This window comes from Carettochelys insculpta, chromosome 13 (genome assembly GCF_033958435.1).
Source record: "Carettochelys insculpta isolate YL-2023 chromosome 13, ASM3395843v1, whole genome shotgun sequence".
NCBI lineage: Eukaryota > Metazoa > Chordata > Testudines > Carettochelyidae > Carettochelys > Carettochelys insculpta.
The window spans coordinates 30,655,251-30,727,339 of NC_134149.1; the positions used below are offsets into that span (position 1 = coordinate 30,655,251).

General features: G+C 42.2%; 1 protein-coding gene across 1 annotated transcript; it reads right to left on the reverse strand.

The window, feature by feature from the left end:
* Positions 1 to 519: 519 nt before the first annotated feature.
* Positions 520 to 39,418, reverse strand: POF1B (POF1B actin binding protein). The gene is made up of 14 exons (XM_075008136.1): positions 38,663 to 39,418; positions 26,432 to 26,518; positions 22,019 to 22,363; positions 18,345 to 18,475; positions 17,072 to 17,099; positions 16,101 to 16,175; positions 13,494 to 13,586; positions 11,934 to 12,047; positions 10,325 to 10,477; positions 10,011 to 10,121; positions 8,062 to 8,190; positions 7,138 to 7,211; positions 3,860 to 3,976; positions 520 to 2,153 (listed from the first exon to the last, which is right to left on the reverse strand). The coding sequence occupies exons 1-13, from the start codon at positions 39,416 to 39,418 to the stop codon at positions 3,868 to 3,870; spliced, it is 2,205 nt and encodes a 734-aa protein (XP_074864237.1). The 3' UTR covers positions 520 to 2,153; positions 3,860 to 3,867.
* Positions 39,419 to 72,089: the final 32,671 nt, after the last annotated feature.

Sequence of the window (72,089 nt, forward strand, 5' to 3'; positions counted from 1 at the left end):
GTTTGTCAACAAAATTTGGCACTTCTGCCCACAACCTTCTGCCTCTCCTAGATGAGGAAGAGCACCTTTGTTGACAGATTCTGATGACAAATAGCTGTGTGGACCCTTCAGGGTAGGGGAGGCCAGGGGCTTCTGGCAAGAGACAGGGTTTCCAGGACACTGGGCAGGCCTTTCTGCTGAGCTTCTGGTTGGCTGTTCTGTCAAGAGAGTCGGGGGGCAGGAGCAGTCCAGCCGCTTTGCTGACAGAGCAGATCGCTCTTTCAATCCGCTACAGTACATGGCCTCACTCTGTCGACAGACATTTTGTCAGAAAATGTCTTCTGACAACCGTCTGTTGACAAATGCTTCTAGTGTAGCTGTAGCCTTGGCATCTAGTAATAGTATTAAATAAAAATGTAGCATAAAATAGCTTCGGTCTAAAGATCAATTCTTGTATCTAATCTAGATGTTGTCTAAAGCAGATGAATTAATGGACATAACGGTTTGCTAATAGAAAATTAAACTTACACACTGTTTCATTAATAGACAAAGATTTATTTTACAGCTGTTAGCATCCATAGATCACCAAATGCGCTCACCAACACAGATTTTGACCATCTCTATGGATATGAAATAACTCTTAGTGCCTATAATTAAATCAATACACAGAAAGATAGAAGAGAAACCCTTTATGAGAGAAATGAAAAGCGAGCACCTATTTATGTATAGTAGATCCCTTAATTCCTCTTTTCCCAGTACGTATGTATTTTTTTCAAACCCCACTCCGTTGTTCCACTAACTACTTTTTCTATTTTAATCACCTACACCAAAATCATTTGGACACATTTTATGGTCCTGAATCAAGTGGAAATTTTGTTCCATTAGTAAGAGAATATAGCCCGAGAACTATTTTCATACTACAGAAGAATCTATGTACTATATTCTTGACAATTTGATTTACAGGTAAATTTCAAGAATCTTAAACTACAGCATGGTACAGAGAGTTGCAATTGTTTCAGTTTATAAAGTTTAGACAAAAACCTATTTGTATGCTTTCAAATGCACATTTTAAAATTTTAAATATAATAGTTTACAGTATTATTTTGCCAAATTATAGATGTTGTTTTTCATAAAACTCTGCTAAACTAGCACTTGTGGCCTAAGCGTGAGAAGCTGGATGGTAGAAATTACCTTGCATGGAGTTGCTCCCAAGTTACAACATTTTAGTTAGTGTAGAAAAATGCTGTAAATGTTTTCAGACTTTTTCTTTGAGACTTTCTCATTCATTTTTGAAGTCATCTTGAAAAGATGTCAGTTTGTTTTCTGTATGTGCTTTTTAAAAAATGTAATCTGTTAGTTCTGGAGGCCACATCTCCAGTAGCTGCATTTAGCATTTGATCTTAGTATGGACAGATGAGAAAACATAAGTGCATGACTGGAACCAATGTGAGAGCTGTGAAGTAACACACTTGAAAACAGTGGTACCAGCTTCCACTGCTAAAAAAATCTTGTAAACATTTAAGTTTATCATGAAAATACATAAAAATATCCACATTTGGGGTATGAAAACCATGAGCACCACCCTGGAAAAACATGCTGACATGCTTACTAGAAAGGTATATGTCAAACTTTACCACATCAGTTGTAATGGATATAATTTTGCCTGCTACCTTTCACAACTGGCATGACTGTTACTCTTTACAATGTATGCAGAGAAAAAGCCAACATTCCACATGCAAACCAACTATGGGCGAGGAGACGGGGGGTTGGTCTTCTCAGTATGCAGCAAATAAGACAGAAAGGCAAATTATTTCTTTATACAATGTGGTCTGGAAGGACTGAACATCATAAACGGTATGGCCTGTTGCTTTTCAGCTCCATAGAGAATGTGGTGTCTGGGATTTAACTGCATATAATGCTACTATTGTGTGATATGAACATGACACAGTGGTTCTAATAGGCGGACTATGAAAAGTGTATGTTCTTTTTCTTATAGAAATTAATTTCTTTGAGTAAAGTCAGCCATTGCTTTTCACAATTCTCCACTACATGTCTCTTTAACACATACACTTTCAAAAGGGGCCCAGAGATGAAAAGCAGCAGAAGGTAAACCAGTAAGTCATTTGGTGTGAGATCCCTTGAGCAGCTGGGACCTTCCCTGGATCTGTTTAGTCCTAAAAGAAATAAGCAATTAATTGAGGGGACATTAGTCCTGTCACAAAACAAAAAAATCACATTAGATTTTACATACTACATAATTTGGCTGTACATACACACAATTGCTTACAATTAAATCTATGCAAGGAACATGGCTGTTTTTATACAACAGGTATCTGATTTTCTGTGGGACTCAGATACCTGCAGTGAACAGCCTCAGCTCCCATCCAATGCCTAACACGAGGCACCTAGCTACAATGACTGTATACACTACTCAATTACATTGACCCAAGCACACAGGTGCCTTCGAAAATTTTATCTACCTGCACCACCACATTTCAGTGACAAAAACTTGCTTAAATGCTGATAATTTTTGTGGTGACCGAAAGAAACTAAATACACTACCTGATTTGTTAAAGGAATATTTGTGATTTTACAGGTAAAGTTAAAAATAAAACACTTCAAATACAATCCTACACTGTCATAGGTTTGTAACCAAAGTAAAATAATTTCTTTTCAATTGAAACCTGCTACAGTAGATCCTTGGAGTTACGAACACCTTAGGAATGGAGAACAGTCTCAGAGGAATAGCTATGTTAGTCTGCAGCTTCATAAAAAACAATCAGTCCTGTAGCCACTAATTTATTTATTAGGTAACTTCTGAAACTATAGGGTATGTGTATACAGTTGGGTCTCAACATTCGTGAGGGTTCTGACCACTGATTTTTGTGGGGGAGTAGGGAGGGCTCAGAGCCCCGGGAAGCAGCAGCATGGGTGCTCCCTGCCCCAGGACAGCGGTGGCTGCTGGCACTCCTGGCTCTGGGGAAACGAGGCCACTCACAAATAATTGAATTTGTGAATGTGACACTCGCGAATACGAGAGCCTCCTGTGTAGCAGATCAGGGTTTGCTGGGGGGGCGTGTTACACAATAGGACCATCATAATAGGACCAGTAGAAAGAGTAAATTAAGTGGGATGGGTGCCATTCCTGCAAATATGAAAGGGGAAAAAAAACGTCCTTGTTACGCATACGATAATCGACATCACTGTTAAGTCCCCAGTTAAATGTGTCAAACTTGCACATGAATTTCAATTCAGCTGTCTCCCTTTGTAATCTACTGGTAAAACATTTTGGGAGTGAGGGTACTTCGAAGTGGAGCAGGGACTTCAAAGTGCCTGTGGCTACACAGCTTGTCAGTGCTTTGAAGTTAGCAACTTCAAAGTTTGGGCAGTGAGAATTATGCTAATGAGGTGCTACATATGCAGCGCAGCACCACATTCACCAATCCAGCTCATTTACATGCCCCCTTTGAAAAAGGGGGCCCAGTGAAGACGAACCCGTGTGGTGTAATAGCAATAAAAACTGCAACCCTGTCAAAAGCTAAAGTAGAGTTGTAAGATATAAGATACAAGGGCCAAGTGGAAAAAGTAAAGGCTATTCTTTTTATTCTTCCTCAGTTGCATGGACCATTTTTGGAAATGACATTGTTCCATAACAGACAAGTAAATGCTCTTGGCTGTTTTTAACCATTATTTCTCAATTTGCTATTTTAATTTACTGGAAAAGAAAAAATGTCTAAACTGTTTTAAAATTCCTGTTGCCTTAATGCTTTTTACGAGTCTATTTTTGGATTCTTTAAAGCCTGAACTCCCTAAGTACCTTTAGAATACTGAATTTGCACATTGAAAACAAGTAATGGTACAATGAACATGGATAACTTACGTGTTTTTCTACATCTCTTCTATCTCCTCAATTACAATAGTATCCGTTTGTGTAAGCGGTGAGGTAACTGAGAAGCTATCAGATAGTAGACCAAGGATTGGATATTTGTTCGAATACCTGTTTAAAAAGTTTTGCAGAACTGTAAGTGGAATACTGTACATCATTAAGCTTTATAAACACCTATGTGCACAGCAGCATCTTGATGTAGGCTAGGGCTACACTGGCCGTGGAAGATCAAACACTTAGGTCAAAGTCAACCCCGAACTTCTTGCGAGCCGCAAAGATTAAGGAATGTCGGTGGGAGACGTGCTCCTGTTGACATTCTGCAATGAGGACAGGGACCAATGTCAATGGCTGCAAAATGGATTTTGGATACACAGCTGGCGTAACTAAAACTGCGTAGCAGCCATTGACATTCCCGACAAATGTAGACATAGCTTTAGAGGCCCAAACTTCTTACCTCCTCTCCCTCCCCACACTTCTAGATTAGATATCTAGCCCAGCTTTGTTTTAGATATTAACTTCACTGTTTTTAAACACAGTTTTTAAAACATTTTAGTTAATTAGTTACCAACAGAAATACACTTTAAAAGTATGTTTCCACAAGTACTATTTTTTAATCCAATCACTCACTACAAACTATATGCCATGATTCTGGTCAGAAAGAGGGCTTTTGATTCTTCGATCATGGGATGTTGTTTAAGGAAGAAGGATTGCCAGGAAGAGATGGGCTCCACCTAATGAAGAGCATCTTTACAGGCAGACTTGCTAACCTATTGAGTAGGGTTTTAAACTAGCCTCTCTGAGGGATGGTGACCTAAGCACTGAGGTAAGTGGGGAAGTGGGAAAACGGAAAAACAAGGAGGAAGGTGCCACCTCCTGATTCAGACTGAGAAAGTAGGGCAATCAGCTAGGTGTCTTAAGTGCCTATATACAAACACAAGAAACCTAGGAAACAAACAGGAAAATGTGTACGTCCTGGCACTGTCAAGGAACTATGATGTGATTGGAATAACAGAGGCTTGGTGAGATAACCCATGACCAAAGCATTATTATGGATGAAACTCTTCAAGAAGAATAGGTGGGAAAAGAAAGATGGAGGTGTTGCATAGTATATAAGACAGCAGTATGATTGCTCAGAGCTCCTGTATGAAAGTTGTATGAGAGTTGGGTTCAGATTAGAATTGACAGCAACAATAGTGATGTTGTGAAGGACACCTGCTGGAGACCACCAGATCAGGGGAATGAGGTAAACCAGGCTTTCTTTCCACAACTAACAAGTTTCCAGACCACAGGCCCAGGTTCTCATGCGGAAGTTCAGTCACCAGACATCTGCTGGGAGAGCAATACAGCAGGGCACAGACAAGCCAGGAACTTTGTGGAAAGGGCTGGGGACAACTTCCTGGTAAAACTGCTGGAGAAACCAACTAGAAATCATGCTCCTCTTGACCCGCTGCTCACAAACAGGAAGGAGGAAGTAGAAGTAGGTGGCAACTTGGGCATCAGTGATCATGAGATGCATGCTTTCAGAAACCTGACAAAAGATAAGAAAGGAAACCAGCAAAGTACAGACCCTGAACTTCAGACAAACAGACTGACTCCCTCAGAGAAATGATGGGCAGGAACCCCAGGCAGGCTAATATAAGGTAGGAAAGGAGTCCAGGACAGCAGGTTGTATTTTAAAGAAACTTATTGAGAATGCAAGAACCATCACAGTGTACACAAGGAATAGCAAATATGGCAGGCAACCTGTTTGGCTTAAAAGAGAATCTTCACTGAGCTTAGCCACAAAAAAGGAGGCTTACAAGAAGCAGAAACTTAGGAAATATAAAAACACTGCTGAGCACATGGGGGTATCACAAGGAAAGACAAAGAATAACTGGCGTTACAGCTAGCAAGGGATGTGAAGGATAACAAGGAAGGTTTTTATAGGTATGTTAGCAACAGAAAGGAGGTGAGGGAAAGTGTGGAGCCATTGGGGACAGCAATGCAGAACGCAATATAGTGACAAATTAAGTACTTCAGCTTTTCCAACTCAAGCATTCTTTTGCCTCAGTCTTCACAGACAAGGTCAGCTCCCAAACTACTGTACTTGGCAGCACACTATGGGGAGGAGGTGAGCTGCCCTAAGTGGTGAAAGAACTGGTTAGTCTGTCGAGTTGGATCAAATGAAGCTGAGGGTGCTGAGAGAGCTGGTTGATATGATCGCAGAGCCATTGTCCAGTATCTTTGAAAACGTGCAGCGATCACAGGAGGTTCTGGATGATTGGAAAAAGGTGTATTTAGTGCTCCTTTTTTTTAAGAAAAGGAAAGAAGTGGGTATGGGGAGTACAGACTACTCAGCTTCACCTCTGTCCCCAGAAAAATCATGGAGCAGGTCTTCAAGGAAGCTATTTTAAAACACTGGGAGGAGAGGAAGGTGATCAGGAACAGACAACAAGTCATGCCTTCTATGATAAGATAACTGGCTTTGTGGATATGGGGAAAGCAGTGAAACTTGACTTTAGCAAAGCTTTTGATAGGGTATCCCACACTATTCTTGCCAGCAAGTTAAAGTGTGGCTTGGATGAAGGGCCTACAAGGTGGATAAAAGCCTCTGACAGGGAGAGCCAATCCTGCTGTGGTCCCAGAGGGGAGACCCAGCAGCAGCCCAGTTGGGGAGCCAGCTTTCTTGTTTATTTCCCAGTTCCAGGGGAGCCATGAATTTGACAAGACAGCTGACGTCCTTTCTGCACTGTGTAGCCCTGCCTATGCCTTGTGAGGTGTACTGGGCACTTACATTGATGGGAGCAAAGCTATAGCACAGACACTAACAATTAGGTTGACATAACTCTGTACTGTATACCTAAGCTTCAGTGAACAGCAAAAAGGACTGAATAGTAATATTTTTAATCCCTAAAGCATTCACATTATGACAGCAGTTACAGCGTTTTTTTCTGATCATCGGAATTCTATCCTGTTGCCATTGTTATACAAGATGTCTTTTTTAATGTTCAGAAAACTAAGTCTTAGAACACTGGCATTTCTCAGCCATATACAACTGTAGAAGTTCAGAGGCAGAAACACACTGATTTATTTCACATCCCCCAAACACTTCATCAAAATGGTCAGGTGGAACATATAAAGTGCATCCTTTATACATTCTTCTTAGCACCATTGTTAAACATTTTAAAATAGAGCCTTATAACCTGACACTAGCAAGGAACTGCATCCGCAAAAAGAAAGTACAGAATGAAAATTAAAAAACATTTTTTTAAAAAATCTTATTACTACATTACTTTTTCGTGACAATAGACTTTGTAGACTTCAATTGATTGCATGCTAATCTTTCTTGCTTCAACTGGAAGAGCTCCTGTGGAAACCAAAACCAAAAATAATAAGGGTTCACAGAATGTTAACTCTGAAGTCACAAGAAAATACTTAAGGTTAAACTCATCTCAGAAGGCACTATAGAATAAAGTGTGTTATTCCAACAGAGTGGGTCATAGAAAGGCCTACAGGGTCTACCTAAGTCAGTGTTATTACAAGGAGTTGGGCAAAGCTTAACATCTATTTCAGGAGACAGAAAGGATGAAGCAGGTTGTAGGTCTTCCCTCCTTATGCAGCATGATCATAGATTCCACTGAGCAAAGTTCAACTAGGAAATGTCTTGCCACCCAAAGCCTTATAGCTTACAGGAGCTGTGTCTATACTTGAATTCCTCTTTTGAAAGAGGTATGCAAATGAGGGAAATTGAAAATGCAAATGAGGTTCAGATTTTCATATCTGGCACCTCATTTGCATATTCTTATTTCAAAATAGCTTCTTTCGAAAGAAAAAAACCAGTGTAGACACTTTTTCGAAAGAAAACCCCACCTTCAAAAGAATTCTTCCCATAAAAAAGATGCTATTTTGAAATAAGACTATGCAAATGAGGTGCCAGATAGGCAAATCTGTACCTCATTTGCATTTTCAATGTCCCTCATTTGCATACCTCTTTCAAAAGAGGAATGCAAGTGTAGACACAGCCAGGGAGTAGAACAGTTAAAGAAAATAGCACTAGTGATTTGTTATCTTCACAGATCTTTTCTACCACATCTGTATCTTCCCCCTTAATTCAAGTGATTCACACAGCTGAAATGTGAATTGTCTCATGGTCCTCAAAAGGGTAAGAAGGGTAACAGGCTTTATAAAAGTGCCACATAAACGAACACTGTTTTTACCTCTTGCTGCTGTTTAATAAAAGTCTCTTTCTCTTCCAACTTTGAAGTCAGTGCATGTAGCCTCATCTGGAAGTCACTGTTACTTCCCTCTCTTTTTGAACTATCTTGCTGGAACTGGTTTACCTGGGACTTTAAACAAATACAGTTGTGCACATGGAAAACAGTAGCTCTGAATACTACATATCTTAAATAAAGCCGACCTGCAATGAACAAACAATGGTGTTGTGCCCCCTTTTTTGCTGCTGTGTTTTAAAGAGGCCTGAATTTTAATTTTGGGGGGTGGGGGGGAGGAAGCAGCATTCCCGGTAACCTGTGCACTTGTACAGCTGCTCAGGAGAGTTACGTGATGCCCAGCTGATTAGCAAAGTGCCCACAGCTAAGTTTTGTGTTTCTGCTGTTGGTGCACATTTGCACGTACTTCAGTGCACTTAAAAATTATATACTGCAAATGGACGGAAAAAAATCCATACATGGATGGAAAAGACAAGAGGGAACGCTGGTGAGCAGGCAAAAGAAAGCAGGGCATTCACGTCTTCCTATGCTGTTTTTCCTGAAAGTTGTTACTGGCACCTCTAGAAAGGAGAGGCCTCAGACAATGAAACCTGACTGACAGGAGAAGCCAGTTTTATTCATATGTTTAAAGCTATTTGGTTTGTTCCAAGTTAACAGCTGTTTCTCTCACACATCTGAACAGGAGGAAAGATAGCTTAGTTAAAAATGTCAAATATACATTTAAGACACCAATTAAGTTTTCTATCAAAACAATGAACCTGAATTACTGATAGTATGTTTTTTTAGGAAGAGGAAAACAAAAAAATACACAAAGCTTTTAAGGCTTTTTAATACATAATGAATGAAAAAAAGCAGAAAGCTGGACTCTGCTGATCACCTTGAAACTATAATTAACATAATTTTCTCCAGTTTGTGGGTTTATTTCATGTACTACTTCTCACATTTTGTTTCTGCTTCTTTTCTGTTACTTCATAATTATTTAAAATTCATACTCTGAAAATGAAAGATTTCCATCATATCACATAAAACGACTTTTTAAAATTTTGTAGGCTACTAGCACGCACTTAAAAATCCTTATTTTTCTTTCAAAGTTTTATATGTGGTGTTGATACAACACCTTGGAATACTCTAGCAAAGAAAATGAAAAATATTTGTATTTCCAGTTTACCTACTTGGTGCAATTGTGAGTGCTTTAGATGTCACCCCTTTATGTCTGTGTGATTCTCACACAGCAAGAAACCACTCAAAAATAACCAATTAATATAAAAATATTCAGGGAGACTCGAGAATAGGTCAATGACAATTAAATGATTTTAGCTCCTTTTTGGTGCAATGGAGTCGTTTTGTGTAGCTAGTATTACTTTAGTAGTTCACTGGTGTTTTGATTGGTATCAGCAGGTATATTATTTAGGGAACTCAGCATGCACTGGTAAATTCATAAGGACACCAAATATAGCACAAGTTAAAATGATCTCTGAGCAGGTCAAATACACATACTAACTAACATAACTAACACTTCATGTGACAGAAATTTTATAGGTATCGATCAAACCAGGGCCCCTCTTATTTTACGAAAGTTGCATTTTTGGTTAGTTTCTGCATCCCCTCCAGATACATGGAGCTTTTATTTATGCTGAACTCAAGAGTCTCTAATGTGTACCCAAACTGCCAGCCCAATTTTGCAATCAGAAAATAATTCTTCTGGAGAGTGAATTTTTAGTTGTAAATAGAACACAAGATGAACAAGACCAGGGATTCCATGCATACAAGAGACCACAAAGCTCTAATTACAAACCATAAATACCTGAAGTGTGTATATTCGTTGATTTAATCTCCCTCCATTTTGTAGTTTTGAAAGTGGACCCTACCACTTTGCTATTGCCATACTTTGCTCTGAAGTCCATATATATCGAATGTATATAAGATAATCAACATACCCTAAGTTTGCGGATCTCTCTGTCTTTATCGTCTCTTAAGTTGTTAATCATCTCCACGTAACGACTAGAGAGTTCATCTGTGGTGGTTTGTAGCACTGGATTAGAACATGTCTATACAAAATAAAATTACAGTACTCTAATTATTATTACAGTTTAGGATATAAAGAATGTACCACTAGATGAGAAAACAAGTTTGTTCCACGTTACACTTATCTGTACGTGTCCAATTTCCCTCTTTTCTTTGCATTCCAAATCTGGGGCAGCTGGATTTATGAACGAAAAAATATTGAAAGGGAAACTAAAAACCCCAATACCTGCATTCTCAGGTTCCGGATCTCTTGTTCCAGTGTACGCTTGCCGTACTCCAGCTCTTTTATACGACACTCGTTCTCTCCCTCGGCATACTGCAGAGCAAGGATCTTTTCCTCCAGTGAACGACATTTTGCAGCACTGTCTCGGAGTCCTTGCTATGAAAACAGCACACAAATTATTAGATATGGGGCAGTGGGTTTAGTGTCAAGGTTTGCCTTTGAGCAAAGCTCAGTTCGGAGAATACAGTTATTGGAAAGCCATTTATTTTAAAACTTATTGTCCTGTGTAACTTTATTCATAGCTAATTCATATCTGCTGCAAGGCTGGATGTTGGGAGATGCTGCACATATTCAATTTCCATTAAATCAATGGGAATTAAATACAGCACCTCCCTGGGACAGATCCTCAGAGTATAAACTGTATCCAGTGATGGCTGTGTATTCAAAAACTGGAAATACGTTTCGTATTTACATTTCAGAGAGTGTAAGCATGTGTGGAAAGATGTTGGGCATTCTAGGGGTAGGCCAAATTCACTCAAAAAGAGACCATGGAAATTACAAGTGGATTTTTCAAAAGATGAAGTTCTTTGATCTCTAGTTTTAAACAAAATTTTCTACCTCCAAAAGATTACTCAATGTATTTGATACAGAGGGCTAAATCTTAACAGGATCTCAAAGGCGGACAACAACTTCAAATTGTACATGGAGCATTACTGAATTTTTTAAAACAAATTACTACCAAACAACTTATTGCTTCTACTAGAATGGTAATAAATTATTGCTTTTTTTGGCAATTACTACATCCTACACAGAACACATTTCCAGATGGCATGTGGTAATTGACAACTGAATTTAAAAACGAAAACACAAAAATAACAAACAAAAACCCACTGATGTATTTTTAAAAATTAAAGCAGAAAAATATTTTGCATCCGTATTAAGGCTCCATTACAGTGACAGAGCAGCATATAGTGCTTCAGTACATTTGAGAATTGAATCTTGTGTGTTAGCTGCCTGAACATTTCTAGGAACAGTAAGGCCATGTCTACACTAGACCGTTCCTTTGAGAAGGGGCATGCTAATGAATGAGTTGGGAAGATGCTACTGAGGCGCTGTCATGAATATGCAGCACCTCATTAGCACAATGATAGCCATGTGCCTGTATAGATGGGGACCTTTCGAAAGGACCCCCTGGACTTTGAAAGCCCCTTCTTCCAAAAACCAAATAGGAAGAAGGGGCTGTCGAAGTCCAGGGAGTCCTTTCAGAAGGCCCCCATCTACACGGGCAGCACACAATTCAAAAGCGGTGCTTTCAAATCGCGCATGGCTGCCATCATGCTAATAAGGCACTGCATATTCATGACAGCGCCTCATTAACATCTTCCCAACTCACTCATTACCATGCCCCTTCCGAAAGGAAGGGGCTAGTGTAGACGCAGCCTAAGTGTATGAAGTTTTCAGAAAACATGTTACAGAGAACGCTGATCTCTAACTTACTTCCTTTTTTTTGGAAGAGGTTACTCCAGAAATGGATTTGGAAAAGTTGTTCACAGAGCTCAGTGTTAATTCTTGGGCGACAGTAATTCTGTTCAAAATAAATCTATGAATTTACCTGTTGCTGGTGACTATTCTCTCTCATGGATGCCAAGAGTGTTTCATACTCCTTCACCTGAGATGCTTTAAAATCTAGGTCCTTCTCCAGTAACATCTTGTCAGTTTCCAATTTCTATAAGAAAAAAGTACTTGATATGAATAGCTACTGTAATTGGTCAGTAAAAATAAACTCCCTTTATTTTTAAAAGAACAGATAAATTAAAATGACTAATTTATCAGCTCATCACAAAGTCAAATTAAATGAACCGAAAAAAATTCTAAATCTGTTTTGTTGGACATACAAAGCAATTGCCCTGATTTGTTTGCTCTGTTACTATACTGCACACCTAGCACAAAGTGCCCACAGTTACATTATTTCCTATGTGTATTTTTACATCATGGTTATCATTAAGCAACATGACTAATATCTATCACGTGTTTGTCCTCTCAGTCTTTCCCTAGAGGAAGAAGTGTCTGAAGTGGAGTGTTTTGATCATATGCAGGCGCTTTGCGAGTTACAAAAATCTGACTTATGAACACACGCACATACAAACTAAAAGCTCATCTGCAGCCTCAGGGGAGCAGGAAAGAGACACAGGTGGTGGTGAGTGGCATGAATGCAGGCCCATGGACACTGGAGGAACAGTGGGGGAGCAGTGCAGCCAGCGGTTTTCCCTTCAAAACACCTCTTCTCTCCGCTTGGCTGCACAGCTGTCTGCTGCTCTTCCGGAGTCCGCCAGCTCACGCTTCCACCACTCACCACGTCCTGGTGAGCAAAAACTGGGCACAGCACACAGCGTGGGGCTGGCCAGTGAGGGGGGGTGTGTGCGTGCTTGGAAGCCCTCTTCAGAATCTTACCTACCTCCTCCTCACCCACTAACTGAGCCTGCCTTCCACCAAGCACCAGCATTCACAGTTAAATATAAAAATATTTCTTGGTCAATGTTATTGTTTTTCTGTTTTGATTAATTACTAGTATTGCAGAAGTATTATTTGCTATTATTTTTACGCACATATACAGTATTTCAGCTACATTATGGATTAAATAGGCTTTTGTGGGCTAGCCTGGGAACGTAACCACCATTTACATCATTGTTTCTATAGGAAAATATGTTCCAAGTTCCAAACAGTCAACTTACAAATGAATTTTTGGACACAAGCCATTCGGTAGCTGGATACTTCCTGTATTTTATATTTGCACATACCCTTCTGTTAGAGAAGGAAAGGTCAAAGAAATGTGCCTTTCACTCAAGCTACGTCTTAAAGTCAACAAGCTACCCATCTCCAGCTATGTGAATAACCTAGCTAGCTAGAGTCGACATACCTTAAGTTGTTGTCACAGGGTCCACAAGAAAAACTCTCCCATCTACTTCCCTTACTCTTCTCATCCAGGACAGAGCAACAGGGCTGACAGGAGAGCAATATGCAGTCAATCTGGCAGGTCTTCATTAGACCCACTAAATCAACTGCCAATGGATTTATATGAGAGAATCTATCCCAGCTGTTGCATTAATGTAGCCTCAGAGTGGAAAAGGGTGACAAATTAAGATTTATGTTACGAAGGAAGGCAGTAACCTACCTCTAAGTCATCTTGTAGGTGGCAAAGCTCTTCACGCAAACTGCCAAAAGTAGAAAGTACAAGTCGCAGTGATTTATCTGATGTCACTCTCATCTAAGAAAAAGAAAAGGATTGATTTCAGCTTTTTTGTGGGATGTACTAATTGAAAATAACCAAACAAGAATATTAAAATTAGTTTAACAGTATAGGATTTATTTAAAATGGGTTTAGAGACGTGCTAGATAATTGCAAACTTGAAAATTATGTTTATTCTGCAGCTAATTTAAAAAAATAAGGCAGAACAAGAACTGTAAGACCTGCTCATTTCACTTGCACTTTGCCCTTTGAAATTTGAACCCAGGTCAACAAAGTTGAGACTTTACTTCACTGAAAACAACACTGTCTATTGCATAAAATTATTGCCTCATAATACAGGACTAAATAAACATTCTAACTAAGAAAAAACAAGAGAAGTAAAGAAAAGCTTCATATATGCTCATAGTGGGAAAGGAGAAAACACTATTTTTTCCTAATATTTCCAATTTTCAGCTTTATTGGGAGTTTAGAGCCCATCCCCAAAAACAAAGAACCCCACAATAGGGTTAGGGATAGCTCAGTGGTTTGGGCATTGGCCTGCTAAACCAAGGATTGTAAATTCATTCCTTGAGGAGGCCATTTAGGGGTCTGGGGCAAATAGATTAAAAAAAATAATCTGTAGGGGATGGTGCTTGGTCCTGCCAAGAGGGCAGTGGACAGGGCTCAATGACTTCCTGAGGTCCATTCCAGTTCTATGAGATGTGTATCTCCATATTATAACAGCTAACATTCTTGGGAAAGCACACAACCATTAATCATTTTTGAGATCTGCCAAGCTAAGCTTTCTACCTCAAGGACAAATAATACTAGATAAATCACAAGCTCCTCCCTTTAATGGGGGAAAAAAACAAATCAGATTAAAAAGAGAGAAGCAGTAGTGTTGAGTAATGCAGTATTGGCTGTCTTCTTTTGTCATTGTTAATACGTTCAAATGGCTGTGCTCTGGGCCTGTTCGCATTAAAGCAATATGGTATTGCAGTATCTCTTGGTACAACAAATCTGTTTTAAAGTTATGGTTAAAAGTCTAACTGTTTTCTTTCAAATGACAAAAATAGCTCTAGTTACAGGTAGGATCAATGACTCTTGGGATTGTCCACGAAGGCTTGGCATTCATAAAGTAATCTGATCTTTTTTGCCTGGATCAGTATGCACCATGTTTTCTTGTCTACTTCATTTTTCTAATTAATACCCAGCACTTTTCAAAGCTTCTTTCACAGGATTCCCAACATCTCTCCTTTGTTCATGGGTGCGCCTTAAGCAGTCTGTGAGCCAGATGCAGTCTACCAGGGTTAGCCCCTGGAACTTTGGTTACCTGCATAACTGCAAGTATGGCTGCTCGCAGCTCCCATTGGCTGTATACTACTTAAAGGTACAAAAGGTTGGAAAGAAAATACTGAGAATAGTATGCCATTGTGCAAAGATAGTATGCTCTTATTTGGAACTTTTCGTTCTTTTCTGGTAACTGCATATCTAAGACCATTGGACTAAAAGGGATCCAAAGATGAGTGACAAAAGGAGAGACTGGGACTGTTAGAAGAGACATTATTAGGAGAGAACATGATAGGGGTATACAAAATAGTGAGGCACGCTTTAGACTAAGATTCACTTATAAGTGGTTCATAAAGTTATTAGTAGATGTCATAAGCATGTTAGAGACCTGAGTAGTATGTATTAAATATGTCTTCAAATGACCTCCTGAGGTCTCTTCCAACCCTATGATTCTATTACAGGTGGTTACAAAACATGATTGTAAGCAATGAATAAGATCTGTTGAACTATTACAATTAACAATTTAATAAAATATCTACTAATTTTTTAATATAAAAGAATGACCAAATAAGAAAAGGCATTAAGAAGGTAAAAAACCAGATGCTCCTATTCAATCTGTCCTCATAAGGCAACAAGACTTTCAATGAACCTGAAAGGCAACAGATTTAAAATAGATAAGAGGAAACGTGACTAATGCTTAAAAAAAAGCAGCCAGTATTTGGAAATGGCTAAGCCGTTAGGAAGATTCCAGATACTTGTAAAAATAATATTCATAGTTACATTAGACAGAATAAACACATAAAAGATATCTGTGCTTCGAGGTGTAAGCCAAACACTAAGGGCTTGTCTATACTTGCCCCTAACTTTGAAGGGAACCTGGTAATCAGGGCCACAGGAGATTACTAATGAAGTGCTGTGGTGAATATGCAGCACTTCATTAGGCTAATTTTCCCCTGCGGCAACTTCAAAGCTTCAAACTTCAAATTGCTGGCATGCATGTATTTTGAGGAGTAAAGGGACTTCAAAGTACCCCACAGCTACGTGCATGCCAGAACTTCAGAGTTTGATGCTTCGAAGCTGCTGTGGGGGAGAATTAGCCTAATGAAGTGCTGCATATTCACCTCAGCACTTCATCAGTATCTCCCACGGCCCTGATTACCACGTCCCCCTTCGAAGTTGGGGGCAAGTGTAGATAACCCCTAACTGTCTCATAAATTAACTGGTTTTTTGTAGACTTGTAAGTGATCTTTTTCATTTGTATACCTGCAAGAGATACCGAATTTGCTGCTTTGTGAACTCTGAAAGTCCTTTGGGAATTAAGTCTTCAATATCTTCTACCTAATAATGAAGACAGAAAAAGAAATCAATTTGTTGGCTTTGACGTCTTGAATAAGAATTCTTCCTGTATGTTACAATGTGATCTTTTCACTAATGACATTCTGCCACTTGGAAAACATAAGAAAGTCAGAGAATTCTGAGACGTTGAATGCATGCTGATCAAGGTATGTCCAGAAAACTTCCAGAATTTATGATTTTAATTGTATATAAAGCTAATGTATAGGGATACCCATCAGCCTGTAACATACTTTATTTTTGCTGATGAATGATAAAAAGTCTGTCCATTTTAAAACGTGTATATTTTAGAAATGAAAAACTATCTTCCTATTCTGTAGAAATAAAAGTTACCCTGAACTGTAGCTACACTGGCTTTTGCTGTGATATGTTCAAATCAAATCCTACACGGTAAGTATGGGCAGAGATGGGCCAATAAGTCAACAGAAACCAAAATGGCAAACATGCTTTAGGACATGCTGTACAGGACTCAGTAAACGGCACTCTTTCCACCACTTCACACTGAACTAAAATTTCTTCTTGTAAGTCACTTGGCCAATTTCCAACAATTCTCAATATTCAGAAATTGTAACTGACCAACCTGTTTGTCTGTCTAAATTCACAAAGTTTCATTTGAAGACAACATTATACTTCACTTCCTGTGCAGTAAGACTCTGCAATGCTGCTGAAAACAGCACTTTTACCCTCCCGCAAATGCAGCAGCTATATGCTTAAGGAGTTATACAAGGAAGCTTTTAAAGTAACGCCTATCTTTCCCAGGTTTTTATCTATCTTGTCAGTTTTATAGCAAACACAGGAAAGAAGTTTTAATTGAGAACTGAGAATCTTTTTATCAAAAAAAAGTTAGTTATCATTTGGACTAGGTAGCTTTAAATGCTTACTTGACTTGTAGATTCAAAGTCCTTTGTCCTGCAAAACACACACACAGAAAAATGACAGATTAACAGTGTGACTCTTGTTGACATGAAAGAGGAATGAAAAAACTGCCCAACCATGATAAAAATTATTTTCAAAGATGGGAAAAAGTACCCCAAAAGTTACTTGAGTAAAAGTGCAGCTGCTTTTAGTTCTGGATACTTAAGTGCAAAGATGACATGTGCACGTGCATATGTACTTTTATTCAAGTAGTTTTCCAGAGTAACATGGCAACTTGTACTTAAGTACAGCTACCCCACCCTCAAAGCAATTGTACTTTTACTCAAGTAACTTTTGGGGCTCTTTTCCCACTTCTACTTATTTTCCTTTAGAGATGATATACAACATTAGAGAGCAAATGTAATGGCCCTAAACACTCTGAATGTCTAAACCAGTACCAAGATAAGTTAATTCCTCAGTATTATTCAAATATTATTTTCTACAGTCTTGGCCATATTCATTCTTGGGGAATTGTCACGGCCCAAACCGGAGAAAAATATGGCTCAATTAGTCCAAGAAATTGTAGGGAGGAAAATGAGGAATTTTAGAAAAAAACTTGTAATTTGTTTTGAAGAGAGCTGCGGCCTGAGAAGATTCAGTATCTGATTGTTCTATAGTAACAGAGAGGAAGCCGTGCTAGTCTATACACTACCAAAACAAAAAGCAGTCAAGTAGCACTTTAAAGACTAGCAAAATAGTTCCACGAAAGCTCACCTAATAAACTATTTTGCTAGTCTTTAAAGTGCTACTTGACTGCTTTTTGTTTTGATTGTTCTATGTGCACTATAACTCATTTTGGAAAGTAGTTTAATCATAGTTGTTTGCATACAGATCCTGTGCATGATGGTGCACATAGACTTGCTCTGAATCCAGAGCATACCGCATAGTGTTGACATCCAGGTAGCTTCCTTCTTTGCATCTTCAGGGGAGTAGCACAATGTAATTGTGTCTTACAGCAAAAAGTCCTGCGCTTTGCCCCATGTGCTGTCTGTATTATCTCAGAGGGAGATGCATTATCTGTTTAACTCTGAAATGTCTTGACCACTAGGCAAACCATATGATATACACGCACTGCAATCAGTAAAATAGAATGGCTTCTGACATCCTGAGACACTCACAGAGTTAAGTTATGATGTACTACACTCTCAAATTTTTAGTTGGTGGCAGACTGCAGCTCAAAACAAAGCACACTGCTTCCTCCAGCCACAATGCCACAATGGGGTCATGGGTCTACAATACCTCCTTCCTAGCTTTTCCACATGCTGCACTAAAGTGCTGTACAGGTCATTGCTCTTCCGGTGCACTTCAGCAAGTAGCTCTCCAAAATATCTGGAGTCCAGCTGGTTATTGGATTCTTGAAGAGACTGCACCTGAACGAGTGAAAAAAATGTTACCAAAGTTAATGAAAAAGACTGCTAGTAGTTTAGGTGATATCCAGAGCAGTGTAAGCTGGAGACCCAGTTAGAGAGCAGTTGGATCAGGGTCCTCACCCAAAGAAAAGCTGAGCCTGTCTCTTGAAATGGGTGAACTTGGGGACTAGGGGAAAAACATCCCAGAAGAGGCATCTTACCTTGGGATTATAACAAGGAGGGGGAAGTAATCTGCCAATTCCACCTAGCTGGCAACTCCATGGTCATAAAGAAGTAAACAGCTATGAGATTTCAACTTTGGCAAGAAGCCCCTTTAAGGATCTTTACAACAGATCCTTTCACTGCTGAGCTCTCTGCATGGGACACAGAGCACTTGCCACAGGCACTCTGAAAAGGCAGCACAGACATTGCTTCTCTGAATAAACTTCATAACACTGAAGTTGGCTCTAAGTGGCTGTTTCTAACTAATCTGAAATTTGGAAGATTTCAAAAGTCATCTTTATGGAATTCTGAACTACCATTAAACTATGCCTTCCTAAGTACCAATTAAATGCGTATGAACCTCAGAGATACAGATTGCTTTTTACATACAAACATTAACTTTATTGTACTGAGAAACAACTCTAACTTTTCCAAAATTCTCTACAGATTCTGATTTCAATCATACAAGAGGCATGCTCTGATTTAACTCTACATATGAAAGCACAGTGCATTGAAAGGGAAACGGGAGGATCAGGAGGAACAGGAGTTAAGGCACCAGTGACTGAGGACAGGAAACTTCTCTCTAAAGCTTTAGATTAACAAGTAAGTCTTAACTTTCATTACTGTCCTTAAGACCTATGTTTCATTTTCTTTATAATTCTATGTGGAAAAAATGTGAGTCACCAGACTAAACTTCCTTTTAAGTTTGTCTCCCTCACCTTGTTTTATATGTTCCACACACACCTTTATCGTGTTCCTGCATTATATAACTTATACCATTTTTTTCTCTACTCATCTTGAAGTTGTCTGAGCCACTTTTCTGTTCTTGTTGAAGGGCAAATGCTGACTATGCTCAAAAGGGGATCATCACAGGATAAAACTACAATTATTTCAACCGATCATTTAATTTTAATACATTTAATGTGCATCTCAGAACAGACAGGATTCTTACAGCTCAGAAGGTAATCAAATGTCTTGTCACACAACAGGTGGTCTACATCAGAAGCCCTGGAGACCATTCAAACATGGACTATTGTTCTTCTTTATGCTTACAGTAAAATGAAGTATATTGACAATATGTGACTAAGACTGTAGCAATTTTAGGTTCTAAAAGTGAAATTTGAGTTAAAAATTACTGAATGTTAGTTCTCTTTTCTGAAAACCAAGTCAGATTTCTATTGGCTCACTACGAGAACTCATTTCATCTTTTCCTTTTGGTGGCTAGTTATTGCTTCTCAATTCAGCTTTCTGTTAACTAAAGCTCAAAAGACATACATTTGATCCTCAAGATCTTGGTGAGGCATCATTGGTGGTGCCTTTCAGGGACTTTCAAATGATGTGTACAGGTTGTCCAGGTTTCAGACCCATACAACAATGTTGGGAGAATAACAGCTTGATACACAAGAAACTTAGTGTCTGTTTGAATGTCGTGACCTTCAAAAACCCTGTGATATAAATGAGCAAAGGCTGTGATGACACAGCTCAGATGGCACAGGATTTCCGCATCAATATCTGCTTTGGATGACAAATGATTTCCAAGGTAGAGGAAATAGTCAACATTCCCCAGTACTTCTCCATCTTGTGGTATCTCATTTAGAGGTGGCTGATGGAGCACTTTGGTCTTCTTCATGAAGAGGGTGAGACCAAGACATGTGTAAGCATTGGCAAATGCATTTGTTAAAGATCTTTCTCTGAGAGGGGAAAAACTGCATTGTCATCAGCATACTGAAGTTACATGATAGAGGTGGTGGAAATCTTACTCTTAGCTGTTAGCCTGCTAAGCCTGAACAGCTTTCCATCCAGTCTATAAATGATTTCAAATACCAGCTGGGAGCTTCCCAGAAATTAGACACAAAGGAATGGCTATAAAAATCACAAACATGGTTGGGGTAATGATACAGCCCTGTTTGACTCCCGTTTATACTTTGAAAGATTCACTCTGGGAGCCAGTACTGCTCAGAAGAGTCACTTTCACGTTGCCATGAAGCAACTTTAGGACAGTCCAAAAGGCATGGCAATTCACTGAATGAAAGCCATATACAGTGGCCAGTTTTGCTCCCGACGCACTTCTTGCAGCTACCATGCTGCGAAGATCACATGAATCAAGATATACAATATTGCATTAGAATTCCGGAGGCCTGCCAGTGACAACCCAGAAGCAGGAAGCCTATCAGTCAATGCGGCCACTGGATAAATCAACATGCTTAAGGGGTGCTCAAGGAAGACAAGGTAGCTGTGGAGAAGCTGAATGAATTCTTTGCATCCATCCTCTCTGCAAAAGATGCAATGGAGGTTCCCATACCAAAATTACTGTTTTTGTTAACAAGTCTGAGGTACTGTTCCTGATGGGGATGTCAGTGGAGGAGGGCTTGGAATATTATGGATTTTAATGTACCAGTTTAAGTCACTGGCACGTTCACTGAAGAGTGATGAAGGAAAATCAAATATTAAATTACACAACTACTAACTGTGGCACATAATCTACCACCTAAATCAGCTTTTGTACCTGCTGACTGGAGTTTCACTAATATAGTGCTGATTTGAAAAGGAGAAGAAGAAAACTCCAGCAGTGATCCTAGCAACCACATGTGGGCAAGCCTACCTTCAATACCAGACAAAAGGGTTGAAACTAAAGAAGGAAACAGAATTGGTATGGGGTGGCTGCAGGGGTTGCGTACCCTGCATTCACTGTGGTGTCAGGAGCCATAAGGAAGCAGAGAAATGCAGCAAGCTCTGCCCCACAGCCATCTCCTTGGCCAGCACAGTCACTCCACTTCACTGCAACAGTGGGAAGTGGAGCACCTCAGCCTCAGTTCCAGTGTTCTGCTGCAGCTGCCAGGCCGGTTTGCGAGATGGCAGCTGAGTGCAGCAGGCTGCTGCACAGCTCTGCCTCCACACAGCTCCTGCTGCCACAGTGAGTGCAAAGAGGCCTGTCCCCTGCTGTGGAACCCTGAGGCTAATCTGAGTTATGTATGGGATGGTCCCCCACAGAGGGTTGGGGCTGCCGCTGTGGTGCCCATTGTGGGGAAGAGTGGGAGGCTGAATTGCCAGGGAGCAGGCGGGGCTGGCAGATGGAGACAGGAAATGGAAGGGGGATATGTGGGGACTCCTCCAGAGTCGTACCAGAGAGTGGGAGCCCACTAGCCCATAGGGAGGATTTGAGGACTGCCACTGGCTCTAAGGTACACTGAGTTTGAGTTTGACACTCCTGGCACATACAGCGTAATATTGACACTATATATCTTAACTAAGCTCCCAGGGACTTTTAATTTCCTGGCAAAATGCTTTGCAAAACATTGACATACTGTGAAAAATAAAATATTAAACAGGAACTCTTCTTACTGGTTTACAGCCTTGGATTGTAACACTCCTCACTGTGTTCTTTCCTGTTCCGCCATCAGTCACAGAGATTGAGCTTATTTCACAGGGACTGGAAGTTTGTCTTTGCTGGCACTGATAGTTGACATGTTGCTGTTCAGACTGCTGGCACAGATAGTTGACATGTTGCTGTTCAGACTGCTGGCACGGATAGTTGACATGTTGCTGTTCAGACTGCTGGCACTGATGGTTGACTTGGTGCTGTTCAGACTGCTGGCACTGATGGTTGACTTGGTGCTGTTCACATTGCTGGCACTGATGGATGATGTTGGACTGATTGGACTGGTGGGAAAACTGGTATTGTTTCTCCTTTAAAAAATACAGCGGGAATTCAAGATTATTATAGAAACAGCGAAAATTACTTACTCCCTAGTAAAAAGCCTCTTTGTAATGAATAAATGTATTCTTACATAGGAAAACACAAGTGGTAGTTTATGCTCATCAGCTAACCAAATATTTTCATTATATAATTGAAAAAGCCATATTATGCCTCATTTTTGTTTAAGATAGGTGTTTAAGATTTAGCGTATTACAACATGAACACATGGTTTGAATAGAGTTGTGATAACTGAGCTGGCCCCATGATATTAAAGAGGCGGGTGCAGTACTGCACTCATGATTTTGTCATGAGTCTCATGATAATTATTGCTTTCCTTTAAGAACCAGCTCCTGGAGCCAAGTTGACATACAATGATTTCAGCCTTCATTTTTAAAGAAAAATTAATTTCTTATCTTTGGAGAAAGCTTCACAATGTGACCCAGAGTGAACCTTAAATGTTCAAACAGCAGATGGCAAATAAAAAGAATACCATATCCATTATTTGCACATACTCATGATTGTTGGTGAGCCTGACTCATGATATTTGCACATTTGGGGTGGTAAACACTGCAGAGTGGGTAAGATACTACCTTTTATTGGACCAACTTCTGTTGGTGAAAGAGACAAACTTTTGAGTTTGCAACAGAGCTCTCCTTCAGGTCTGGGAAATGTACGCAGTGTCACTATTGAATACTCACTACATTTTGGAACAGATTGCTTAGCACTAGTGGTTAAATCTTGAATGGTTCCTTGAAGTAGGTATTAAACTACTTATGCTAAACAATCTGTTCCACTTTGTATTTAGCAACGACACTCTGAGAGCTCATCAACACTACAGAGTTAGGTTGACACAAAGCAGCTTATGTTGACCTAACCATTCACATGTCCACACTTAAATTTTGCTCCAGCTGACATAGCTGCCTTTCTACACTAATCTAATTACTCCACATCCACGAGCACTGTCGAATTACAGCTGATGTAGTCAGGTCAATGCAGAATCAGTGTAGATACTGTGTTGCTTATATTGACTGTTATTATCTTTCATGAGCTGTCCCACACTCAGTATAATCGATATTAGCACTCCTGTTCAAGATATACACAATTGATCCAAGAATCTAAGTGCAGATACACACTAGCGATATAACTACTGCATGCCTATGTAAGTTAGGTCAACTTAATTATGTAGTGTAGACTCAGCCTCAGTTTCCCAGACCTGAAAAGAGCTAGTTCTGTGCAAACTCAAAAGCTTGTCTCTCTCACTAGCAGAAGATGGTCCAATAAAAGATGTTGCCTCACCCACCCAGTCTCTCTTGCGTTTGAACACTCTTGACACAAATTCCAGATTTGTAATACACTTTCATATTCTCAATATGAAATAAATAGTACAATGAAGTTAGTATTCACAACATACCCATATGTGAAATGGTACTTCCACCTGTTTATATCTACATTGAGATTCTATTATTATTCTAACATATGTTCCTTTGACATATCCTGTTACAGTAAGAAACGCAGAAGTTAGGAAAAGAGATCAAGTTTGAAAGACATATTTCTCAGCTCTTCCACTGTGGTACTGTTTAGTAAGAAAAGAATTCAGAATTGAATTTGATCAGGGGATGGATTGGTTAATTTGCTTCAAAAATTTGAACAGTGAACATAGTGAACAGTGAACCTGCAACATTTGTCCCGCATCATGCAGACTACATGATAACACATCATTTATGTTTTTATAATGCAGGAAAAATGCAACTTTTTAAATTTATCAGGTCTATGAGTCCCAAGGAAACTGTAAATAATATAAAAGCTAGTTTAGGCCGTAACTCAAAAAAGCATTCCGTCATACACAAAATCCTACTGACATCAATGTTATAATGCTTTGCTCAGTAACATTCTTTATTCTTGCAAATCCTGCAAATCTAATTTCATGTTGTTTCTTAGTATGTAAAATGGAAATCTGAGTTTGTGAAAATTTTTTGTAAAATACTTTTGGAAAAATGCCCAGTTTTTGTTTTCTTCCTTTTCTCTAGTTTTCCTCTTAAATCATAACTTCAAAAATGTTCAGACATTCCTTCTCTCTTTTCCACTTAAAACATCTCCAACTTTGGAAAAGCTATGTGTGGAGAAGAGACCCTTTACACATAAAAGTTGAACCTCTCTCGTCCAGTATCCTCAGGACCTGACCAGTGCCGAACTAGAGAATTTGCTGGACCATGGGAGGCAAAAAAAGACTATTGTCTAGCAGTATTACCAACATTTCCACTGCTTACTGGACTCTTAGAAGACATTTAGGGATAAATCACACCTAAATAATAGCACAGAACACTGAGAGCCAGGACTGGTGGCCGTAAACAAATTTTATGGAACCACAGGAAATTGGCTACGACCATGATAAGTGATCGTTCAGCCAACTAAAATCATGATGGGTTATGGATGTCACCAGACAAGAGAGTGCTGGACTAGTTCATCTAGTCAACTTATAGTTTATTTGACTGCATTCAGTGACAGAAAAAGGAGAAAAACAAAAATCCAAAATTTCACAATTTCCTTCAGTTTTTGATCAAACAAAACATTTCAATTTTAAAATGTCACTTTTTCCAAAGTTTTCTGAAGAAAAATTAAATTTAAACACAAATACATTTTTAATGAAAAATAATTTTAACTAAACTCCATTTTCTGGCAGTAGATTGTTTCAACCAGCTCTACCACACTGAGATTAGCTAGAAACAGAGTAAGATTCCAAACAATGCCTTTCCTTATAGTCTCATTTTTCTGAAAGCCTGAGTAAATAGGACAACATATCCATGCAATTTGGAATTATTTCTAGAAGTCAGTGGGGCTAACTCTATTAGAATGTAGTTGCCAGTGAGAGTAAGTGTTCCACACTCAGGCTCAAAATGAAAGTACTAACAAATAATGAGGCACAGCAACTCATAGCTTCAATTTAAGTGGACATTCTGGGGGAAAGTAAAATCAGATGATACACACAATATTTTCTGAATAGTAACAAAGAGAAAGCCATGCTAGTCTATACACTATCAAAACAAAAAGCAGTCAAGTAGCACTTTAAAGACTAGCAAAATGGTTTATTAGGTGAGCTTTCGTGGGACAGACCCACTTCTTCAGACCGTGGTCCCACGAAAGCTCACCTAATAAACCATTTTGCTAGTCTTTAAAGTGCTACTTGACTGCTTTTTGTTTTGACAATATTTTCTGTAAGACCAAGCTCACTGCAAACTCAAGGGGCTCCTTGCACATCCATAAGCTTCCCAAACACCCCATCATCACCATTTCATGGACCTTCCCCAATTCTCCTTTACGCTCTCTATTCCACGAATCCTGTGTTCCTTCCTCCTCCTGCACCAGGGATCCCAGTCTCCACTCCATGACAGTTGCAGTGTGGCTCTCCGCCGCCCATCTCCTCCATTCCACTGGGAAGGGTCTCAGTTTACGCCTCATTCCTGTTTCCTCCTCCCGGCAGGAGTTCTGTCTCCCGAGTCCCTCATTCCCTTCACCATGATAAGGGCTCCCTGTGTACACCCATTCCCTCCACCATCTGGGAGATAACATGTTGACTATTACCTAATTCTATTGGGGTATTGTTATGTGGGAATGCATAAATGGTTGTTATCAACCAGCTAATTGATCTCTAGACAACTGCAGAGGTGCTTGAAACTGTGGGACTACTACATAGAGAAGGCAGGAGTTCCACAAGTGACCCTATTCCCACCCCTCTGATTTTCTGCAAAATTTGCGAGGTCCTGGCCACACATTCACCGAAATTTTGGAATTGATTGGACATAATGTTCCAAAGTTATCATGTTACATACATACATAGATATGCAATCAAATTAAGCTTAGCCCACCACAAGCTTGCCTAATAGATGTACCAAATCCTGCTGCTCCTATTACTCCTAAAAGAAATTCCACTGATTTTGAGTAAGGCAAGAACAACTATCAGATTTGTTTTAATTTCCAAGAGAAGAAATAAACTTGAGACAACAATAGAAAAATATTTTTTCTTGCACAGGGGACTATAAAGGATATTTTAAATCATTTACCTGTTCAGGATTTAGCAACTCATATTTTCTTATGGTCTTTTCATAGATAACATTATTTCCCCCTCTCAGAAACGGAGACAATGGCTCCTGTGAATGTAAAGCATTTAGAGAAAAAGATGTCAATATACAGTTTTACAGCTATATCACTCCTATTTAGCCCATTTTGAATTAGCACTGTTTTGTTTTTCTCAAATGAAAGGTCAAAAGCAACATATTTTTGCATGATACAGAACACTGAAGAAGTAGTTGAGACACTAAAAAGGTCATGTTAATTTTACATGGTGAACAAGTATTTATAATATACTGTAATAGAGAAAGGGATAACATAAAGCTAGAAAAAATCATACTGGAGGAAATGAGAGAATTATTAACACCAGGAGTAATTAACCATTAGAACCGTAACAGAGAGGTAGCCATGTTAGTCTGTACTTCAACAAAACAAAGCAGCAGAAATGTAGCACTGTAAAGACTAACTATATGATTTATTCAGTGATGAGCTTTCGTGGGACAGACCCATTTCATAAAACTGAATTACCCACTGGGAGAAGTGAAAAAAAACAAACTGACAGGGCCAGAAGAATACCCAGAAACCAGCTACTTCAAGATAGGCCCAAAAAGATCAACAACAGAACACCACTCGTCATCACCTATAGCCTCCAACTCAACCCCCTGCAATGCATCAGTAAAAATCTACAACCTATTCTGGATCTGGATGCTACACTCCAGAAGGCTCGAGGTGACAGGCCTGTTCATTCCTATAGACAGCCTCCTAACCTGAGAAAGATTCTCACCAGCAATCACAGGCTACAGCATAGTAATACTAATTCTGGAAGTTTTCCTTGCAACAAACCTCGCTGCCAACTTTTATTCTGAGAATATCATCACTGGACCTAACCATATTAGTTATAGGATCAAAGGCACATTCTTGTGTACTTCCAGCAACATTATATATGCTATTATGTGCCAACAATGCCTTGACACTATGTACATTGGACAGACTGGGCAAAACGCTCACCAAAGAATAAATGGGCACAGAGCAGACATCAAGAAACTCAGTACACATAAGCTGGTCAGTGAATACTTCAATGGGGTGGGCCATTATGTTAAAAACCTGAGAATTTGTGTCGTGGAACACAAAGAACATAACAGATTAGAGCAAGAGATCTGTGAGTTAGAGTACATATTCAAATTCGACACATTAACACGTGAAAGCCATCAAGTCGCACTTCAAAGGCTAACAAAATTAACACATAGTATGAACAAAGACATCAGTTACCTCACGCATTACAAGGAATGCTTCCCTTCCTTTTATGCTTGTATTTATCTCAGACAGGACAATTAACGTCCTCCCACCTCTCACCACCTTCCTTCAATCCCATTTCATTTGTCAGTTTTTATCACATTTTTTTTTTTGGTCCTCTGTATTTCTAAAAATTAGAACAGTTTACTAAGGGTCCTGACTGATTCCCTAGCACTGACCATTTATAAATCAAGATTGGAGGTTTTCCTAAAATATCTTCTCTATGAATTACTTTGGGGAAGTTCTGTGGCTGGTGCTACACTGGAGGCCAGACCAGATAATCAGAATGGTCACTTCTGGTCTTAGAATCTACGGCTAGGCCTATGCTAGAGAGTTTTGTCAACAAAACAAAACTTGCAGAGCATCCCCATTACAAAGGCATTCCGTCAACAGTAAATTGACAGAACGCTTCTCTCGACAGAATCCGCTGACAGAAAGCCGGAGTGGACACTCCAGGGGGCCTTCTGCGGAAAGATAAGTCCTCCAAGGCTTCGGCCAGCTGGTCCCGGGGGGAAATCCTGTTGACTGAGATCACAGCTCTATGCTCCCCACCTCCAGCCATTCTTAAAGCCACAGCGAGCCCTGGAACCCCCGTGGCAGGAAGCTGACAGTGTGGAAACAGCCCTGTTTCACACACTACTGTTCACCACATTGGAGAGACACTCCCATCAGCTGCTCACGCTGAGATGGCAGAGAGCCAGCCCAAAAAAGACCCCCCGGCCCTTCCAGGGACCAGATGGAGGGGTCCTAGGAGCCACCTCCCCCTGGGGCACAAAATGCCAGGCCCCATCCTGGACCAGGCCTGAGATACAGGACCTCCTGGCCCTGTGGGGTGAGGAACACACCCTGCCGGACACCTCAGTCAAGAGGAGGAATGCCCCAACATACACTTGCTTGACCAATACCCTGGCGACATGCCTGCACCATGGAGCAGGTGCAGGCGAAGGAGCTGTACCAGGGCTACACACAGGCCCGTGACACACAGCGCAGGTCAGGGACAAGACTGGCCAATTGCCCCTATTATATAGAGCTCCTCAGGGGTGATGACACTCCCCATCAGCTGCTGCTGTGGACATGGCTGAAGAGCTCCCCCACACCCACAGCTGGAAGCTGAGGAGCAGGAGGAGCACCCTGCGACCCACCCCTTGCTGGAGCCAGAGGTAGATGCAAGGTTTTAGGCCAGTGACAGCATCCCTGGACCAGTTAAGTAACTCTCTGGTGAGTACCTCATGTGTCACACACACCAGGATGTCGGGGGTGGGTGCAATCGGGGCTTGCTCTGGCATCGTGGCTAACTGGAAATCACAAAATCCCTCTCAGCAAGTGTGTGAGTTATCAAGTTATCTAAAATACTTATAAAAAGTATGGCCTCTAAAATGTTTAGTGGTCAGATCTGCACCACTGACATCTTTCCTAAACAACAAATATCATTGGGAAACTTGATTCAAATCAAAGATTTTTTTTCTTGGGGATTTAAATTGTGATTTAAATCAACGCACCCTGAAACAAACTCCTTTTCAGTACAGCTCTACAGCACAAACCTACATACCTCAAGTAGAGAGACAAAGTGGGTGAGGTAATATATTTTACTGGATTAATTTCCATTGGTGAGAGAAGCTTTCAAGCAACACAGGGTTCCAAACTGGAATATGAGTTCTGTGTAGCTCAAAAACAGCTCTCTCTCAGCAACAGAAGCCGGTACAATTAAAGATACTACTTGGTCTCTCTAATATGAACACAGTTAGAACACTGCATTGCTCAAGTAAGCAGAATACCCACTCACATCAGTTTGAGGTTTGGGCCTTTGTTAGTAAACTGTTAGGGTATATCTACACAGCAAAGTTATTTTGGAATAACAGCCACTATTCTGAAATAACTTTGCGAGCATCTACACAGCAAAACTGCTTTTTTGAAATAATTTTGACATAACGGATAGATTATTCAATTTCTGTAAAGCTCATTCTATGAGGAATACCACCTATTCCAAAATAGGGGCATCCAGACCTACCCAGGATACTCTATCAGTGTGGACGTTATTTCGAAATAACTGAGTGCTATTTTGATGTGCATTTGTGCGTAGATGCACTATTTCCAAATAAGCTATTCCAGAAAATTTCTCTCAGAATACCTTATTCCAAAATAACACTGCTATGCAGACATAGTCTCAGAGCAGCAGGAACAACTCCACAGGTCATGGCAAGTACTCACTGCCAACTGTACACCACATAACAAAAACACTAACCCAGGAACAAATCCTTGCAACAAACCCCATGCCAACTCTATACACATACCTATCCAAGTGACATCATTATAGGACCATAACCACATCAGCCATACCATAAGACGCTCACTCATCTGCACACCTACTAATGTGATATGTGCCGTTACGTGCCAGCCTTGCCCCTCTGCAATGTACACTGACCAAACCAAACAGTCTCTGTGCAATGGATACAAATCAGTCATCAAGAGCAGTAATATTCAAAAGCCAGTAGGAAAGCACTTCAGCGTCTCTAGACACTCAGTAGCAGAGCTGAAATTTGCCACACTGAGCAAAAGAACTTCAAAACCAGCCTGCAGTGTGAAACTGCAGAACTGGAATTCATATGCAAACTTGACATTATCCGACTGCGTCTGAATAGAGACTATGAGCATGTCTACTCTAGGGGAGAAAGCAGACCTAAACCACAACTCCAGCTACGGGAATAGCGTACCTTAGGTCAAATTTCTCCACCATCCCCCCAGTGGGATGTCAGTGGGAGAAACTCTCCTGTCAACTTACCTTATTCCTTGTGACTGCAAGAAATACCAGGGTTGACAGGGGCACCCTCACTGTTTGACTTATTGGGTCCATACTAGACCCACTAAACGGAACCCCAAAATCTCGATCTCCAGTGCATCAACCCAGTGTTCAGCGCAGGCAAGCTCTAGGTGTGGCTAGTTCAGTACAAAAAGTAATTTCCCTCCCTTTGATATTTTCACTTTCTCATCAAGAGTTGGGAGAGAGCCACATCCACCCTGCACTGGGCTTCATAAGCACTGGTGCTCCATATATTAATGTTAACACTCCCATTTTTGTATGTGTGTGTAGATCCCGTGTCACACTAATGTTTCCATTGGATGCATCTGACAAAGTGGGCTCCAGACCATGAAAGTTTACACCTAAATAAATTTGTAAGTCTTTAAGGTGCCTCAAGACTCCTCCTCTGCTGAAACAGACTAAACACAGCTACCCTCTAAAACTTGTCATAGGTCATGGTTGCTTCCTCCCCTAACAACTCAGCCCGCCAGGAAGACCTTTGTTCCTGTCATCAAATTTTAAATTATGGAGGGGATTGACCTCTGTTTAAGAGCAATTACAGAGCAAGTCAGACATCCAGTTTGGCACTGTCATATCTGTGTTAACACTAGAATCAGCCTGCAGCAGTTTTTCAATCCTCCTCCTAAAAGAGTGAATCACAACACCAGAAAAAGAAATGAAAACTGAACAAACTTCCGCGAGCTCAACCTCAATTATAGCAATTTGAGGATGTCAAAATTATGAGTGCAATTGAAGACTTGTTGGAATCTTGACCACAGTTCCTCCCTTTGCATAATTACGGCCTGATCCTGCAAACTTTTATCATGTAAACAATTCTATTCAAGTCAAAAGGATTTCTCATGAGTCCACAACATTAAAAAGAAAAGTTGATGTATAGCTTACAAATCATAACCATGCTTCTAAATTATGCTTTTAAAGAATCTGGATTATAAACTAAAACACATTCCAATTAACATGTGATTGAGTTCTCCACACAAATTTCCCTTGCAAAGCCTGCAATTTAAAGGTATATAATTTTGTTTCTCAGGCTCTTACTCAGAATAATTGCTTAGATGACTGTTTTTCTGCAGAACTTTGCACAACAGAGTTCTGGCCCTCTCCTAGACAGTATGATACTACACATAAATAATCGGGAAAAACTGGAGCGGAGAGTTATTCAGCATTACATGCTGTAGTATGGTGCATTGAAACAAAAATGTATCCTTTTAAGAGATTGGATTATATTTAAATAATCTGTTGAAGATTCTTACAAACCTGCCTAAACTAAATCCATTGCCTGAGGGCTTTGGAATACATAGCTCATGTATATTAAGCTCTCTAGCTTGTAAATAGTAAAATTATTTCACTCTCATAAAAAGTACTAAAGTTTTTTTCATATGCATAAAGACCAGGCAGATATTAAGATAGAATACATCTCACCTTCAAAGATTTAAGGAAAGATTCTACATTCTATGTAGAATGATCAGAGGCAAAAGTAAGCCAGTGCACAGCTCCAGCAAGAAGGAGCTCCCAGCTGAGGCATTCAGCTGCAGAAGATGGTGACACACACTCCTAGCCTGGTTCCTGGAGCTCCCCTGCAGGCTTCCGCACAAAGCACCAGGCAAGTGAAAGAGAATTCAATGCTTCTACTGCAGAAGGTGGGAGCCCAAAAGTGACAGAAAAATATACTGCCATTAAAGGCTTCTGCTTAAAAAATTCCTACGGTTACAGATTCCCTGACCTTGCATGATACACTGACACCTCCAAAATGTAAACACACCTTTGAGAGTCCAGAAGGGCACGCTTGGGAATTTCTTCCTGTGTGGTAACCTCAAGCTCTTTAACACTCCCTCAAGACAGCAGAAAATTACAGTTGTTTTCAAGCTAACAGCTGATCCTGGAGTTTTAGGCATCTGCACACACAATCTCCTGCCTCCTAGGACACAGGAATCAGATCATAGTCTGAAAAGGTGATTTTATTAACAAAAGAAAGATGACATACTTGGCAAAGCATTTACTTGATTACAAGGGGTTACAGAGCAACTGAAAAAAGAACAAAAAACCCCAAGATTAAAACAGAAAATTACTTCCCTGGGATTCAGTTAAAAAGTTACAGTGTACGGGGAGAAGGGGTAGTACATTGGCTCAACACATAGGAATCCAACAAACACAAAATACAGAAAATAACCTAATTGCATCTGACTAAACACTCCCTGTTCTACTCACATACCTGTTGTTCCAAGGTTTAGCCCTTCCCTCGGCAACTATATCGCTGGAAATTCCCTATTGATTCCTGGCACAATCCATCTCTCTGAGCTCACCTCTCCTCACACACAGGGAGGTCCTGTTTTCTTCGGTTCCAAAACCTCACACTCTGTTTTCATTGGCGATCCTGGTCCCATGCCAATATTTCCTGGAGAGTGTCAAGGACCCTCTGGTTCTGAATGGGTGGGATGTCCAGAAAAGGGGCTAACTGGGAGTGCACCCACACTGGACTGGGAATGCCCCAATCCTGCAACTTCTACCCACCCTTGTCACCTTTAGGGAGGATGAGGGAGCTGAAGCTCATCCCTCCACCTCAAGATTTATAGCAGGACACTGCTTGCTGTTCCCCTTCCTGTCGCCAGCAGGATGCGAGAGGAAAGTGCGGTCTGCAGCATTCCCCTCCCTCTGCCTGGGTAGGGCATGGAGGCAGACAAGCTGCGCAGTCCCTGGCAGGGATGCGAAGGCGAAGAGCAAGCAGCATCCAGGTATGAATCTCAAGGGGGGGGTCCTTCACCCCCCCACCAAATGCACAATCACAACCACCTGTCCTGAACCCCCACTTACCCAGCCTCCTGCCCAAAGCCCCCTCCTCATCCCCTAACCCTGACCCCTGCAGCCCCTTCACGCACCCCAGTCACCTGCCTTTAGCCCCCCAATCCCTGCCCTGACTCCTGCACCTCTCCAAACACACCACAGTCTTCTTCTGACCCCCCGTCCTCACTCCCCAGCCTTGACTCCTGCAGCCCCCCCACCCCATCCCCAGTCCTGAGCCCTCTACCTGACTCCTAGACCCTCACACCTCAAACCCTGCCATGAGTCCCTACTCACCCCTCAACCCTGACTTCTGAACCTCCAACACCCCAAACACCTGCTCTGAGCCCTCCTGACACCCCCAACCCTGATGCCTGCACAGTTCAAGCCCCCTGCCCCTGACCTGTCTTCTCCACCCCAATCCCTCTCCTTAGCCCCCTGCACTTCACCCCACACTTTCACCCATGATCACTTCTTGTTCCAAGGTCCCTCTCCCACCCACCCCCACCCAAGGAGGGAGGGTTGCAGTACAAAGGTACCAGTAAGAAATTTAAACTACTTTCATCCCTGATTATAGTTAGAGTTCAAGGGGGAGGTTTCGCTTCCACAAATCTATGTTTATTTTCAAGATATGCAGATTGTTTTACTGCAAAGTACATAACCAGTTACACCAATTTAAATTCATAGCAAAACCTTGGACTGAAATGTGGTGCGCTGGCCAGATCACCTCCTCAGACAACCTGAACGACGGGGCAAAATGAGAAGATCTCTTTGCGAGGTTCTGCTTATTGCACTCATCCCTCACTTGTTCTGTCAGAGAGGTCACATTTACCTACACTTCTCTCCACACCTGGCTGGAGTCACCTTCAAGGCTCCAGCACAGAGCTCTTTGTTCTCTGCCACAGCAGCTCCAGTATATTGCCAAGATTTCTGTAGCCACCTGCTACTCCAGAAACTTTATCTACTCTCAAAGGAGGATCCTCTGGGCTGGCGCTGGGTGGGGGGGAGGGGAAGGTCCGAGGGGGAGGAGAAATGTAACATAACCTCAGGCTGTGTTACAGTTCCACTTTAAAAACCTCAAGTGATAAATGATGCACATCTCCCCACTCCAGCCCTGCCCTTCCCTTCTGACAGCGTACTATAGAAACCTTCGGCAGAGCTAGCAGCCACTGAATTCCTTTCCTGCAAGAGATAGAGGCTGGCATGGAGAACAACCCAAGCCTAGACAAATTTCAATGACAAGATTAAGACTTGGACTTACACCAAAGCAACAGATTTGGGCATCACAGTAAGCTTGGGAAAACACATTTAAATAAGACGTAGCAAACAGAAAACGTTTTATTTTGTTTTGGTTTTCTCCCATTATCAGGGTTTTACTGAACTACTCAGTTAAGGAATCTTGTTGCAGTGAGACTGACATCTGTTCTAACAGACTGCCTAAAACAACAGATGAATTGTGGGATGGCAACAAGTGTTGAATTCTGTACTGTTTGAGCCAAATTCTATGGGGCCCTATGGGACTAAGTTGCAGGTTTATGTGCAATTTTCCATCAGAATGTAAATTACAAAGTTACACCTTTAATTAAGAAATTATAGGAGAAGCTCTCCATACTAAGGTGGTAAATATGTAGTAACACCAGAGCACCTGATCTGACAGAGCAAAGCATTTGGCCCACAATATCAAGCAGGAAAGAGTAAATCGAAGGTTGAATATATCAAATACTTACTTTCATCTATGACAAGGCAGTGCAGTCAAATAGATTATACATGATTCACTTCCAGATTTTCTTATTCAGTAATGAAATCAAAGTATGCATAGGAATAATCATAATGGAACACAGGGATGAATAAATGTTATATAGAAATGTATGATTTTTATATTATGTTGTGGTGTGTATGTTTGTACATGTACCTATACCATTATATATAGCTTTTTGCACATGACAAAGAGGTTACTTAGCATAATTTCAGCAATGCCCTGTGTAAAGATGAAATTTATTAGCTTTTCTTTAATTCTAACAACGTAATTAATATAATAAAATATTGGAACATAAAAAAAGATATCTTCAAGTACTATCTGGTTTTGCTCTCATTCCAAAAGTCATCTATGCATTTCATCATCCATTTACCTTTACAGTTCAAAAATGAAATATAAGTTCTTATCTAAGAACAAGTATGGAAATCTCAGGACAGACTGCAAACCACTTCTACGCCTGATGATTTCACCTGCAACAAGTTCTCAGTCTCCACTGACCGTCAGTTCTCATACATGAAAGCAGCCCAGTTTACCTCCCATCGACCATCTGACCAGGACAGCGATAGTGATGCTGAAATGCTAAGGCAGATTAGAGAGGCTATCAAAATAAAAAACTCAGTAATAACAGGGGATTTCAATTATCCCCATATTGACTGGGTACATGTCATCTCTGGATGGGATTCAGAGAGAAAATTTCTTGATGCCCTAAATGACTGCTTCTTGGAGCAGCTGGTGCAGGAACCCACAAGGGGAGAGGCAATTCTTGATTTAGTACTGAATGGAACACAGGATCTGGTAACTATTACAGGATCGCTTGGAAATAGCAACCATAACATAATAACATTTAATATTCCTGTGTTGGGAAGAACACCGCAACAGTCCAACACTCTGGTATTTAATTTCAAAAAGGGGAATTACACAAAAATGAGGAGGTTAGTTAAACAGAAATTAAAAGGTAGAGCAACTAGAGTAAAATCCCTGCAAGCTGCATGGAAACTTTTCAAAGACACCATATTAGAGGCCCAAATTAAATGTATACCCCAAATTAAAAAACACAGTAAGAGACCTAAAAAAGAGCCACCATGGCTCAACAACCATGTAAAAGAGGCAGTGAGAGATAAAGAGGCATCTTTTAAAAAGTGGAAATCAAATCCTAGTGACAAAAATAGAAAGGAACATAAACACTGTCAAATTAAATGTAAAAATGTAATAAGAAAAGCCAAAAAGATTTTGAGGAACAGGTAGCCATAAATTCAAAAAACAATAGTAAAATGTTTTTTAAGTACATTAGAAGTAGGAAGCCTGCTAAAAAAGCAGTGGGGGCCCTGGAGAATAGAGACATAAAAGGAGCAATCAAGGAACATAATGCCATTGCAGAAAGACTAAATGATTTCTTTGCTTCAGTCTTCATGGCTGAGGATGTTAGAGAGATTCCCAAATCTGAGCCGTCCTTTATAGGTGACAAATCTGAGGAACTGTCCTAGATTGAAGTGTCATTAGAGGAGGTTTTGAACCTAATTGATAAGCTAAACAGTCAGAAGTCTCTGGGACCAGATGGTATTCACCCAAGGGTTCTGAAAGAACTCAAATGTGAAATTGCAGAACTATTAACAGTGGTTTGTAACCTATCCTTTAAATCAGCTTCAGTACCCAATGATTGGAAGACAGCTAATATAACACCAATATTTAAAAAGGGCTCTAAAGGAGACCCTAGCAACTACAGACCAGTAAGTCTAATGTCAGTACCAGGCAAATTAGTAGAAACAATAGTAAAGAATAAAATTGTCAGACACGTAGAAGAACATGATTTGCTGAGCAAAAGTCAACATGGTTTCTGTAAAGGGAAGTCGTGTCCTACAAATCTATTAGAGTTCTCTGAAGGCATTAACAAGCATGCGGACGGGGGGATCCAGTAGACATAGTATAGTTAGATTTCCAGAAAGCCTTTGACACGGTCCCCCACCAAAGGCTCTTAGGTAAATTAGGTGGTCATGGGATAGGAGGAAAGATCTTTTCATGGATTGGGAACTGGTTAAAAGACAGGAAACAAAGGGTAGGAATAAATGGTAAATTTTCACAATGGAAGGGGGTAACTAGTGGCATTCCCCAAGGGTCAGTCCTGGGACCAATCTTGTTCAACTTATTCATCAATGATCTAGAGAAAGGGGTAAGCAGTGAGGTGGCAAAGTTTGCAGATGGCACCAAACTGTTCAGGATAGTCAAAACCAAAGCAGACTGTGAAGAACTTCAAAAAGATCTCAGCAAACTGAGTGATTAGGCAGCAAAATGGCAAATGAAGTTTAATGTGGGTAAGTGTAAGGTAATGCACGTTGGGAAAAATAATCCCAATTATACATACAATATGATGGGGGCAAATTTAGCTACAACAAATCAGGAAAGGGATCTCAGAATTATAGTGGATAGTTCTCTGAAAACATCTACACAGTGTGCAGCAGCAGTCAGTAAAGCAAATACAATGTTAAGAATAATTAAGAAAGGGATAGAAAATAAGATGAAGAATATCTTCCTTCCCTATATAAAACTATCATACACCAACATCTTGAGTACTGTGTGCAGATGTGGTCTCCTCACCTCAAAAAAGATATATTGGCGTTAGAGAAGGTTCAGAAAAGGGCAACTAAAATGATTAAGGGTTTGGAACAGGTCCCATATGAGGAGAGTCTAAAGAGACTGGGACTTTTCAGTCTAGAAAAGAGAAGAGTGAGGGGCGATATGATAGAGGTATATAAAATCATGAATGGTGTGGAGAAAGTGAATACAGAAAAGTTATTTACTTGTTCCCATAATATACGAACTAGAGGACACCAAATGAGACTAATGAGTAGCAGGTTCAAAACTAATAAAAGAAAGTTTTTCTTCACACAGTGCACAGTCAACTTGTGGAACTCCTTGCCAGAGGACACTGCGAAGGCCAGGACTCTTAACAGTTTAAAAAAGAGCTCAATAAATGTCTGGAAGTTAGGTCCACAGATGGCTATTAGCAAGGGGTAAGGTATGGTGCCTAGCCTTTTGTTGAAGGGGGGAGATGGATGGCAGGAGACAAAACACTTGATCATTGTCTTTGGTTCACCTCCTCTGGGGCACCTGGCATTGGCTACTGTCCGCAAACAGGATACTGGGCTAGAGGGACCTTTGGTCTGACCCAGTATAGCCGTTCTTATGTTCTCCACACCGCAGTCACACCCATACGGAACTCTTTTCTAAACGATCTTTTCTCTGGGTGTCCCTGGCTCTCCCATGGCGAAAGCAGAACACACCCTCCCGCCCAGCGCACGCTGCAGAAGGAAACGAGCCTGGCAGCCGCTGTGACGGGCCCTCGGGAACAGTTGTGGGGGTGGTCTGGGCCCGTGCGGCGGCGCAGTGTAACTCCTTGAGGGCTCCACAGTCACTGGTCACTGACCCCGCCCGCCACCCGTCACTGGCCCCAGTCCCAGTCCCCACCCGCCCTGTAAGCGATCCCGGGCCGCCCCGCGCGCAGCAGGCAGCGGCTGAGGCCGAAGTCCGACTGCAGCCGCGCCAGAGGGGCCGAGGGCGGGAAGGGGAGGCCCAAGGCCCATGTACCTGCTGAGGCGGGTCGCGGCTCCAGACGACAAGCGGGGACACCGGCCTGGAGGAGCACTGAGGGGGCTCCAGCACCTGCTGGCCGCCGGAGTAGCTGTAGGTCCGCACTCGCTCGTACACCACGTTGCCATCCAGATGCTGCTGGGGCGGCGGCTCGGGGGGCAGCGGCTCAGGGTTCGGCTGGGGCCACCACTGCTGGGGCGGCGGGTCGCGACGCTGCTGGGGCGGCGGGTCGCGACGCTGCGGGGGTGGTGGGTCGCGACGCTGCTGGGGCGGCGGGTCGCGGCACTGCGGGGGTAGTGGGTCGCGACGCTGCTGGGGCGGCGGGTCGCGGCACTGCGGGGGTGGTGGGTCGCGGCACTGCGGGGGTGGTGGGTCGCAATGCTGCTGGGGCGGCGGATCCGGGCACGGCAGCGGCTCAGGGCATGGCCGGGGTCGGCACGGCGGCTGATCCGGGCACGGCAGCGGCTCAGGGCATGGCCGGGGTCGGCACGGCAGCGGATCCGGGCACGGCAGCGGCTCAGGGCATGGCCGGGGTCGGCACGGCAGCGGCTCAGGGCATGGCCGGGGTCGGCTCGGCAGCGGCTCAGGGCATGGCCGGGGTCGGCACGGCGGCGGCTCCGGGCACGGCAGCGGCTCAGGGCACAGCCAGCGCCGGTGCTGCGGCAGAGGCAGCGTGTGGTAGCAGGGCTGGGGCCGGTGGTGCTGCACGCGCGGGGGCAGCGCCTGCGGCTGCACCTGCTGGCTGCAGTACATGCTGCCGGCGACAGCCCTCCCCGCGGTGGGAGCCGGTCACGGCGCCCCGGGAACCGGGCAGCAAGTGCGGAGGAGCGGAACTGGGGCGGGATTAGTAGCCGCGCGGGCAGCGCCCCGCGTGACCCCGCCTTGGAGCGGCAACAGCTCACCTGACCGCGCTCCGCCCGGAGCGGCTCTGCGGGCAGGCGGCCAACTCGGCCTGGCGGGGCGGCGCTCTGAGAGCCGGGGGGTGGGGCGGTGCGCTGGCGGGTGCAGCCGCGGGCAGAGCCACCGCGCTCGGGGGGAGCCCCGGCCCCCATGGTACCATACCACAGCGGGAGAGTAATTTCTCCTCCGAAGGGGGCAGTGCCACCCTTTGTGCTCCGGGGCAGTCCACTTCCCAGCGGCTCGCCCAGAGCCCGCCTTGTCAGCCCGTCACACAACCTCTCTCCACCGCTTGCGGAGGAGAGTGAAACTGGGCAATCATTCCGTACAGCGGGGGCGAGGCAGAGAGCCAGCACCAGGTGACCAAGTTGCTTTGCAGGGACGGACCCCCAGCAAGTTCTCTGCTGCTGAGTTGGGAGTCAGCAGCCTGCGACTGTAGAAGCCAATGTCTGTTCTTAATTTCTCACCCCAGAATCATTTATTTGGGGCTCAGTTGCCAGTGGGCCTGTTCCCGCTTCTTGCAATCTGTACACCCAATAGTAGCACTGCTTTGTAGAATAGTGTATAAAAGCTTAAATATATACACCTGTCATCCTCTGATGTGCCATATAGGTGCACTGTCACCCTGTAAACTTACTACAGGTTGAACCCGGTTAGTCTGGCACCCCCGTCCTGGTGCCAAATGAGAGAATTTGGGGGACCATGGCGGTCACTATTGTCTAGGGCTTACCCAACTCTTAGGAAGAAAAAACAGAACAAAACAGCAGAAATGTAGCACTTTAAATAATAACAAAATGATTTATTTGGTAGATGAGCTTTCATTGGACAGACAGGGCTGTCAGAAGACATTTACAGGTAAATTAAAGCTAACTAAGAGAACAGAATGCTGAGAGCCAGGATTGGTGGCTGTAAACAAACTTTATGGGACCATGGGAAACTTGGCCACATCCATGATAAATGGTCATGCAGCTATTATTTATTGTAGAAAACCATTTTTTTCTCTTCTTGGCTTGTGGTGGAGGAGGTTGTTTTTGTAAATTTCTCTAAAAGCTAAAAAAAGATGACCATCAGAAAAAGATGTAGAAGGGCCTTCAAATCCCCAACCAATAGCAGAGTTCATCATTTGTGAAAATGCTTAAGAGCAGGGATTCTGAATTCAATCCGTACTCATAAGATTGATAAAAAATGGTCAGACAGCAATCACCTTTTGGGTGCTGTTGTTACCCTAATTGGGGCAACTCATATATGAAGCTATTGTGACTTTGCATTGCTACAAACTCAAGTCTGCATTTTCCACAGCAGAGCACTCTATTTTTCACATCAGCTAAACAAACCAATACACAAATTTGGCCCAATATATTTAGCAAAGTAGCAATAACTCTGAACATTTTTCAGTTATGATTAATAATGCTTTAGTCAAAAGTGCAGCAAGTATAATTGCTATTTGGCTTCTCTGGGCAGGTCCTTGCACCACCTCTTAGCTTAGTTTACACTATAACCTCAGTGACACCCTAAATTTTGCTTTTGTTCATCCACATGTATATAGTAAATAGTATTTGTTCCCTTGATTCCAGACTAACCTAAAGATTAGTGATTAACTATTTCCTGTTTGTCAGATATTGCCAGGCATAAGAAAGTTGTTTAAAAAAAGATTTAAGACCAAGTTTATTCCTAGGGTCCAACCACCGATTCCAGTGTTTTTTCTGTTGAGGCACTTTAATGAATATTCTTCTGTGAATCCAGAAAAATATGACCTAGGTATTATGAAAATAAGTCTGAGTATAAAATCCAATGCCTTCTAACTAAAATGTTTTTATATAAAAATTTAAAAGACACACTTTAATCATTTCTAATATATCTGAACTCTGTATAACCACGATTTGGGATATTCTTACTACTCTCAATAAAATAAAAATAAATCACTGGTTCACTTGCAGCACTAAAAATTAAGACTCTTTATTCTGTATAATGAAAGAAGAGAAACTGTACTGCAAAAAATGAAATTTCCATGTTTCAGCCTAAAGTCTTTACTAAGATTCAAGCTGATCATCAAGAAGCTGGGCTAAGGTCTTTGCACACTGACTAATAAACATTGGTTTGTTAGCTATACTTAAACAATAAAAAAAAATCAACATAGAAGGATTACATGACACGGTACACTGTTTCTTCCCATCTCCCCTCATTTTCCCTTCTTTCTCCTAATTTTAGTAATTTTTTTGTTTATTATTATTATTATTATTATTATTATATTATCTGTTATGAGGAATCATAGCAAATAATAAACACCATAAGAATAATAGCTAATTTGCCTATGTCATATCCAGTGTTGATTTTAGCTTTCTCCTTTTGGGATGGGAATTCTGCAATCATGGATGAGGATATCATTTCTTGTTTGATTAATATGTTAATTCTGAGCCCAATAAAAATGGGTGTTTGCAGGGTGTGGGAAGAAGGAATCCTTTACTGTGTAACCAATGCAACCATTCAGTTTCTAACACAATAGTGTCTTCTGAGATTTAGTAGTTTTTAATATTCTCAAAAGAAAACACTCCCATTTGGGTCTCAAATCAGAAGGGTGCTGATCTCCTCCTGTGAAATACAACATACGCAGTAAACACTCAGCATTTGAAGGCTGAATCCTGAATTTCTAAGAAAAATTAGGGACCATTATTTACGAAGCCTGTTAAGAACAATAAATACAGAATTTTATATTCCATAGCTAGAAAACAGAACTTTACCTACTCTTAAACCTTCAATCTTCAATTTACAGTGCCAGTCTGTCCTAGGAAAACTCAAAGAAAAAGGGCTTGTAGTTATCTGGAACATAGTAGGGCAACTGTTAAACTTTTTAGTCTAGCACTGTAATGGGGGAATTTTGTGCTGCAGAATGGTGTGATGCTTATTGTGACAAGAGAACAGGAAATAAGCTAAATTTCACAACAGTAACTTGTTTTTTCCCTCACAGACAGATTGTCTGATGAGCAATTCCACATATTGTTATTAGAGTTAAGGGAGGTGAATTGTAACATATTTTGGTACGAATGCGTGTGCCATTGATTTTAAGAGTAGCAACATCAAGCCTTTACAAATATTTTGTATATTTTACTTTTAAGCTATACATTTCACAGGAAGGACTATGTCAAAGAAGCAGCTGTCATCTCTCTCTCTTTCTCCCTCTCTCTCTCTCTCTCTCTTTGTAATTATTCTTTTGAAATCATTTGGGAAATATCTTTTACTGTGATTCTTTTGAATGTACCCAAACTTTAAAATCTACCAAAATCAAATAAACAAACAAATATCCGAAACGTTATTTTTAAGCTAATTTTGCGTTTTATTTTCTCAATAAATGGAAGGAATAGCCAGAAATAACACTTATTTCACATGTTTCTCTGTACTATTTCTTTCATAAATGAAAACCACAAAATCAATATATCAAAATATCACAGACAGTAGTCATTTAAAATCACAATGGAAGAATTAATGGGCCAGACCCTCCAGGGATCTTAATCAACTAATTTATAGCATCAGAGAATCTGGCCCATATTAAGCAGGTTTGGTGTTGTAGAAAGTATACGTATACTGTTATGAAAGTTGAAGAAATGATCTTCCTTCAAATAACACTTTCCACTTGGATTTGCATCAGCTTTGTTGTATTCCTTTATCTTGCATAACTAATGAGTTTTTAAAAACAGATTACATAAGATAACTTATGTTAGTCTATTTATATTTAATGTTTCAATCATTAATTTTATTGTACCGAATATTTTCCAGCATTTATACCTTTTCATTTTCATAGTTAGCTGTTAAAATAAACCAGTACATTTTGGCAAATAATTGAGAATTTCATAAAATTTCAAAGACCAAAATTCACTCATTTTGTTCTATAATTCAGCTTCAGAAGTTGGGAAATACTCATTAGTTCTCTAACTAAAAAAAATGTTGCCCTTTCCTACCAGCTGGAATGAGTAAAATAGAAGGCTCATATTTTGGGTCAGTTCTGATGACGCAAGAAACAAGAGACCAATTCTTGTTAGCCAATCTGTAGTCAGCCTATAAAGAGAAAAAGATGCAGAACTCATTATGAGCTGTCTAATCCTCCCATTTTAATACACATCTGTTTCATCAGCTGATTGAAATTAATATCTACTGTAACAAAACATAGTTTTGGCATATGGGAGTTGCTTCAGCCAACACCCTTTAGCTGGGGAAGAACTTTATGCAAGATGAGCAACTTGACATCATAAACAATATACAAATTATTTTAAAGAGGATCTGACTTTTTTTCGTTACTTTTCTTTTCTTTTCTTCTTTTTTTTATGAAAGCATCTATTTGATAGAAGAATTTATGGCCTTGAAAAAGCTTTTAAGAAGTTTAGGTTTTTATACCTTTGTAGGATCTTAGCAGTGGGGAATCTGTTTACCTATCTGTTAGTACATTGCTTACTTAACACTAAGATGTCCCGATCCTAATTAGACTTTAATATAGTAAAATAATGAGAGTGGATAGTGTAGCATTCTCCCAGATCTAATGATAGGTTCTGTGTAGGAAATCTGCACAGAACACTCCTGTTTTAACTGTTTTCCCAGCCCCCAAACACCCAAGGGCTTTCAGCCTGTTCTGATTTTCAAAAAGTCAGGTGTACTGATGCTTGCAAAATTTGCAGATGCAGTTACCACAAGTTCACATGCAAATTTCATATTTGCATGCCGCATAATTGCATACAGAGAATTATAAACAGTAATAGTCCTACTAGTGTAGCCCCATGGTCCTCCAATCGAGACCCCATGAATGGGTTGGGTGATCCCATACACGTGGTGATTGGATTTCCTCTGCTCTGCCATGATCATTATTCTGTCCTCCAGGCCCTTTTACAGACTTCTCATGCTTGCTCATCTGATCACCACCATTATGTGTGTGTGGGGGCGGGGGCAGACTGGGTTTATTCATATAAAAAATAACATGTCTACACTACTAAATTAAGTCAACCTGACTTATATTTGCATACTGCCAGCGCAGTAATTGCTATGTTTTTGTGCACCTCCACGTTACTTCTTTTGTTAGCAGTGTGTGTCCTTAAGTGCTTGTAGGAATTGCACTGTTAGTGCTCTGCTCTGTGGGAGTGCTTCTCAGAGCCAGTAATAATCAACAAAAGCAACCCATGTCTACACTAACAACGCATCAACCTAAGTACATCAATCTTGAATCTATACCACTCAAGGGCTGCATCTACACTAGCAAGTTCTTTCAGGAAATCCAGCCCTTTTTTGAAAGAACATGCGGCATGTCCACACACAAAATGTCTTCTTTCAAAAGTAGATAGAAAGACCGTTGCTCTTCTTCTGGAAGCCTTCTTCCATTTCCGAACCAGGAAGAGTGCCTTCTTTTGAAAGATTCCTTCAAAAAAAAGTATATGTTGACACTCTGTGGGCCCTTCTTTTGAAAAAGCAGTCCTCATGGCTCCGGACTTTTTGATCCATGGCCTGTTCTTTTGAAAGAGCGGGTCTGTGTGGAGGCTCTCTATTGAAAGAGTACATCAATTTTTCGATCCACTTTTTTGTGTGGACACAATCTTTCAAAAAGAAGTTTTTTCAAAAGAGCTCTTCCTCAAGAACTTCTTTCAAAGGATCACTGTAGTGTAGACATAGCTTTTGTGAAGTTATTAAGTTGGCATAGTGGACCAGTTACATCAGCAGGAGAAAATGTAAGTGTGGATAATTTCCATAGTTAACCTCAATATAAGCTTTCTTGTGTCTCTGGCAAACACCAGGTCTTAAACTCCAGATCCCAAAAGTCTGTCCTTGTACAGGCCTGACCTCAGAGCCTGGGTGAGTAAAAGAGTGGCTTTGCACGTCCTTTTATCAGTCCTTTAGAGGGGATCCATTCCAGGGTTCAGCTTGCAGCTGCCCTACTCGGAGCTGACTCCCTGACAGGACTGCCCAGTCAGACCTCTTCAAGAATTGCTTCTTCTGTATTATATCTGCCATGTGCAGATGTGATTGCCTCATCTCAAACAAGATAAGTTGGAACTGGAAAAGATTCAGAAAAGGGCAGCAGAAATGATTAGGGATATGGAATGGCTGCCATCTGAGGAGAAATTAATTCATAAGGCTGGGACTCTTCAGCTTGGAAAAGATGTTTAAAAGGGGCAACGGATATGATTGAGGTCTATAAAATCATGACTGGCATGGAGACAGTAAATAAGGAAAAGATTTACTTCTCATAGTACAAGAACTACAAGTCGCCAAATGGAAGTAATAGGCAGCAGGTATAAAACAAAATAAAGTATTTTTTTACATAATTAATTCAGCTTATGAAACTCTATGCCAGATAATGTTGTGAAGGCAAAGACCATAACAGGGTTCAAAAATGAACTACAGGTTCAACCTTTCTAGTCTGGGACACTCTGGTGAGTGAGCCCCTGGACCAGAGAGCCAAGAGCCCCAGCAGCTGGGAGTCCAGAAGTGCGGGGGGGGTGGGGGCAGCTGGGAGCAGAGAGTAGGGAGCCCAGCAGAGCTGAGAAGCTGGGGCCAGCAGTGGAGCCTGGACAGGCGGATGTGGGCAGGAAGCCCAGCAGCTGGGGCTGGTGGCCCAATGGCAGGGATTTGGGTGGCAGAGTTGGGGATGGGAGGCAGGCAGCTGGAGCTGAGACAGCAGCAGAGCCCAGGCGGAGGCCAGGACTGGCAGCGAAGCCCACCTACTGACAGGGAGTATAGAGCCTGGCTGGAAGCAGGGAACAGCAGCAGAGCCTAGGGGTGCAGAGTCCAGCTGTGGGCAGGGAGCTGAGCTGGGGCTGTTATCCAGGAGGAGAAACTAGCTGGGTCTGATGACGGACCTTGGAAAGTCCTGTGGCTGTCTGCAGACAGGCTGACTACTCCTGATCTGGAAAACTGCCTCATTTCAGACCAGTCAGGCCCTGAGGGAGTGCCAACCTGTAGGTAAATTCATGGAGGATATGTTCCTCCATGGGTATTAGCCAGTATTGGCAGGGATGGTGTCCCTAGACTCTGCATTGTCAGAAGCTTGGAACGTGCAACTGGGGTTAGATCACTTGATGAGCATTTGTTCTGTTATTGCCTCTGCGGCACCTGGTGTTGGTTACTGTTGGAAGATAAGGTAGTAGGCTAGAAGGACCATTGGATGGCTGTTCTTATGACTGTTGCTAGGTCCCTGAGGTGGGTTGGCCAATCCTGATGGTATCCAGATAGGTCAGTGTGTAGGACTGATATGACTGCGACATCTAGTCCATTAGTTTTTGAAAGCTGGCTAAGGCTCTGCATAAACTAGAGGACGTAACTGAAAAAAGCCTTCGAGAGCTAAGAAGGTTGTCTTGGAATGACAATCGGGACAGCAAGTTTGATAATAGCCCTTAGTTTAGTGCAGAGATGAGCTGACCTTAGCTAAGCTAACTGAACAGTAGGTCAGAACATCTGGTAGGCACTGAAGCTAGAGTTTGCACTGATTTGTTGAAAGTCTATACAGAACTGAATAGTCCTCTTCAGTTTAGGGATGAGGGTCTCTGGACTACACAGGGACTTCTTGATTCTGCAATCATGCTTAACTTTAACATCATCTCCTGTATGAACTGAGACTTCAAGCCCTCCGGAATTGGATAGGCCATTTGACTGGACTTGGTTCTAGGTTTTATATGAATTTGGTAGGTCACTAGGGAGGTATGTCCTGGAAACGGGAAAAAATATATTCTCACATGCTGACATTAAGCTCTATTAATGACCTCTCTAGCCTGGGAATAACTGCTCCCCTAGTGGGACCCCTTTAGCACCTATCTCAACCAGTCCTAGGAGCAGGGGTCTCAAACCTTTTTCTCCTTCTGGATGGATAAGGTGGTTTTCCTGTGGTTTTAATGGCTTTAGCAGATTTACATAGTAGATCTGTTTTGTTCATCACTGCTATCAGCAGTAAGTACCATAATCAACTGAACCTACCTTCTGAACAACTTCATCAGTCCCCATCCCTTGGCTGGGCATTTTTCTCTGACCTAGGAAGCAGTGAGATAACTTCATTGCCCAGCTAGAATAACTTCACCCTAAGACTTTGATTATACTCTGAGCTTGGGTCTGTTGGGCCTGGACAGAATGATGAAGACACTCCAGCCTCTCCCTCATTTGCAGGACTTGATGGAGGACATTTAATGAGTGAGTATGCTGGGTGTCCCATGACTCCTTGACCACATCTAAGATATCCTGGGATTGTCTCCCATGGAGAGAGGGAAGCCAGCACATGCCCGCAACACTTTTTGGATTGCAAATAAAAGATACAGCTGCAATTGATCCAGTCTCTAGAGGACTTCTGTCCCAACAATCTCTTTCAACACTTCATGATTTTAATAAACTATTCAACTAGGCCATTGGCAAGGGGGTTGATCGACTTGCTGGGCCCCTGAGCAAGGCAGGGGTGGGCCTGGCTCCTTGCCACTGGAAGGGATGGGGCCTTGGGTGAAAAGGGTGGGGTAGGGGCAGTCAGTCCTCAGCACAGTCTAGACTGCACTGAGAAGCACGTTCTCCCTGCCCCCGCCCCCCGACCACCAGAGCTGCCTAGAACGTGCCGCATGGCACTCCAGTGATTCTTTAAAGGGCTCAGTCTCCATTCACTGTTGCTGCTGCAGTAGTGGCAGCTGAAAGCTCTGGGCCCTTTTGAATTGCTGGACCTGGGACAGATGCTCCTTTTGCCTCCACCTGTCATTGGGCCTGACCATTGGTCTGGCAGTCCAAGACTGAGGTGGTCAAAACTTTAACAGGGACCAGAGCTGTCGGAGCACTTGGGACACAAAGTTTGTCTCCTGCTCAGAGACCAATTCTGAGAGAAGGGCTACCCTGGAAAAGATGTGCAGGCGGCCTGTGTGAGAGTAGACATGAAGGCATTCCAAAGTAAACAGTGTCTTAGTTCTTTAGGGTGTAATCAACTTGTCGTGAAATAAATTTGTGGTCCCAAGCACTTTTCTCAAGGGGTCCTATGATATCAATCCCCACCCTCTCAAGTTAGGTTGTCACACAGGGAGAGGAATCAAGGGACCTTAACCTTGTCCCTTTGAGGCTACCTTCTCACAGTCTGGGCAGCACAGACAAAAATCTGCTCCTTGCCAAAACATTCCCAGCAAAAGGAAAGGATTCAGTAATCTTTCATGCCATTTTTGTGTTACCCAGGCCATCAGGACAGAGCGTGCCAATCTCAACAGGTCTTGTTGAGCAGGACTGGGGACCTAGAACTGGATTCTGGCTCTTTCATATGAGGTTGTTACTCCACCCAGTAAATAATTTCATTGCATAACTCACAATGGAGAAATTGTGGGTGGAGTGGTCCAAGGTGGCGTCCCTATAGATGACAACTACCTGGCTGAAGAATTCCTGGAGGGTCGGAGCAGTGATGAAATCAGAGATGTCATCTGGAGCAGAGTTTCTCAACCTGTGGGTTGGGAATTGGGGCGCTAGAATGCTTTAAAAGGTTACATGGCTGCTCCTGTCCCACCAGGCTGCTGGACTTGCCTTTCTTATCCTGCAACCTGAGGTCCCAACACCACTCAGGTTCGGCCCAGCCATTGTGAAAATAAGACTCCATGTAGGCCAAATTTGAGTGAGTAGCACTGCAACCCATGAGCCTGGTCGTAAATCCAGTTGGGGGTTGGGGGCAAAACAAAACCTGAACAGTGCTGCAACCCCAGAGGCTGCAAAGGCTGGAGTGGAGAACCAAGCCCAGCTAGCCCCATAGTACAGGAGCTGCCACTGTGGCGTGAGTGCTGGACAGGACCCCGCTGTACTGGGGAGGCACAATGTGACCGAAACCACATTATTGGTCATGAAAGATCATGAGTATTTTCAAGTGTTTCCTGACTGAGCCTTCTCTGGACAGGTATGGAGTGGTTTGGGTGTTTCTTGCCATCTCTTTCTCTGGTTCCTTTTCCTGCCCCTGAAGCTGGGCTCCTGCTGAATCCCTCTCCCCTTAGCTGTGCTGCTCTATCCCCAACAACTAAGTGCTGACCCCTCATGCCTCTGTGCAAGCCAGGCTAGCAGCGTCCATTCCATTCCACTTTAGCCCCAGGCTCTCAGCATGGAGCAGCATCCTTTCCCCACCCTGCTCTGGGCACAGCGCATGCTGGCTCTGCAAAGCAGTGATTGCCCACTGGGCCCACTGCTGATGCCTGAGCCCAGAGACCCTTGCCCTGGTAGTACTTACAGGATATACATGCAGAGCATCACTGTCAGTACATAAGGCAATGCACTCTGTGTTGTCTTGTTTTATAGGACAGTGTATCTCAGTGACAAGGTGGTGGACATTACTGATCACTGAAATCTCCCTGGCACAATTTCAGAAGGCAGCAAGCCAGTCCCTGGTGTCAAAAAGGCTTAGATAGGAGAAATGGCTATGTGGTTGTGAGCCATAACCCTGCCACCAAACAACTCAATGATTTCCTCTAGCTAAAGCTCATGACTTAGAGCATTTTTAATCTGACTTTTCCACCAGTGGGCCCTAAACTGGACCTTTATAAAAGATTTACAGACTTTTCTTTCCACAATAGTAGAACAGGTTACTGAAAAGGAACTTGTTGCCATGCTGGCTGCTGCACCTAACCTCAAAGGTCTACGAGCTAGAATGCGTACCTAGTCCTGTGCATCTAGCGCGCAGGCTGCTTGCAGCTGACAAGAGCTAAGACAACAGCACAGTGTCCATCCTTCCCTCACACACACACACACACGCATGCACACATACTCCCAAAGCATCTCCTATGAATCCTGCCTGGATGTTACCAATATCTGCACAATCAAAACTGAATTTTCCTCTGCATTATAAAACTAGATGGGACTATTATGATCACTTAGTCTAACCTCCTACATAATATAGGTCTTTAATTCTTGTTTGAACTACAGCACGTTTTTTTAGAAAAAAATGTCCCAGAATGATTTAAAAATTGCCAGTGAAAAAGACACCCCCACATCCCTGGGTAAATTGTTCCAAGGATTAAATGCCTTAAAGTTTGTGCCTTATTCCAAGTCGTAATTTATCTAGCTTCATCGTGTAGCCTTTGGATCTTGCTATCCCTCTGCCGGATAGAATGAAGACCTCATAATAAAATCTTTGTTCCCCATGTAGGTACTTATGCTGTCACCCCTTAATTTTCTCCATGTTAAACTACATTAAGCACCTTGAGTGCATCACAATAAAGAAAGTTTTCTCATCTTTGAATCATTCTCATGGCTGGTCTCTGAATTCCTCCCAATTTATCAATGTCTTCCTTGAACGGCAGGTGCCAGAACTGGACACAGTATTCCAGTATCGGTCAAAGCACTGCCAAATACAAAGGTAATAGAATCTCTCTGCTCCTACTCACTATTTCCCTGCTTATACACCCATCCAGGGATACATTAACTCTTTTGGTCACAGTAACTCTTTTCTGTCCCATGAAAGCTCATCACCTACTAAATTATTTTGTTAGTCTTTAAAGTGTTACATGACTGGATTTATTTTTCCTTTTGGTCACAGTGTCACACCAGGAAATCATGTCCAGGAGACTGCCATGACTCCCACCAAATCTTTTTCAGACACTCTGCTTTCCAGGATTGAGTCTCCACTCTGTAAGAATGGCCTACATGTCTTTTCCCGTGTATACATTTACAATGGCTATATTAAAACACATTGCTTACCTGTACTCAGTTTACCAAGCAACTCAGATTAGCGATCTTCATTGTTCACCTCTCCTAGGCTGTGTCTACACTATGGGAGCATAATAAGGGAGCATGATAAAGTAGGGTGCCAGGCGATTATTGGTGAAGTGCTGCGGTGCATATGCAGCACTTCATTAAGCTAATTCTCCCCCGCAGCAACTTCAAAGTGTTAAACTTCAAAGTGCCGGCTCGCGTGTAGCTGTGGCCAACCCACCGGTACTTTGAAGTCCCAAAATTTTGAGGAGTAATGGGACTTTGAATTTGCCCAGGCACTTTGAAGTACTGGCGGGTTACTTCAGGGCACTTCAAAGTTGCCGGGGGGAGAATTAGCTTAATGAAGTGCTGCATATGCACCGTATCACTTCATTAATAATCTCCCGACACCCTACTTCCCATGCTCCCTTCAAAGTAAAGAAATAGTGTAGACACAGCCCTAATATTTTTGCCATTGTAGTGCATTCTTAGTGATGATTTTACATGTTCTTGCATGTCATTGATAAAAATAATAATAGCAAGAGCCAGAACCTGTGAGATCCCACTAGAAACTCACCCACTTCAGTACAATTCCCATCTTGCAATTATGTTTTGAGACCTGTCACTTAAGGCAGGTGTTAAATCCAATTGATATGAGCCATGGTAATTAGGAATTACAGTTTAGCCTATGTTTATTAGAAAGATAATTTTCCCCAGGACTGGGAATAAAGTTGAGGATTTATATTACTGGCTTATGAAGCATCTTTCTTATGTATCAATACACAATACAATCAGATACAAAACTTAAATACATTGAAATAGCTGAAGAAATGAATAACTGGTAACATTTCAGTGGGAGATAAGTGCACGTGAAAATTTTACTCATTATTTGCATTATTGCAGCACCTAAAGACACCAGTGTGCTGCGCACCAAACAAGGTCTGGTTCTTGCAATAATTATTTTTATCAATGACCGGCAAGAACATCTAAAATCATGGGTTTGACTGTTAATATCAATGACTACATTTGTACTGGAGAGTTTTGTCAACAAAACTGGCATTTCGTTGACAAAACTCGTGGAACATCCACATTACAAATACGTTCTGTCAACTGTAAATTGCCAGAATGTGGCACTTTTGTCAACAGCATTCTGCTGCTCTCTCAGGAGACAGAATGCCTCTGTCAACAGAATCTGATGACAGAAAGCAAGTGTCGACACTCCAGGGGGCCCTCTATCAACAGATAGGGCTTCTGGGTCACCGGGCAGCCCTGTCTGCTGTGCTTCCAGATGGCCGTTCTGTCGAGAGACCGGCCGGGTAGTTCGGCCACTGTCTGTTAACAGAGCAGATTGCTTTTTCTATCCACTATGCTGCCTGGTCGCAATCCGTCTACAGACATTTTGTCAGAAGATATTTTCTGACTAACTTCTGTCAACAGATCACTGTAGGGTAGACATAGCCAATGTGTAGAATGGGTTAATCCAGTAAATAAATGGTAAGGAATATTTCCACTGATTTCACTGAGTTTTGGACAAGGCCAGATGTGAGCTTCTGTGTAACTTGTGGCTACTAGTGTCTTAGAAGAAGGTCTGAGAAATGAACAGCTTGTATTTGTTTGTTGCAATGAGGAGATCATTGACCAAGAAACCAGCTCCTTCTCTGTATCATATGCAGGTTACAACCAGATTAAAAGGAGCAGGGTGATCCAGGAATTCAGAGGACGCCAGACAAGACAAAAAAGGAACCATCAAAAACAAGATGATATTTATCAGAGAATAATAAAACTGGAAGGGAACTGGAAAGGTCATGAAGTCCAGTCCCCTGCATTCATGGCAGGGCCAAGCACCATTTAGAGCATCTTGACAAGGGTTTGTCTAACCTGTTCTTTAAAATCTCCAATAGTGGAGATTTTGCAATCTTATGGGGCAATTTATTTCAATGCTTAGGCACCCTGACAGGGAGTTTTTCCTATTGTCCAACCTAATTCTTGTCCTGTGCTCAGAGCTAAGAAAAATATTTTTTCTACCTCCTCCTTGTCACAACATTTTAGGTATTTGAAAATTTATCATGTCCCCTCTGAGTCTTCTCTTTACCACATGAAACAAACCTAGCTCTTTCAGTCTTTTCTCATAGATCAGGTTTAATCATCAGTAAAAGAGGTAAGTTCCTGCTCAGGATGTTATCAGTTTCTCTTTTGGGAGATGCTGAATCTTTGCTCTTCAGCTGTAAAGGAGATTTCACATTCTAGAACCTTGCACTGAGATGCTAAACAGTTTGCAAAATAACCCTAGCAGCTGGGCTTGGGTTTATTTCAGAGTATAACAAAGTGTACCTGTAAAGCCAGAGAGAAAGCAGAGAGTGAAACAGGTCATTTTTCAAGGAAGAAACAGTTGAACAATTACCTGAAGAGGTAGCTAAAGTTATAGGGCCGGATCCCCAGCTAGCCTAAACTGACATAGCTCCTTTGAAGTCAATGGAGCTATGCTGATTTACCTCTGCTGAAAACCTAAGTTAACATATTTGGTGGTTTTGATTAGTAGTGGAAACGTTTGTGTGTTTAATATAAAAACAAAGAAACAAAGTAATAACGAAATGGGAGAGGTCTGGACACAAACATGGTGCGTGTTTCCATGCGCACATGTGCATGTGCTTCATCAGTGTGAAAAGAATTCCTCCCATTCATAGAATCATAGAACACTAGGACTGGAAGGGACATTGAGAGGCCATTGAGTCCTGCCCCAATGGCAGGACCAAGTACTGTCTAAACCATCCCTGATAGACATCTATCTTACCTGTTCTTAAATATCTCCAGCGATGGAGATTCCGCAACCTCCTTGGCAATTTATTCCACTGTTTGACAGCCCTGACAGTTAGGAACTTCCTAACAGTTAGGCCAAGAAGAACAAGTTCTCTCCTTCCTCCTTATGACTCCCTTTTAGATACCTGAAAACAGCTATCATGTCTCCCCTCAATCTTGTCTTTTCCAAACTAAACAAGCCCAATTCTTTCAACTTTTTTCATAGGTCACATTCTCTAGACCTTTAATCATTCTTGTCGCTTTTTTCTGGACCCTCTCTAGTTTCTCCACATCTTTTTTGAACTGCGGTGCCCAGAACTGGACACAATACTCCAGCTGAGGCCTAACCAGAGCAGAGTAGAGCGGAAGAATGACTTCTCATGTCTTGTTCACAACACACTTGTTAATGCATCCCAGAATCATGTTTGCTTTTTTTGCAACAGCATCACACTGTTGACTCATATTTAGCTTGTGGTCCACTATAATCCCTAGATCCCTTTCTGCTGTAGTCATTCCTAGACAGTCTCTCCCCATTCTGTATGTAATATTCCTACCAGTTATATTTTTCCTGCCATCAACACAGTTCCCAAGTTACAGCTTGACACTCCCCAAGCGTCTCTGTGACTGACACTTACCAAATTCCTATTGAAAAAGAAGTCATGTTATACCTCCCTAACATGCAACAGCATCAACCGGAACAGCCCGCCCTCTGAATGTGAGCAGGATTACCCAAAAGTAGAATGACAGTTCTTCAGAATGATAAACACTTGCGTCCATATCAAGGTAGAGATAATGGCCTAGATTAACAAAATCTGAGCAAGGTTTACAGACATTATGGTAGGGAAAAAGAAAACTTTCTCCCCTTTTCCCACTGTGATCAGCTGGAGTCACAGTGCCATTTCTGGCATTCAGTCTTTTATCCCAGGTCATCTGAACATCCAGATTACCTGTCAGGATGACACAGCGAGACCTTTCATTCCCACAGAGGAAGACACAAGATGATCTAAGTCAGGAACTTGGAGCTCTGGGAGAAGGACTGCAATTTGGGGGAGGCATGGGCTATCTTGGAGGTCTGTATACTAATGTGAGAAGTATGGGGAATAAGCAAGAAGAACTCAAAATGCTAGTAAATAAACACAGAGACGTGAGGTAATACACATGACTGAAATATTGGTATAGAAGGATACATCTTGCTCAGAAGGGCCAAATGGGGAAAAAAGAAAGTGTTGCCTTCCATGTTGAAGATGCATGCACTTGGACTGAGGTTATGCTGGAACTAGACAGAATTGTTGAAAGTCTCTGGGTAAGGATAAATGGGATAAAAACGAGGGTGATGTCATGGGTCTACCACTGACCACCTAGCCAGGGCATAGCCATGGGAGGGTGGTGGCCCACCCACTTAGGATCCAGGACGACCTGACCCCAGTCCTGGCTCTGCTCCCACAGAAACATGGGGGCTTCCCCCTCTCCACCCAGTGCTCCAGACAGGCCTGCAGAGAATGTGTGGGGTCAGCCCTGCTCTGCTCACCTGGAGTTCCTACCAGGGAGCAGAGTTGGGGACTTGTAAGCAGGTGTGAAAGTAAACTGATGCACTGCTCCAGCAAGAAGGAGCTGCCCAGTTGGGGTGCTCGGCAGTAGGAGATTCCCTGGGGCTCTCTGGCAGGCTGTCTCCCTAAGCTCTCCCTCATAGAATCATAGAACAATAGAGCTGGAAGAGACCTAAAAAGGCATCAAGTCCAGCCCCCTTCCCAAGGCAGGACCAAACCCATCAGATCAGCCCAGCCAGGGCTTTGTCGAGCCAAGACTTAAAAACTGCCAGGGATGGAGACTCCACCACCTCCCTGGGCAGACCATTCCAATGCTTCACCACCCTCCCAGTGAAAAAGTTTTTCCTAATGTTCAACCTGGACCTTCCCAACCACAACTTAAGACCATTGTTCCGTGTTCTGCCATCTGTGACCACTGTGAACAGCCTCTCTCAAGCCTCTTTGCAACCTCCCTTCAGTAAATTGAAGGCTGTTATCAGGTCCCCCCCCACCTCAGTCTTCTGTTCTGCAGACTAAACAGACCCCATTCCCTCAAACCTTTCTTGATAAGTCATGTGCTCCAGCCCCATAATTATTTTGGTCACCCTCTGCTGGGCCCTCTCCAGTGTGTCCACGTCCTTCCCATAATTGGGGGCCCAGAACTGGACACAGTACTCCAGATGCGGCCTCACCAAAGCCGAATAAAGAGGAATAATCACTTCTCTTGATCTACTGGCAACGCTCCTCTTGATGCAACCTAATATGCCATTAGCCTCCTTGGCTACAATGGCACACTGTTGACTCATGTCCAGCTTCTCATCCACTACAACTTCCAGATCCTTTTCTGCAGAACTACTACTAAGCCAGTCGGACCCCAGCCTGTAACAATGCTTGGGATTCTTCTGGCCCAAGTACTGTCCTTATTGAACCTCATCTGATTTCTTGTGGTCCAGTCTTCCAATTTGTCTAAGTCACTCTGGACCCTATCCTTACCCTCCAGCGTATCTACCTCTCCCCCAGCTTAGTGTCATCCGCAAACGTGCTGAGGGTGCAGTCCAACCCCTCATTCAGGTCATTAATAAATATGTTGAACAGACCAGGACCCAGAACCGAACCTTGGGGCACTCCACTAGAAACCAACCACCATCCTGACATCGAGCTGTTAATCAACACCCGCTGGGCCCGACCTTCTAGACAGCTTTCTATCCATCTTACTGTCCATTTATCCAATCCACATTCCTTTAACTTGCTGACAAGAATATTGTGGGAGACCGTATCAAAAGCTTTGCTAAAGTCAAGATAAATCACATCCATTGATTTTCCCCTGTCCACAGAGCCAGTTATCTCATCATAGAAACTAATCAGATTGGTCAGGCATGACTTGCCCTTCATGAATCCATTCTGACTATTCCTGATCACTTTCCTCTCCTCCAAGTGCCTCAAAATGACTTCCTTGAGGAGCCCTTCCATGATTTTTCCAGGGACTGAGGTAAGACTGACTGGCTTATAATTCCTTTTTTAAAGATGGGCACTACATTTGCCTTTTTCCAATCATCCGGGATCTCTTCTGATCTCCACAACTTTTCAAAGATAACGCCCAAGGGCTCGTCAATGACATACGCCAACTCCCTCAGGACCCTCAGCTGAATTAAGTCTGGGCTCATGGATTTATGTACGTTTAGCTTTTTTAGGAAGCTCCTAACCTGTTCTTTCCCCACCAAAGGCTGCCCACCTTCATCCCTCAGTGCATCACTTATCGCATGAGTCTGGGAGCTGTCCTTGTCTGTGAAGACAGAGGCAAAGAAAGCATTAAGCTTTCCCTATGTCATTGGTCACTGGGTTACCTCCCTCATCCAGTAGGAGCCCCACGCCCTCCCTGATCACCTTCTTCTTGGTAACATGCCTGTAGAAACTTTTCTTGTTATCCTTCATATTCCTCGCAAGTTGCAATTCCAGTTGCGCTTTCGCATCAGGCACCGTTTAGGGAAAGCACGGTGCAGGGCTGAAGTGCCCCTCCCAGATTTGTACCTGGATGCTGCTTGCTCTTCCTTCACTTCTCATTAGTGTCATGGAGTGAGGGGGAAGTGCACAGTGCACTGCACTCCTCTTCCTCTGCCTGGAGAGTGCAAGGGGGCAATCAAGCGGTGCATGTTCCTCCTCTCCCTGACAGACAGGAAGGGAAGGAGCGAGCAGTGTCTCGATACAAATCTTGTGGGCAGGGGTCTTCAGCTTCCCCCACCCTCCCTGTCCACCCCCCTACACATACACACATCAACTCTTCCCTGACTCCTGCACCCCTCCATGCCCCCAGCCCCTCCCCACATCCTGAAATTCCCCTACCCAGCCCTGACTCCTGAACACACCTACACCCACAGCCCCTCTCCCTGACTCCTTCACTCCCACACAACCCCAGCCCCCCTGCCCTGAGCCCCTCCCATCCCAACATTCCCACCCCCTTCCCAGAGCCTCCCACATCCCAACTTTTCCACCCCCTGCCCGAGCCCCCCGCATCCCGACATTCCCACTGCTGCCCTGAGCCCCCCACATCCCAACATTCCCATTGCTGCCTTGAACCCCCCACATCCTGACATTTCCACCCCCTGCCCTGAGCCCCCTGCATCCCAACATTCCCACTGCTGCCCTGAGCCCCCCCGCATCCCAACATTCCCACCCCCTGCCCTGAGCCCCCCACATCCCAACATTTCCACTGCTGCCCTGAGCCCCCCACATCCCAACATTCCCACGCCCACCCCAGAGCCCCCCTGCATCCCAACATACCCACCCCCTGCCCTGAGCCCCCCGCATCCCAACATTCCCATCCCCTTCCCAGAGCCCCCCACATCCCAACATTCACACCCCTGCCCTGAGCCCCCTGCACTTCATCCCACACTTAAATTTCATACAGGTACTATTGTATCACGCTCACCTCCTGTCCTCAGCCCCCCAATCATTCAGGATGGCGGGTTATGGTATGACAGTACCTGTAAGAATTTTAAGTTACTTTCACCCCTCCTTGTAAGTCCCAGTGCCCTGAGCCTGCTTCCAGCAGAAGTGCTGGGCAGCCAGGGATGCGGGGCAAGTCCCAATCCCACTTCACCCTTGGGGAGCATGCTAGCACCCTGACCCAGCTCCACATTGGGAGCACCAGCCAGGAACAGGGCAAGCCCCCACATACCTCCCTACTTGGAGCACTGGGAGTGGGGGAGGGGCAGAGTAGGGCGAGCCCCTGTGCCCCGATCCTGCTTCCCTTGGGAGCACCAGGTGGGCAGAATGGAGAAAGCCCCCAGTTTCCCTCCCCAGTGAAAGTGTCTCATGGGCAGAGCAGGCCAAGTTCAAGGCTGGGTGGGGAAAGTGAGGGATACATATTTATGGCCCCCTATTTTTATGGTGCCCCGGGCAATGTTTCTCTGCTTCCCTTCCCCATGGTCAACCGTAGGGGAGGGAGAGGTAGCCCCATCATTGCCCATCCACCTGAAGTCAGGGCCCACCCACTTATCGCATCCTGGCTATGCCACTGCACCTACCCAGGAAGAAGAGGTGAATAAGACTTTTTAAAAACAACTAGCAAAATCACCCAAAGTACAGGACTTGGTGGTAATGGGGGACGTCAACTACCTAGACGTGTGTTGGGACAAAACCACAAACAGCACAGATTACCCAACAAGTTCCTGGAATGACTAGAGACTCTTTTTTATTATTTAGGTGGAAAAAGCTACTAGGGAGGTGCTGTTCCAGACTGGGTTTTGACAAATGTGGAGGAGCTGGTTGAGAATTTGAAAATGGGTGGCAGCTTGGGTGAAAGTAACCATGAAATGATAGAATAGTAACAGAGAGGTAGCCGTGTTAGTCTGTACTCTAATAAAACAAAGCAGATTTGAAGAAGTGGGTCTGTCCCATGAAAGCTCATCACTGAATAAATAATTTTGTTAGTCTTTAAAGTGCTACATTACTGCTGATTTGTTTGGATGAAATGATAGAGTTCATGATTCTAAGGAATGCTATGAGGGAGAACAACAAATTGAGATAACGGATTACAAGAAGGCAGACTAGCAAACTGGGAGTTGGCAGGTCAGATTCCATGGGAAGCAAGTATAAGAGGAAAACCAAGTGAAGATAGTTGGCAGCTTTCAAGACGGTATTATTAAGGACACAAGAACAAACTATCTTGCAGCATGGAAGTAAGGCAAAAGACTCAATCTTCAATGATCTAAACGTCAAAAAATAGTCTTACAAACTAGGTCAATTTACAAAGGATGACAATAAACAAGTAACAGATCTATGTAGGGACAAAATTAGAAAGGCCAAGGCAAAAATGAGATCAAAATACTTAAAGGGTAATGGAAAACATTCTACAAATCCATGAGAAGCAAGAGGAAAACCAAAGTCAGGGTAGACCTATTACTCCACAGAGGAGGCAGGGGGCACAAAAAATGTGGAGGAACTTCTTTGCTTCATTTTTTACCACAAAGTTGTTGGTACTTGAACATATTGCATAGTGAATGCCAGTGAAAATGAGGTAAGATCAGCGGCTAGCTAGATGTCTTCAAGTCACCAGGGCCTGAGGAATGGATCCTAGAATGTTCAGATAGCTGACTGAGGAGATATCTGAGCCATTAGTGAATAGCTTTGAAAAGTCCTGGAAGACAGAAGAGTGAAAAAGGATAAACACAATGCTGATCTATAAAAAGGAAAATAAGTACAACTCAGGGAATTACAGACCACTCAGCTTTACTTCTGTATTCAGAAAGAAAATGGCACAAATGATTAATGAATCCATTTCTAAATATCTAAAACATGTTGATAAGCTGATAAGTTGACAAGCTGATAAGTAACAATCAGCATGAATTTTTCAAGAACAAATCATGTCAAACCTACCTGACAGCTTTATTTAACAGAGCAACAAGCCTTGTAAATAGCAGGAGGGGAGCAGTAGTAGGGCATATCTTGGATTTTAGTAAGGCTTCTGATACTGTCTTGCATGGTTTCTTATAAATAAACTAGGGAATACTATCAGATGCATGCAAAACTAGTTGGAAAATTGCTCCCAGAGATTATTTATGAATAGTTCACAGTCATGCTGGAAGGGTATAACAAGCGAAATCCCATAAGGCTCAGTTCTGGGACACATCCTATTCTATGTCTTCATCGATGATTTTGATAAAAGCATAGAAAATACTGTTCTGTGATCATAGAACAGTCGCTTGAGTGAAACTCTCTCCTGTACATAACCTTCATGGACTTTGAAAGAACCTTCAACATCATTGATAGAGACGTTTTGTGGAAACTGCTGCAACACCATGGCATCCCATCAAAAATTACTAACCTGATCCATTCAACCTATGACCCATCAACATGCTAAGTTGTTCACAATGGTGTCTTGACAGAATCCTTCAGCATATTCTCAGGAGTGTGACAAAGGTGCCTATTGTCACCTTTCCTGTTCTTGATCACAATGGATTGGGTATGAACAGGACAACAGATGGCCATCAATAAGGCATTCAGTGGACACTTTTCAAACAGCCAGAGGACATTGATTTTGCTGATGATGTCACCCTCCTTTCACACTGACATGAAAGCATGGAAAAGAAGGTCACAACACTAGACAAAACTGCCTCACTAACTGGACTGAGCATTAACAAGGTAAAAACCAAGATGATGAGGCTCAACCAGTCCAACAACATCACCATCACACTGGGAAGGAATAATCTGGAAGATGTCGAGCAGTTCACCTACTTGGGGAGTATTATGGGCAAAGATGGAGGAACCGAAAAGGGTATCAGTGCCAGGATAGGAAAAGCAACAGCTGCATTCAAGACTCTGCATCCCATATGGAGTTCACAAATAATGTCTGTGAAAATGAAACTGCAGATTTTCAACACAACTGTGAAGAGTGTGCTGTTGTATGGATGTGAGACCTGGTGTACTAAAAAGTCTTCAAATCACAAGCAACAGACATTCATAAACAGATGCCTGAGGCACATCCTTCGCGTCAAATGGCAAGACTTCATTACAAACGAGAAGCTTTGGAATAGAGCAGGACAAGAACCACTTGATATTCAAATCAAGAGAAGAAAGTAGAGCTGGCTAGGCCACAGTCTCAGAAAACCATCATCCAGCATAGTCTGTCAAGCTCTCAAATGGAACCCACTAAGAAAAGGCAAAAGAGGAAGACCTCAGACAATGTGAAGATCTACGGAGAATGAAAGACAACAACTGGGGTATTCCTGGAGTCATCTAGAAGTTTTGTCCCAAGACAGAATGAAGTGGAGGAGACTTGTAGATGACCTATGCTCTATGTGGAGTACAAGGGTTTAAGTAAGTAATCGAGCACACACTTATGAAGTCTGCAGATGACACCAAGCAGTTGCAAATGCTTTGGAGGATAGAATTAAAATTCAAAATGATCTGGACAAACTGGATAAATGGTTGGAATTAAATAAGATGAAATTCAATAAGGACAAATGCAACACACTCCACCTCGGAACAATCAGTTGCACATGTACAAAATGGGAAATGACCATCTAAGAAAGGAATACTGTGGAAAGGAATCTGGGGAGTGGGGGATAGTGGACCATAAGTTAAATATGACTCAGCTGTGTTATAATACAGTTGCAAAAAAAAGTGAAGATCATTCTGAAATGTATCAGCAGCAGTATTGTAAGGAAGACATGAGAAGTAATTCTTCTGCCCTACTCCATGGGTGCGTCTACACTAGGAACTAACTTGGAAGTAGCTAGCAGAGAGTCTACACACATTTTTCCTTACTTTGAAGGTAACTTCAAATTAGAGAGCCCAACTTCAAAGTCCATGCTCCATTCCCGGGAATGGAGTAGTGCCCTACTTTGAAGTTTAACTTTGAAGTAGGGTGTGTGTGTAGATGCTCAACTTTGAAATTGCTTTGAAATTATTTTTGTAGTGTAGACACAGCCCACATGAATTAGGTTTCATCTGGAGTACTGCGTCCGGTTTTGGATGCCACATTTCAGGAAAGATGTAGACAAATTAGAGAGGGTCCAAAGAAGAGCAAAAAAAAAAAAATGAAGAAAGGTCTAGAAAACATGACCTGTGAGGGCACATTGAAAGAAGTGGGTTTGTTTAATCTGGAAGAGAGAAGACTGAGAGGGGGCATGATAACAGCTTTCAGGTACCCAAAAGGTCATTACAAGAAGGAGGGACAAGGTTTGTTCTTCTTAACCTCTGAGGATACAAGAAGCAATGGGCTTAAAATACAGTAAGGGAGTTTTAGGTTGGACTTTAGGAAAAACCTCTGGTCAGGGTGTTTAGAGTTAGGGTTAGGGTTGCCTAGGCAGATTGTGGAAACTTTATCATTGGAGATTATTAAATGCAGGTTACACAAACAGATATCAAGGATAGTCTAAATAATATTTATTCTTTCCATGAATGTAGAGTACTGGATTTGATAATCTCTCGAGTCCCTTCCAATCCTATGATTCTATTTTCATGATTTTCCTCAAACTATTGTTGGATGGCCCATTGGCTGTATAATATTACCACTGTTTTTAAGAGATCTCTGAAAGTCTAATGACTATCATTATCCATCTTAAAGCATATCAGAATAAGGAAGGACATGACACCATAGTAATTGTGTTTTTCCAACTATACAAGCAGGAGAAACGGAATGTTCTATAAACAGGAATCACCAGTTCAAACTGGTTTCACAGAAACTCCACCCATCAATTAACAAATAATATTCATGTGGAATCATCATACAGATGAAGGGCCTGAACCTGATCTCAGGTACATTTTTGCTGATGCCTATCTAGCAAATTAATTTTTCTATACTTGCAAATTAGCTCAATTTACAAGCTAGCTGCGCACTCCCGGGATGAAATTTAAAATCAACTCCCTTCTGCTCTAACTGAGAACAACATTTGGAGGCCATTATGCCCATTGCAAACATATTAGAATGTGCTGGTGGTATTTGTACTCCCACAAAAGCTGTGCAGTAAACACAGTACAAAGACCTCTGAAGGAAAAAATATTATGGGGTCTCAGACGTAAGGTATAGTCAAATAAAAGAAAAAGAAAGAAAGAAAGAAAAAAAAAAAGAAAAACCTCAGTTTATCAAAAACTTAAGACAGGCTTCATGGGTGAGATGCCAGAGCTCTGAGGGGCACCATTAAATTTTACATTTAATTACATAATTAAAGGAAAAATATTCTGTAGCTCTTTACAGTTTACGGTTTACTTTTTCCCTTTTAAAGAAGCGAGGTGGGACACATTTTGAGGTACAGGACTCAAAGTTAGGAAACTTGGGGCTTATACCCTGCACTTTTACAAGGGTGCTGCTATCTGATCCCTAGCAAGTTACTTCTTTCTGTGTCTATTTTCCTATATGTAAAATAAAGATAATATTTCCTTATGTTATTGTTTGTAAAGTACTTTGCAATCTGTGGACAGAAGGCACTAAAGAAATGCAAAGTACTGTATTATTATTACAACTCTCTTAGCAATCCTGTGTCAGCTATTGCATGCTACATGCAACAACTGAATGGGAAACAAACCTAAAAAGAGAACAAAATAGGTGGACTCAGATAATCTTCTTGCTAGATGACCAGAGGGAATGAAAATCACAGCATCCTCACCCAGCAAAGAGTGGAGGGGTCAGCAGAGGAAGTGAAAAGAGAAGTGCTGTCTTTTAAACTTGTTTCCCTCTTCCTCTAAATCCTGGCATTAGTCCCTCAGCTCTGCAAAGTCTGGGATTCACATGTAGTAAGACAGTGTATCTGTGTGACAACAGCAGTTCATTTCCACTCCTGCCCACATAAATCCGAGTAGAATTCCTTGCCTAAGAGAGTTTTGATGTTAATACAGGAATCCTCCTCTGTGATGCAGTTCCTTACATATATCTTTTAGGGAGGTGCTGAGGAGTATGGAGGAATACATTGCAACAGAAGCAAGGGTGTCCTTTGGAACACTGCATGCTGCCAACATCTACACAGATGGCCTTTGCTTCCGGAGGATCCTCAAGCAGATCAATGCAATGAACAGATATTTGGTATTCTGACAATTCCAAATAATTTTTTAAAATCTATTTTGTGTTGAATGAAAACTGAAGTTGTTCAAAAAGTTCAGTTAATCAAAAAGTTAAAATGTTGTCAAATGAAATGTTTGGTTCAACTCAAAATAAATGTTTGTGTTTGATTTTTGAGCCCTTTAAATTTATTTTGATTGTTTTAAAAATAAAATTTAAGGAAATTTTGAAATAAATAATTTCAAATTGAAAAAGTGACACATTTAATTTCAAAAATGTCAAAACAGTTTCAGTTTCCTTGGATATTTTTAAAGATTGAGATAAGTTGGCAAAACCAGCACTAAATTACAAAATGTTCACAGGGCACCACATCTGCATTATTTGCTGAAAAAAATCAAACAAAAATTTGGCTCAGCACTTCCCCCACATTTGATATGACTCAGGAAAATTGCTTACCTGGGGGACTAGATTTCTTGTTGTTCTACAGAGGAAATGAAGAGAATGATCCATAACATGTAATTTCCTAGCTCCTACATAGAAAATTTGGCACTGAGCAGATTTTGTTTGCTCACCTTTTGCTCCCCTTTACATGCTACATTCAAAAGAAAGTATTCACGTAAAGTTGAGAAATTTGCTCCATTTTTTTTTCAACTGGGTGTAGAAAAAACACACAAGCCTGTATGTCGTGTTATCTTCCCTTATCTCCTTCCTCATGATGGTGTCTACATGAGAAGCCTCCGTCAACAGAACTGACTGTGAGAAAGGATTTCCTGGAGACTGTTGATAGATTGCATCTACATATAAAAGCAGCTCAAAAGACCAATCCGATCTATCAACAGAGAGCAGCCAGACTGCCCATCCCTCTCTTAACAGAAGAGCTGTGCAAACAGGGCTGCCCAGTGAACCAGAAGCCCTGTCATCTACATGACTGTTTTGTTGGCAGAACACTGTTGAGAGAGTCATACCTGAACGGGGAGAGGTATAATGCGGCCAGCAGTTGTGCCATGTTTTGTCAGCAAACTGTCAACAAAGCACGTTTTGCGTATAGGTGTTCCATGGTTTTTCGCAACAAAAGCCTGGTTTTGCCTGGAAAAGCCTCTCACAGTCGCATTTTCTGGGTGTAACTTGCCATTTTCTGAGGAGGCTGGGTTTGCTATTTCCCCTTTCTAACAAATGCATTCTGCCTGGATTCTCCACAGGGCAAGCAGAATCCACTATATACCCTTCACTAAAGGAAAATCAAGCAAACAAGAGCTGCCACCAACAAATAGGTCTCGTTTGATTCATGTGCTTCATGTCTCCCAGGAACATATGGATGTGCTATGAAAGGTATCTATTTTACTTACCCAAAGGCACAGAACGTTCTCCATGCATCATGAAAGAGATTAAAAATAATCAGAATTTACTATTGCTTTCATTGATATGCACTCCAGTAATGAAGGTCATACTCTCAGTTCTGTACTGGAAATGTTATATCTCCAAACCTGAGGAAATGGGTCTGTCCCACGAAAGCTCATCACCTGATAAATTATTTTGTTAGTCTTTAAAGTGCTACTTGGCTGCTGGTTTGTTTTCTTTCAAGTGGTTTAATGGTAATGAAAGAGAATGACTTAGTTGCAGCATCACTTTTTATTCAGGAAGATTAGATACTTTTAAGGATATCTTAAACATAACTTTACCCTGCGCCTATTAAAATCGACAGGAGCAAGAGCAAATTTGTGCTCTGTGAAACCCCATAGTCTCATAGTTAATGTTGGGCTACCTATCATATGTCCCACGTAACACTCATCAGCCTGATCTAATTGGCTGGAGATACACATTTATGGAAATCCTTTTAAAAGCACTTAATAATATTGTTATAACGCTCTGAAGCCATTACCTCTGAAAGTAGTTGAGTCAGTAAAAATTTTACTCATGATGTAATTCAGATATTTGCATCTTTATTATAATTTCAACAATATATAGCTCTGCTTATGTTATGGATATTACAGAATGAACAACAAAGTATAAATGTTGCAGACAGGACTAGCAACAGACTTCTTTGGGCCCTGGGCAATAGGGGGCTGGGGGACAGGGGACTTGGCTCTGCCCATGGAAAGGGCAAAGCTTCCAGCAGAAGTGGAGGAATTAGGTGCAGCTAGTCCTCAGAGCCACCTGGACTGTGCTGCACCTCCTCTACACAACCCTCAGCATCACGCAGACTCCAGTGATGCTTTCTAAAGGGCCTCGGGCTCCAGCTTCTGTGGCTGATGCTGTAGCAGCAGCAGCAACCCAGAGCCCTGGACCCTGTTAATTTGCCAGGCCCCAGGACAACTGTCCTCTTTGCTACCATCAGCAGCTCTGGTTGGGGATCTCAGTGTTCCTTTACACTCATTAAACACTACAGCTGTGTCTATACTTGCATTCCACTTTCGAAAGAGGAATGCAAGTGAGGGAAATCGAAAAACAAATGAGGCACTGGTTTACATATCTCATGCTTCATTTCCATAATCTCTTTTCCAAAGAGATTCTTTCAACAGTTAAAAAACAGTGTAGACATGGCTCTTTCAAAAATAAACCCCATCTTCGAAAGTACCCTTCTTCCTATTTTCTTTCAGGAAGAAGGGTTCTTTCGAAGATGCGGTTTATTTTCGAAATAGCCCCATCTACACTGCTTTTTTTAACCTTCGAAAGAATCTCTTTCAAAAAGAGATTATACATATGAAGCATGAGCTATGTAAATCAGTGTCTCATTTGCATTTTTGACTTCCCTCATTTGTATTCGTCTTTGGAAAGAGGAATGCAAATGTAGACAGAGCCTACAGGTTACAGCTTATCCTTTATATGCTGGGCCTTATTTCTCTCATTGGGTCACTTTTTCATTACAGCCTTCTGAAATTATCTGGCTTTATTCTAGCTCAATATTTTAGTCAATAAGAACATAATTTTTAAAAATACCATCATTCAGATGTGGTTTGACTACTTCATGTTTTTGATTGCCAAAACCTTATTTGAAATAAGGGGAAAGTAAATCAGATGTTAGTAAAGATAAATAATACGGAAAACAGAACAGTGTAAAATATGTAAAATGAGAGAATGACTCAATAGATTTAAAACTATCCAACTGAATATGTTCACTAAGATATTTTAATTTAATTTTGGAATTGTGATTGTGTAGCCGAATGGCACTGGAATAGTAACCATGTCAAAAAATTACATTTCTCTGCTTATTTTCTGTGAAAGAATGTTCAAAAGCAGCTTAGCACACTGCAATGGTATTAGATTGCCACAGTTCTGGTGCGTTGTCTTGGTTTTTGAATCTATGTTAATGACCATTAATATCCTGCAAACACTTTATAGATTGAAGTATGAGCTTAAACCAGGAAGAAGGTGCTCTGTAAAGTGAAGCTAAACTTCAATGAAAGCAGAGCACAGACTGTATCCTGGAGTACAGTCATCACTACACATAACAGCCTGAATTTGTTTCGTAATTAAACAGAATGTTCATTTGCAAGTGTTATTATTATTAGCAATACATGAATCAAAATAATTAAGGGAACACACCAAGGTTACACATCTAAGACTCAATTTACCTTATTATATGGGAAGTCTTCTGTAATTTGAACACCAAACAAATCGTTTTGGTGACAGGAAGGGTAGTTTACTTACTATTAACTTGTTTGTCTCATTATCTTTCATCATTATTGTTATTATTGTTATTATTATTATTATAAATGACAAGAATGACGTCTCTTTGCATTTACATAGCACTTTATATCCAAGGATCTTAAATTGCTTTTTGGAAGCAGAGTTTCATTGATTAAACCTCTAACACCATGCAAAATTGGTATCACTATACCTCTTTAGAGAAAAGCAAACTATGCACAGGGAAGCGAAGTAATTTGCCCAGTGTCATAAAGTAAATATTATGATTGCATATCCATAAATAGAATTTTTGTCTGTACAGTTCCAAACTCTACTTTCTTACCACTAAAACAGGTTAGCTTTTGTACAGATCTTGGCTACCACTGAGGGAACTACTAGTGGCTCACATGCCACTTCCTTCTACATTATGGTAGGATTTATTTTGTTATTCCAAAACTCATCTTTAATAAGTGAGCATCTGAAATATTTACAATCTGTTTAAGTAACCCCTCTATGAGGGGTTTAACAAAGATGAGTAGAAGGTGACTTATACAAGCACAGGTGCTGTAGAACTGCTGCCAACCCAAGGTCAAATATGCAGAAGAAGATGTAGTAAGTGTTATAGTTTATGGTTTTCCCACATGGTCAGTGCTTTAATGGGCTAAAAGAAGACCCCTTCCCCAGCTCCACATTTGATCTTACTTACAAAACGTGACCAAATTGCTCTTAGGACAAAACGCTACCAATATTACCAAACTCAAGCATTCAGACACCCCCTCACAAGACACTCCTGATTTTTAAACCATTTTATAAACTTTTAAACCAATTTATAACTTGTAGGTTTTGTAATGAGCCGTTAAGGTGCACACACTTAATATTCTTTAGATTTTCTGCACAATCATGAGGGCTTGAAATTTACTTAAAACAGGAAGTTGATCTACTAATGCAATCTCTTGATTCCAGTAGGTGAGGCCTTAAGGAGAATACCAAATGTCATGCAACATTTTTAGAGACTAGTTTAATTTCACAGAACTGCTGGAGACCATAGAAATTAGGGATGAAGAAGAGGTGTCACAATATGCTTAAACCTGAAGGACAGACTGACACGTCACATGGTGCCAGAATACTATGGGAGGACAGGGCAAAGGAGAGGAACAGAGGACACTGAAAAAACGTTTGACACCAGGTGCACCTCACTACTAACTGCAAGCATGTTGCAAGGTGTTACCACGCTCAGGGAATCCTTCACTATCTGAAGAAGTTTTAAGTCCTCTTTTTGCACTGCTGGAGTTGTGTAAAGGGGATTGATGTTGGGCTAAGGATCTGGGCCTTTCTGAGTACATTAGCTGCATTGGAGAAGAGTGGATAATCTTTCAGGCCACGCTGGAAAGCTTGTGCCTTTGAAAAGGAAGGTTTCAGCAACATTCTGATCAGACTTCTTAAGGGGATGAAAATAGTAATAGTAAGCATAAGCAGCCTTCTGAAACCTGAGAGCTACCTCATAGATGAGAAAAACTGCCCTAGAAGAAGCATTGAGTACAGTCACAGAGACTTTTATGAACAGTCACCCAGACTGAATTTGGCCTATCATAGCAGTCTAAGCAGACAGGAATCTTGTTAGTCAGTTCCAGGGTCACAAAATGCCAACTAGTTCAACAGCCAACAAACACTAACCCCTAAGCCTTACTCTCCTTCCAAAATGGAGCTTCTTCTCAGCGATTTTTCTCTAATTAGCATCTCCTGACAAGGGGAGTCACAAAGAGATTGTCTAGTGAATCTGGTCTGTTCTTGTCTTTGGATTACTCAATCAATCATCACTAACCCCTTTCTAGTCATCCCCAGATCACTTACAATTATTTCGTGTTTTATTATGTACACAACAGTGAGTCTGTGCTCACGAAAGCTCATGCTCAAAACTTTTCTGTTAGTCTGTGAGGTGCCACAGGACCCTTCGTTGCTGTAACAGCCATATGACATACCATGGACAGGGAACATTTTTGTTGGATAAAATTTCTCACACTTTGCAATGATGCTGTATTTGTTAATTACAACAAACCTGTATTGTTCCTGGAATTGTGCCTATAGAAACTAGTGCAGAAATATGTTTATGTTATATATAATTATGTGCATGGTGTAACCTGTCCACAGTCACTGCAAAACAAGTTGCAATATCAACAATGAAAATCAACCCCTTAGTGAATCATTGTGTTTGGCCTACCTCCAAGTCATTAGTGGCTCAACCTCTGAAGACAGACTAGATGCATGAAAGTGAAATTTTTGCATTTGGATGCATAAGGGCACAGGGGAAAACTTCTATTTAGGCTCCGAAGGGTAAGTCTGTGCTCAAATAAAGGATCCCTGGCAGCGCTGCAGCTGGTCCAGGTCCACAGTCGCAGGCTGCAAAGCTAGAAAACTGCAGTCTAGGATTTCGGGATCTGAGACCCCAGAAAGGTGTGTGTGGACCCGTGGGCTCCAGCCCAGCCCAGCCCAGCCCAGGTTGATATATTCAGCCCTGCTTCCCGAAGCCATTGACACAAGCTCTGAGACTTGGTGTGCCAGATTTTTTCTTGCTGTGGACATATCCTAGGTGGCCTCAGATTCAGGGTTACTGAGAACTCACAACCAGTGTTTCTTTTGTGCCTGTACATGGCAGTAGTGAGTACTGGCACCTCGGCAGCCCCAACTGCAGGACTGGCTGGCAGGGGAGGGTGGGGAACTGGCATTGGGTGTGATAATAAATAATGTTTTTATTAAGTATAAATAGTAGGATTTAAGTGATTGCAAGTGAAAACACACAGATCAAAGTAAGTTACTATGCAAAAATAAACCACATCAGCTAAGCCTATTACACTAAGGCTCTGTCTGCACTACAGCACTCTTCCCAAAGAAGATCTTCTAGAGGCTATTCTCCAGAAGATTGGCTTTCGAATGAGCACATCCACACACAAAAAGGGGATCAAAAGAGCGATCCACTCTTTCAATAAAGAGCAGCCACACAGCCCTGGCCACTCTTTTGAAAGAATGGAGCAGGAAATTCTGCAGATGGGGGTCACATGGCTACCAAACAAGCCCATCTGGGGGCCTCGGCCAGGTACTCCCTTAAAGACCATCTCCCAGATACCCACTCCCTGCACACGCTGCTGAGGCCTGCCGAGCTGTTCGCAGCAGAGCTGAGCCAGTGCACGGACCAGACAGCCATTCCACAGCCACATGGATCTCCAGCAGCTCCCTGACGTGGACACCATTGACACTGTGGTCGGCCTGCTGGCCATGGTGGTTGTGGCCGACCCACCTCCTCAGCCATTGTTGAGCACCCCCCCCCCCGAGGGTCTCCCCCATAGCCCCCCTGATGAAACAGTGCCTCTGGAGCCAACCCAGCAGCTCATATTGGTGGGACTGACACATGGTGTGCGAGTGGGATGATGGCCAATGGCTCCACAAGTTTCGTATGAGTAAGCAGAACTTCCTGGAACTCTGCAACTCGCTTGCCCCCACCCTCTGTCATCAGGGCATCTGCATGTGGCCCGCTGTCCCTCAGAGAAGCAGGTAGCCGTTGCAGTATGAAAGCTGGCCACCCTGGACAGCTACTGGTCCATGGGGCAGTATTTTGGGGTGGACAAGGCTACCACTGGGGCCATACTCATGGAGGTAAGGCATGTTTGGGTCATACACCAGCCGTGGGGAGTGGAGAAGGGACTCTCAGGCACGGGGGACCCTCAGTGGCTAGGGGCAGAGGTGCAAGGAGGCAGAGAGGCCCATAACTGAGGGACCATGATGCCTCACTTCCCTGGCCTCACGAGGGGTGGGGCAGAGGGCTCTGGGCACGGGGGGAGGGGCCCAGGTGCACCCCATCATACACTCACAAGTGCATGCACATCATCAGGATCATCAATGCCATGCTGCTCCACAGAGTCATCAGCAAGGGGGGATCTGGACA

Coding starts and splice junctions, on each gene's coding strand:
- POF1B (XM_075008136.1), bottom strand. CDS start 39,418: ATGTACTGCAGCCAGCAGGTGCAGCCGCAGGCGCTGCCCCCGCGCGTG. Junction 10,122..10,324: donor TCCGGAACCTGAGAATGCAG/GTATTGGGGTTT, acceptor TATTTTGTATAG/ACATGTTCTAATCCAGTGCT. Junction 8,191..10,010: donor GAGAGATCCGCAAACTTAGG/GTATGTTGATTA, acceptor ATTTGTTTAAAG/TCCCAGGTAAACCAGTTCCA.